Source organism: Solanum lycopersicum, chromosome 7 (genome assembly GCF_036512215.1).
Source record: "Solanum lycopersicum chromosome 7, SLM_r2.1".
In the NCBI taxonomy this organism is placed as follows: domain Eukaryota; kingdom Viridiplantae; phylum Streptophyta; class Magnoliopsida; order Solanales; family Solanaceae; genus Solanum; species Solanum lycopersicum.
Window position 1 is genome coordinate 51799110 of NC_090806.1, and position 72089 is coordinate 51871198.

Sequence of the window (72089 nt, forward strand, 5' to 3'; positions counted from 1 at the left end):
GAGTCTGTCGATTTCCGCTGAACGATGTAGTTAGAAGGTCAACTTGTTTAGGTGGTTAGAGATCGAGAGATCGTGATCATAATATCAACCCTTTAAATCAATAATTTGATAACCTTATGAAATCCATGAAAAAGATGTGACGTATGAATTCTTAGTATGTTGTATCCCTGGAATTGCCTCAATCATGGAAGGTTGATCTATTATTAAATTATTGCATTTTTTTGTTTACAGATAAAATTTGAATTCTTTTGGCGCTTGAATAAATGCCTAGACTAGTATAATTTAGTAAAATAGTTAATTGACGAATGTTTTTGGTTTGATAATTTGGCTCTTTTGGAGAAACTGTATTACTTGCACGACCGCATAACCTCCAGTGTGCATTCGAAAGCAAAAATTAACTACCGAACGACAAAAGAAAATATAATTCTTTTTTAATATTTTGTTGATTTCAATAGGACAATTTCTCTTTGGGGGATAACTAATTACTTTTTTAGAAAACCTTATCCAAAAAAATACTTAAAAATCCAACCAACTTTTATTTAAAAAAATAAGAAAAATCGAAACCACTTTATTTGATTTGATTTGATTTACATATTTTTTAAAAATAGTTGGTTTAACTTGATAAATGAAAATTTTGAACCAAAACTATACATACCACCCCTAATTATATAGTCTATTACAGCATTCAACAACCCAAGAGACCAATAATTTATAAACACAAAATTATTATCTACTCCTTATTAGAAGTGGGACTTGAGGATACGAACACGGCAATTACACATTGTAACAAAAGTATTGGAAATGATATATTATATTGGGCCATCTGTGATAAATATTGGAGTTATATTATTAACACGTGTATTAAACTCCAATCACCTTGATTATTTATTTTTTAATTTTGTTTTGATTTTAGGCCGATTTTACATTTGATTGGCTTAATTTTTCTCTCAGTCTTGCCGATTAATTTGATATTTTACTTGTTATACAATTGCATGATTATATTTAGAGTTCAAATACCGCGTTTTTCCTTCTTCTACTTCTCCTCTCCGACTTACCTATTTACGAGTTTGTATATCAATTTTATTTTTTCTTAAAACTCTATTATTGAAATTTTGTGTTCCACTTTGTTCTGGATATGGGTAATTTTAATTTAATGATTTCTCATTTTCAAGACCTTGCATTTACTTCGAGGAGAAGGGAGAATTACAAATATGCAGGATGGAGCATAGGAAACTTCATATTAAAAACTCTACCAATTTTTGTCATATTGTTATATGGCAGGTACGCCGACCTTAATTCTATCAAATCAAACCAAGAAAATATCCTTCTGTCTGATTTAAGTAGATATTGTAACACTAAAATATCTATCAATTTGATCTGTGTGATTTAGTTTTCAATTTACCGACTTAAAATGTCCAGATTAGCTAGAGATTGTAACCCTAAATTTCTCACTGGGTGAGTTCACTTTAATATTTTACCACTGTTAAGACTAGTCTTTAACTTTTCTTTATCAATTATTAAATGCAAACGTTATTTATGGACTATGATCCCTTATACCTGAAGCTATCACACTTTTGTTAAACTTGAAGATGTATGTTAGTCCCTTCGTTTGAGTGTGCCTATGGCAAATAGTAAATACGTTTTGAGGGATACAGATGGTTTGATGAAAAGTTAGTGCGATTACACCTTACACTTTAGGTTGCTTTTGGTGGAACCAAATGTTGTTGTGTTCGTCCCACTGAGTATATTGTCGACTTGTTGTTGTTTAGCTTATTACATCATTCATATATTATGATTGACGTTTATCTTGACGGTTTTGTAAATCGTATTGTAATCTCTCCTTAAGTTGTCACCCTCACCCAATTCATGAAATTTTGAATAATGAATTCTTGACATTTTGCTATGTCTAATGTCATATTTTGTTATAGTTTCAGGTAACATAAAGGACATACGCCCCTTATAGACTTTGCTTGGCTGGAGTATCACGTGTGATAAAATTCTTTTGCATAGACTTCCAAAAATTAACAAGTCCACAATCACAAATTGTGTGACTGACTAAGGTGATATCTTATATAGAGTATAAAATTATAGATGTTTTGACATTAAAAATTAGATTAAAATTATTTTGAGGAGTGGTGGTTGACTTATACGTGAAATATATCCAATATAGTATATATGTGGCCATAAAAATGTTTTCAACATTAAAAAGTTAGCTTTTCAGGATGTTGTGTTTGGTTTGTTCTCGAATACGAGGAATTGTTCTCTAGCACCTCATTGTAGAGAGTTAAACTAACTCTAAAGATTTAATTCACTAGCAGGGGAAATAAAAGAGGTCTACGAACCCATAGACTGCTTGCACTTGATATTTCAGGGGACGAGAGAGCTTTAGATGAACCACTTTTGTATGGTGATACTTCGCAACATGTTGGGTCAGTTGTAAAGTAATTTGGTCCGCCTAATTTACAACTTCAATTGACTGATTACAAGGTAACTATTGAATAAACGCGTGTGCTGGACTCCTCGTTTAGCGGATCACAGGCGTAACAGTTTAGAGTAACATATAATAGTAACTCACTGTAATTTCTTTCTCTTCTTTATTACGTCAAACTATTATTACTCAAATAGATCTTTAGCTTTCCTCTTTAATCTTTCAGCATCTAACCCATATGTTTTGCTGACTTCTTTTGGTCTTTGTTCTCCACTCTTTCGGATTATTGATGTTCTTCCTCTACTATATAGAAGTTGAAAAATCTGTGTTGTGAGGTTCTCCTTCTTCTCTTGCTTGTTCTCTGATTTTTTCCTTTTTTTAGTATGTTTGATGCTACTTTTTAACTTTGTCAAGTGTTGCATGTATAACAGCATATTCGGTTTATAATTTCATTTACTAATTTAAACTTTTTATTTGGGATTTTATATCGGGGTTCTGAGGAACGAACTATCTAAAAGTTTCAAATGCAAATAAAAGTTATTTGGAGTTTAAAGTGGAAGAGAAGGGAAGGACGGTAAAACTGCTATACTGATCTAGCATAGTTCATATCGAGAGGTGAAAATTTTCCTTGTTGAAAAAATTATAAAAGGAATTGCGGTTAATCAATTGAGTTCTCTTCCTCTCTTGCATTGTGGTCGTATGTTTTTGCTAATTTGTGTAAGAAAAAAGAAAATGTAAAAAGATTCTTTTTTTGATCATTTTTTCTATATGAGTTGGCCAATTGGAGAACTTTATGATTGAGAATTTGAATGTAATTTGTAGTTTGGTAGAAAGGATAATGGCTTAACTAATTATGCAATGAAATTTACTTTTCGAATGAGGTATGCCTTTCTCCACGTGATGTAATACTTGGGGTGATTCCTCACAAATAATAATTATAAAAATGACACTCAAAACTATACGTTCTTTCATGTATGCTTTGTCTTCTGAAGTTGCAAGACACGAACTAAGTATTTATTTCACTTTGTGAAGTCTCACTCCATAATGAGAAGCTAGCAATGAATGGAGAGGTTCCTATCCTGTGTATTAGATATATTTAATGCTTGATTTGTGTCCTTGAGCTATGGGATTGTTTATATTTTTACGAACTTTTATTAAATGAATTTGCAAAACACTAGATACATTTTATAGATATTCTTATTGGATGATCTTTGTAAAACTCCGAAGATCTTTCTCTTTGTTGTTGTTGTCATTCAAAATTTGCTTGTAATGTAATCACTTTGACCACTATAAGAAAGGAATATAACTTTGCATAAACACTACATGAAAATGTCGTTACAAGTATCTTTTTATTTAGTTTCTTAATGTTGGGTATGTAGCAAGAATTGATGGGAAATAGAGGGAAGGAGAGGAATTTGAAAAGTTTAGAACTTGAAAGGTTGGAAACTTGAAAAGTCCTCTAATGCTTTATTGAAAAAGACAATAGTCCCTCATCGGTAATGGAAATGAAAATAGGAGATTTTAAATAAATAAACACTCCTATTAATTGTTAAAAGGGTTGGAAAGAGGGACCCCCCTCGCGCCGCCGTCGTCGCTCGCTTCGGCTTCGGCAAATGATCGATCGAGAGATAATTTTTTAGACAAAATTTATTTTTAATTATTTATTAATTAATTTAAATGGCCAAAAATTATTTTTCAATAAATCAGTTGATAACAGAATTTAACCGAAATGTTTTCAACTTTTTAGTTAACCCGACCCGACTGTGATCCGCGCGAGTGACCCGTTTTAAATTCCGTTATATTAAAAATTTCCCGCCATGACTGTTCTGAAAGGTTGCAACTTTCAGGAACAGTCAATACCATTTGAAAGTTTGCAACCTTTCATTAATGGTCGTGTCAATTCTGAAAGGGTAGCAACCTTTCAAAATATATTATTCCTGCCTATAAATACCATTCAGTATTCAGAATATTTAAAAACGAATTCTCTGATCTTCCTTCTTCTTAAAACACATATATTTCTTCGTGTACTTTCCTGCTATGGATTGATTCGCTGACAGTAGAGTTTTTGGTATCTACACTCTACTGATTAAGATCATTTTACCCTGAGAGGTTATATTCCAAATCAAACCTCGGATACTAGAGAGGAATAATTTCCTTAAGGGAACACTGTGAATTCAGTGGACTTGATTTTCTTCCTAAAAAGAGAAATAAAAGAGTATTCAACATTCTGGTAAGTTTTACAGATTAAATTATTTTTTACAAATAAATTTTTGTTCATCTTATTTACTGGTTCTAAAAATCTCAGTTACTTCGTGTTTCTGAATGATTTATTACAACCAGTAATTTCTGATTTTCTTAACACAGATTGACAACAATCTTAAGGAAATTAAATATAAATCTGTGTTTCTGGTGGAGATAAAAATCTTTGTGATTTTATACTCCTTTAAGTCTGCAATTATAATTTATTGCTTACTTATATTGTATCAATTTTGTTTATCGGAAATGGAAAACACTAGTGTTACAGTGGCTGTTGCTGCACCAATCCGAACTCTTGTATCACAAGCAGAGAAACCGGGTAAATTCACAGGGGTGAATTTCAAAGGATGGCAGCAACGAGTATTTTTCTGGCTTACCAATCTTGGTCTGCAGAAATTTACAAGTGAAGATACTCCAGTACCTGCTGATGATATGCCAGACAGGGAAAAATTTATGATTGTTGAAGCATGGAAACAGTCAGACTTCCTATGTAAAGGTTACATTTTGAGTGCTTTAGAGGATGACTTATATAATGTCTATAGTGCAATAACAACTTCAAAAGAGTTGTGGAATGCACTTGAGAAGAAATATAAGACAGAAGATGCATGCTTGAAAAAATTTGTGGTCGCAAAGTTTTTAGACTATAAAATGGTAGATAGTAAAACTGTTGGATCACAAGTGCAGGAACTTCAATTTATTCTCCATGATCTGATTGCTGAAGATATGGTAGTAAATGAAGCTTTTCAAGTGGCTGCAATGATCGAGAAGTTGCCTCCTTCGTGGAATGATTTCAAGAATTATCTAAAGCACAAGCGTAAAGAAATGAAGCTTGAAGATCTTGTGATTCGTCTCAAGATTGAGGAAGATAACATAAATACCGAAAAGAAGTCGCGTAAGAGTTCAACAATCATTGGAGTTAATATTGTTGAAGAAGCTCCTACCAAAGACAAAAAGAGAAAGAAGTCCAACGGGCAGAAGTCAGAACAGGCCAAGAAGAAATTCAAAGGCAACTGTTATAATTGTGGCAAGGCTGGTCATAGATCTTCTGATTGTCATGCTCCAAGAAAGGACAAAAACAAAGGCAAAGGCAAAAGTCAAGCAAACATCGTGGAAAAGATGGAAGATGCAGTTGACTTGTGTGCAATGATATCAGAATGTAACTTAGTTGGAAATCCCAAGGAGTGGTTTCTCGACTCAGGTGCTACTAGACATATTTGCTCTGCAAAAGAAGCATTTGCAACGTACACTCCTGCTGAGTACGATGAAGATTTATTCATGGGAAACACAGCAACAGCAAGGATTGCAGGAACTGAGAAAGTAATGTTGAAAATGACATCCGGCAAAGTGTTGACTTTAAACAATGTTCTGCATGTCCCTACTATTAGGAAGAATTTAGTTTCTGCTGCACTACTCGTTAAGAACGGGTTTAAGTGTGTCCTAGTTAGTGATAAAGCTGTAATAAGTAAGAATGAAATGTTTATAGGAAAGGGCTACCTCAATGAGGGTCTTTTCAAACTAAATGTAATGGTTATTGACAGTATCAATAAAAATTTTGCTTCTGTTTACTTATTGGAGTTAAGTGATTTATGGCATGCCCGTTTGGGACATGTAAATTACAAAGCCTTGCGAAAATTGGTTAATCTAGAAGTATTGCCTGATTTTAAATGCGATAAGTCGAAATGTGAAATTTGTGTGGAAAGTAAGTTTGTTAAACATCCTTACAAGTCAGTTGAAAGAAATTCTAAAACTTTAGACTTAATTCACACAGATATATGCGATATGAAGTCAACACCATCTCGTGGTGGGAAAAAGTACTTTATAACTTTTATTGATGACTGCACTCGATTTTGTTATGTATATTTGCTTAATAGTAAGGATGAAGCAATTGATGCATTTAAGCAATACAAAAATGAAGTGGAAAACCAATTGAATCTATAGATAAAAATGATTCGGAGTGATAGGGGTGGAGAATATGAATCTCCTTTTGCAGAGATATGTTTGGAATATGGTATTATTCATCAAACTACTGCACCTTATACACCACAGTCAAATGGTTTGGCAGAACGGAAGAACAGAACATTAAAGGAAATGATGAATGTCTTAATGATCAATTCTGGTTCAGCGCGAAATCTTTGGGGGGAAGCTATCCTTACAGCTAATAAAATACTCAATAGAGTACCCCATCGAAAAACACAATCAATTCCATATGAGTTGTGGAAAGGAAGAAAACCCAACTTGAAATATTTCAAAGTGTGGGGGTGTTTAGCCAAGGTAGAGGTTCCTTTACCTAAGAGGGTTAAAATTGGACCCAAAACAATAGATTGTGTCTTTATTGGGTATGATGTGAATAGTAAAGCCTGTCGATTTTTGGTTCACAAATCTGATAATCCTGAGATTCATGTTAATACGATAATTGAATCAGATAATGCAGAGTTTTTTGAAAACATTTATCCGTATAAAACTGAAAGTGAGTCAACAAGTGAAAGACCTAAATGACCACGAGAAGAATCAATGGAAAATATTCTAACTAGTGAGGAACCTAGGTGAAGTACTCGACAACGAAAATCTATTTCTTTCGGACCAGATTTTGTAGCACTATTGCTTGAAAATGAACCTCAAACATTTAAAGCAGCTATGTCTTCGTCAGAGTCAACTTATTGGAAAGAAGCAGTCAATAGTGAGATTGAATCAATTTTAAGCAATCACACTTGGGAATTGACTGATCTTCCTCCAGGAAATAAACCTTTATGATCAAAATGGATCTTTAAAAGGAAAATGAAACCTGATGGGACTATTGACAAATATAAGGCTAGACTGGTAGTCAAAGGGTACAGACAAAAGGAAGGTCTGGACTACTTTGATACATATTCTCCAGTAACAAGGATAACATCAATTAGGATGTTAATAGCACTAGCAGTAGTGCATGATCTTAAAATCCACCAAATGGATGTAAAGACAGCCTTCTTAAATGGAGAGTTAGAGGAAGAAATTTACATGGAACAACCTGAAGGGTTTATAGTTCCTGGTAAAGAAAAGAAAGTGTGCAAACTTGTGAAGTCACTTTATGGACTCAAACAAGCACCCAAACAATGGCATGCTAAATTTGATCAAATAATGTTGGCAAATGGATTCAAGATTAACGAATGTGATAAATGTGTTTACATTAAAAATGTTATGAATCATGAAGTCATTGTTTATTTGTATGTTGATGACATGTTAATAATGAGTAAAGAAATTGACGATATAAATGCTACTAAGCGCATGTTGTCGAGCAAGTTCGATATGAAAGACTTAGGAGTTGCTGATTTGATCTTAGGGGTCAGGATTATCAAAACTCCCCAGGGACTAGCATTATCTCAATCTCATTATATTGAAAAAGTATTGGATAAGTTCAATTACTTGAATTTCAATGTAGTCAAAACTCCAATTGATTTAAGTTGTACATTTAAAAAGAATGAAGGTCAAAGTGACTCTCAATTGGAATATGCCAGAGTGTTGGAAAGTTTGATGTATATTATGAATTGCACGCGACCAGATATAGCATGTGCTATTAGTAAACTGAGTCGGTACACTAGTAATCCGAATCAAACTCACTGGATGGCTATGAAACGTGTGTTGGGTTATCTAAAATGGACACAACATTATGCTTTGCATTATAATAAATATCCTGCTATGATTGAAGGATATAGTGATGCAAATTGGATCACCGGGTCAAATGATGTAAAATCCACGAGTGGTTATGTATTCATAATTGGCGGAGGAGCTGTCTCTTGGAAATCTTCCAAACAGACATGTATTGCTCGCTCCACAATGGAATTTGAATTCATTGCTTTGGATAAGGCTTGTGAAGAAGCGGAATGGCTCCAGAATTTCCTAGAGGATATTCCATTCTGGCCCAAACCTGTTGGACCAATTTGCATACATTGCCATAGTCAAGCAGCAATAGGTAGGGCAGAGAGCGTTATGTACAATGGGAAGTCTCGTCATATACGACGTAGACATAACACCATAAGACAACTGCTCTCTAGTGGAATTATCACAATTAACTATGTAAAGTCAAGCGATAATGTGTCAGATCCACTAACGAAAGGCCTAGTGAGAGAGGCAGTTGAAAGATCATCTAAGGGAATGGGTTTACGGCTTAGGACAAGTCAGCATGACAGTAACTCTATCTAGCAGACTGGAGATCCCAAGAGCTAGATTCAAGGAGAAAAACAAAGTTGTGGCTGACGGTTCGACATTGTCAACTAACTCAATCCATTCTCATGATGAAGACAATGTTCAGGAAAAGGTTAAAACTTTAAGGCTTGTTAATGAGGTAATAAAGCTTAAAGTTTTTAATGATTTGCTAAGTTTGGTAGATTTGACCAAATAGTGTATCTACGAGATGACACGGTTAGAAATCACCTATGTTAGTGTGAAGTGGAAGTCGCTTCAAAGAGAATTTTATGTCAAAAGCCTATTCTCTATACACTCATGAAACCAGGAGGTGTTCATGGCTGAAACGAACACAACCGTAAGAATCATAAACAGTAAAGGGTTAATTGTGTGACATATGGTTGTCTAGGTATACACCAAAGTTCGACAGTTCAAAGATATCACATCTACCGATTGACCGAGTATATCCGACATATGTTCACTACGAAAAGTCCAAGGGGAAACCTACTTATCCAGATGCAATTAATCCTTGCTTGTAAAGTACACAATTGTCCATGCATTCCTATGTTATAACTATTCCCCATCAATGTGGGGGATTGTTAGGTATGTAGCAAGAATTGATGGGAAATAGAGGGAATGAGAGGAATTTGAAAAGTTTAGAACTTGAAAGGTTGGGAACTTGAAAAGTCCTCTAATGCTTTATTGAAAAAGGCAATAGTCCCTCATCGGTAATGGAAATGAAAATAGGATATTTTAAATAAATAAACACTCCTATTAATTGTTAAAAGGGTTGGAAAGAGGGACCCCTTTCGCGCCGTCGTCGTCGTCGCTCGCTCGCTTCGGCTTCGGCTTTGGCTTTGGCTTTGGCAAATGATCGATCAAGAGATAATTTTTTGGACAAAATTTATTTTTAATTATTTGTTAATTAATTTAAATGGCCAAAAATTATTTTCAATAAATCAGTTGATAACAGAATTTAACCGAAATATTTTCAACTTTTTAGTTAACCCGACCCGACTCGGATCCGCGCGAGTGACCCGTTTTAAATTTCGTTATATTCAAAATTTCCCGCCATGACTGTTCTGAAAGGTTGCAACTTTCAGGAATAGTCAATACCATTTGAAAGTTTGCAACCTTTCATTAATGGTCGTGTCAATTCTGAAAGGTAGCAACCTTTCAGAATATATTATTCTTGCCTATAAATACCATTCAGTATTCAGAATATTTAAAAACGAATTTTCTGATCTTCCTTCTTCTTAAAAAAACATATATTTCTTCGTGTACTTTCCTGCTGTGGATTGATTCGCTGACAGTAGAGTTTTTGGTATCTACACTCTACTGATTAAGATCATTTTACCCTGGGAGGTTATATTCCAAATCTAACCTCGGATACTAGAGGGGAATAATTTCCTTAAGGGGACACTGTGAATTCAGTGGACTTGATTTTCTTCCTAAAAAGAGAAATAAAAGAGTATTCAACATTCTGGTAAGTTTTACAGATTAAATTATTTTTTACAAATAAATTTCTGTTCATCTTATTTACTGGTTCTAAAAATCTTAGTTACTTCGTGTTTCTGAATGATTTATTACAACCAGTAATTTCTGATTTTCTTAACACAGATTGGCAACACTTAAGATTATAAACTGGGTAGTACGGTTCCTGTGTTAGAGTTTGAATTTCAGCGAGATGGGGAGTACTCTAATTTTGTTCCAATTGATAATTCTTTTGTTAATTGGAAACGCTAAAGGAGTAGCGATTTACTAATTTCAGTGTTATTATCATCGTCAAGTTGCAAGTTAAACTTGTAACAAGGGTTTGACTTAATCCAGACGAGGGCATTGCATTTGAGCCGATTTTATAAACTCTTGGTGAGTTGTTTCATGATCAATTGATTGATGGAAGGGCAACTTTATTCTAGCAAACACATACTTCGTAGAACATTTCTATCAACTTACCTAAAACAATGCCCATATTCTGGTATTTACAAAGTAAGACCTGAATTCATGGTCAACTACATTATTTGTTTGGATTAGACAAACTTCAAGGCCCCTTTAGAAGACTGAAGTTGAATTGGTATTAGACATGAATTTCTAGGCCAAGATACAAACAATTTGGATTCTAGGCATATTGGTGCAAATAGCTGAAGATGTAGCACATGAATTTTAGCGTAGGATGACTTAATCGGAGGTTGGTTATAAGAATTGTTTAATAAGAAGATATTTATAAGATTTATAGGCAAGTTCTGTAGTACAATTGCAGTCTGATAAAACTACATGCATGTGAGTGAAAGTTGAGCCTCTTAGATTGACATGCTTGCTAGATGAAAGTCATAATATAAGAATAGATAAGGACGTGCGGTTATATAACATTAGAAATGCTTAAATCTAACCGAAGGTTTAGGCTGAACACAAAATAAAATGACATCTCTTTAAGGACATTCAATGAAAAATATAAGAGGATTCAGTATGAAAATGTCATTTTAGATATCTGATCATTCTACTGTACTTAATCGTCTAACATTTGAAAGTTAATGTAGGATGATGGACACATAAAGAGACTTACCAATGACCACACTAGTTTAGGAGCTAGCTAAGAGGGGAAGGGGTAGAGGATAGAAAAATTTCGCTACAGTGTTGGTCACTTTAGTGTTATTTGTGTACAACTCCTGATTACTACAATATAGGTTTTTTAAAAAGTTTAATCGGGCATTGCTCTTTTAGAATATAAAATTGGACATAAAACAAAAGACATGGGCCCAAAGAAACCTACTGTAACATCCCATAGCTAAAATAGATTAAAAATTATTTTTTTCAAAAAAAATTGCGTGCAACCAACGGTGGCATCGACGGTCCGTCCTGCACAAACGTCGAAGGGATCAGAAACTCCCAATCAGCTAGAAAAATTGGCTAAGTCTTGATCAACGGACGGACCGATGGTCCATAGGTCAGACGACGATCCCTAGTCCATGACCGTCGATCGAGACCCCCATTCATCCACTCTCTGACAAGATCTACGGATGACCTGCACAGTCCGTGGGTGGAAAATTTGCAGACACTTAAGGGGAAATACAGTTGGGTCAACTTCAAATGGTCATAACTCTTAGCACAAAATAAATTAGGTATCTCATGACCTGCCCAAAGATAGATAATTGAATTACCTTTCCATAACCACCGACCTTGATAAAATCAGACCTCCGAGTAAAAAGTTATGTCTATTTTAGTAAAGGCTTGTCGAGCAGGCTCGAACGACGGTCCCAACGACGGAGCGTCGGGCAAACGACGGACCGTCAGTCTTGGCCGTCATTTGGCCCGACAACAACTTTTCCAGGGGTCTGTTTGACCTTTTTCACACCGTTTAAACCCTAAGTTACGTCGTTTTGACACTAAATCATCAGATTTTGGTCAGTTTAAGCCTAGAAACATCATTAAAATATATTCAAGTCAAATCATTATATCAAAACCTAGAAATTTTGAAGCAAGAGAGGAGAAAAAACTCAAGAACTTTAGTTTAAGAACGGCACAAGCTCCAATAGTTCCAGACCCGAAACTTAAGTATTTTTCCATGGATTTCATCACCAGTTATGTGGAATTTCACTAGTGGGTTCTTTTCACCCATTGGGTCCCTAGTTTTCAATCAGATTCTTGATTCTCTTATCATGATTAAACCTAGGGTTTCTAGAACTTTGATAGAACTTCATGATTTAGTTAAATATATGTTCCAAATCAGATTATCATGTTATTACTCTGATTATCACATGAATTTCAGAACCCTAGCTATGTATTTCTTTAGTTCTTGAATTACACATGCTACGTCCGATATTTCAGACACTTCAGATATACATGCCTCAGTTATATATGCATAATTACCAGATTAATTGGTGCATTTTAAGTTTGCATGTTCAATTTCGAGCTATCCAGTATTTACAGAAACTCAGACATAATCAATTAATTTACAGAATTTATTGGGAGTAGCATAATACTGAGTTGGACTAGGGTTCAGCGTGCCTGATTAGTCCCAATACTACTAGCCAAGTTGGTTGTAAGTCCCTTTGTGGGCAATCAGTTTAGTGATCACTCCAGCATGTCTTTATACCTTTGGCAGGGTATATTGGGTCCTTTCAATGGGGCGTATACATCGGACTCCACATTTAGCTCATGTGGTTTTATTATCGGTTATTAGTAGCTCCCACAGATCAATCAAACTCTCTGTATTGACCATTTATCAGTATGTTCAGTATTCAGTTTCAGTACGTTATAAATTGGTCATTGCATCCAGTTAGCTCAGAATTCAGTTTTGTTTGTTCAGTTATGTTTTATTTTAGCTTTACTCTATCCTACATGCTCAGTACCTTTCAAGTACTGACGCATACGTGCGCTACATCTTCTCGTGATGTAGGTTCAGGTTCTCAGCATCCAGAGCACGCATAGATCGATTTCCGATCTCCAGTTCAGCAGATTCAGTGGTGAGTCCTCATTCTCCGAGGACAACAGTTATGAGTTTCATTTCAGTCTTTAGTCACTTAGTTTCAGTTTTTGCTAGATTTAGCTGGGGCTTGTCCCAATATTTCTAATCCAGTTTAGAGGCTATTTTCAGACATAGTTAGATTCAACTTAGTATTGAGTTAATATTTGTTTTGTATTAAACTCATTGTTTTCAAATATCTCAGCTATAGAATATGGGTATTCTTCATTTTTTCAGACTAAATTATGATATAGCTTCCACATCAGTTTATTATTCTTTAGTATGCTCATGATCATGCCAGCAGGGTTAGCTTGGGATTACTTGTGGTCCTAGGTTCCGTGTCCGCGTCTCGAGGGTATCTTGGGGCGTGACATCTACATCCAACTTTACACACTAAATAAGAAACAAAACTAAATCTGCTGTAAAAAGACAATAGCAGACTAGCAGAGGAATCGATGGTCGGAACACCATTAGTGTAGTTGTGGTAAAAATTAAATTTTTATTTTTATTCTTCTTCTTAGATTTGGAAAGTCTTAGTTATCTATTTCCATGTATGTTTTATACATTTTTTTCTTTCTTTTTCATTTATTATTAGGGAAAGAAAAGATAATGTTACCATCTAAATATGTATGATCGAGGTTTAAGATTTTTCCTTTTGTACATAAGTAGACAGCTTTCCTTTCTGAAGCAGATCTTTACTATTATTCAAATCCATCTTCAGCCTTTGAATTCCATTCGAATAGTGTAGTATAATTTTCTGTTACTTGAGAAACATCCATTTGCAAGAAGTTCTTAGCTTCATAATAATGCTAACTAACATAGTTACTTAAAAAGAAAAAAAGGGTGAAGCTAACTTTGATATTTCATGAATATGTTAGCAAATGTTTGTGTCTCTGTAGGGAAGTATGAAAAAGAAATATCTTAGATAACTATATAGCAGATTCAGATCCAATCAGCAAGTCACATGGTTTTGAACACTTAAACTTGTGATACAAATAATTGTTCGCTTTCCTTATTGTTTAAAAAAAAGGCAGTGGAAAAATAATTAAATTGATATAAACCTGTCGTTCTTATTTTTTTAGTAGGAAGGACGTTATCAAGCCTTTCTATATATTTGTTTAAGAAGTATATCGATATACATTTTACTTGAATGAAAAATATGTTTGTTCTCTAGTTTAGGTCATTCACGGTTTTAGTTGGTGGGGTTGCTCCACATAAGCCTGTTGATTGTGTAAGTCATCTAAATCAATTTTCTAAACTGAATAAACAAATGACTGATATCTCCACATAAGCCTGTTGATTGTGTAAGTCATCTAAATCAATTTTCTAAACTGAATAAACAAATGAAGATATCAGTCGCAGAGTAAATTATTCTTATCCTTCCAAGAAAGAGATTCCATAAATTCTGAGAAAGCAATTCATTTTAATTCTCAAGGCGTGCATTTGATGTTTTTTTTTCCCCTCATATATAAATAGATATTCGAGGCTTATATACATTTCTCTCTTATTTCTAAATCAGCAACAAGAAAAAGGATATCGTAGCATATTACAGTATCGAGTAATACTTTTTTAAATATCTATGGCTGAGAATTTTTTGTGTGATTTTTAAGGGAAGTTGTAGAGAAAAGATTGCAGGATGGAAGGAAACTGAAAAGGAGTTCTGAAAGAGTCCTGCCGAGCAAAAGGAATCCAAAATAGATAATTGGATGTAAATCGTAAGTGCTGCTTATTAACTTGATGTTTGAAGCCTGCTTTGAAACCTCACGGGTCGCTGAGGTCTCCATTAGGTAGGCGTCCTGGAAATGAGCTTGCATCAACTTTGAAAATATTTTATGTTTCTACGATTTCAAGTTTGTAACTATAGCGTAAGGTACCTAAAACACTTTTAATTTGTATATGTCGTCATGATTCAATTAATGACAATAATAAAATAATAATGTTCTCAATCGGCATTCACTAACTTTCTACCGAAAACTTTACCTATATTTTGATAACCAAAGTATTATGTTGGGCTCGTGCATCGCACGGGCTTGCCCATCCAGTTTCACTAAATATTTAAGTGTGTTAAGTTTATTTAAAAACTAGATATCGTGTTTGAAAAAAAAAGAATGGGAAGTATAATCATGCCTAAACAAATTTGTCTAAGCACATCTTTAATGTGGTGTTCCTCCACGGCAAAGGGGCTCAAGCTCTTTCTTTATATTTAATCATCAGAATTTATAACTCACTGACCCGACTAATCATAATTTGCATCTCTGTTCTCAATACTCGAAGTGCTCAATTTTTGACTCTCTACAATGTCCAAATTCCAGAAATTTATCTACCAAGATGATAAACTTGACGAACTCATAAGTATAGATTCACCAATTCGATGAATAACCTCTTCTAATGTTAGTTATATGTTCTTACAGTAATATGAAGAAATAAATGGTCATCCAGTTTTTTTCACCACTTTGGACCAAAGTGTTGCTTTACGAAACTGGAAGATAAATCACAGTTTATGAGATATATGATTTTTCTCATCTTAATGGGTGTCCTAAAAACCTTAATCCACACTTATTTTGGACTTAAGAATGTAATGTTTCATTTTTGCTGACAATAGTTACTTCACAGTAGTACTTTCATCAGATATTCATATGTACACCTCACTTCAATAACAATAACTAATAGTATTTGTTAGTTGTAATTCCTCCCCAAGCTGATGATACACGGCAAAATTTCGTTCTTTTTTTAGAGTGAAACTCATATAGCTTGCTGCAAGTAAATGGTGACCAAGTTTTTTTCAGAAAAAAAAGTTGGTTTTCCTTAACCATAACATCTCACTGACAAGTTTCTTTGCAGGCAATTGTTTCCTGTCTTGACTGATTCATCTAAAAATGTCCCCAAGTTAAATTAGCTGCATTGGCAGTCCCTTCTGAACTCCTCGGCACTGGAATGTGCTCAAATGACTACCAAATTGTGATACAATATCCACTATTCCTCCGTAACCAGCTACTGCTGTGACCTGAAAATCATGTACACGTGGAACTTTGTTTGAGTTATGATAACCGATAACGATAATTAAACATTGTAATTAGCCTTCCTGCCACAATTGGCGATTCAACTTCAGTTTTGGTGTATATAGCAGTTCTAGTTTTTGATACAATAAAATGTAAAATTACAAATCTAACTAAAAAATGCATATCACACTAAATATAAAAGAGTTCGGTATCAGCAAACTATCAGCAAACTAAATAAAAAGTAGTCTCTTACCCCTGAAGGATGTGCAGAAATGGAAAACAATGACTGAGGAGCACATGGTATCTGTGAAATAATACCTCCATTCAGGTCAAAGCGACTAAGTAGTGGCTCTGCTCCAACTGATAAAACCTGACAGGAAAATTAAAGCTCCTAAGGAAAAAAGGAACTGGAAAGATCCTAAAAATATTTGATGGAATTGTTTACTCCGTACTGAAGACTGCAATCAACTAGATTGACCTTGTTAAGTCCACAGGCACAAAAAGAGAAGATAGTATATATGCAAAAGGGATACATTAAGCACAGAAAATTATATCATACTTCTGGCATGACAAACAACATAAGTGAAAATAGTTCGAAGAGCTAAAATATTTGGAAGACTAGAGCTTGTTGAGATAGAATAGAATTAGTAAATCGACTGTATTCTGCTTCAGTTTTTAGATGAGATTGATCGCACGTTTCAACATAGTTCAGAGCAGACAGAAGTTTAGAGTTTCTCACTGCCACCCACTATCAAAAAAATAATAATTCACATGCTTATGTCATAAAACAAAATCAAGCCCACATGTGAGGGGACTGCACCGAGATAAAATATATTTAAGTAACTAAAGGTATGCTCTCTCTAACAATTTAAGTTCTTCGATGCGATAGTCATCCATTTCAAAATACTCAAAGCTCTTAGCTGTCACCAATAACTTTACTTATCTAGAGTGCTCACTCATATATATACAGATATTGCCACTTCAATGCAACTCTCTTTCATACAATTCTAGTGCACCGAAGAATTGTTGTTATTATCTTCTCCCCCACCCCCACCCCCTCCCAAAGGAATTTAATTTGTATTTTTCTTGAGAAGTCTATTTTCTTTTCCCTTTACCTTTTGGTTGGTAGCTGGCCATGCAAAGGTGAGGGATGAGTTGCACCTTTACCCTCCTTCAACAGGTAGTACACTTCAGTTCTAAACTAGTTGATGATCAATTATATGAATTGTATGCATACACCCTGCTTAATTTTTGGTCCATTTCATTCCATAACTTCAATAATTGTCCTTTGAGACAAAAGTAGCGTCGATTTTCTGAATCTCACATATATTGATCTACAAATATCTGATCAAACTAAAACTTCTGGAGAATACCAGACTAACGTAAGTGTAGCAACTTCCTCCCACAGTAACTCCTCATTTTTGTTGAATCTCCATTTTAGTATGCATTAATATCTTCACCTGTTACACCAATTTCTTAAAAGATTTCACCTAGATATCTGAATTGTTTGCATCATGGCACCATGATTTCGTCTGGATTCACCTCAATTTCATTACTATGCCAACTGAACTTGTACTACACATATTTTTTCCTACTTCTACTTATCTTAAAACCCCAATTCTACAGAGTATTTTTCCATAGTTCACGTTGTTGATCGATCGCCACACTAGTTTCATCATTTAACATCTACTTGTTACATACACCAAGAAAAGCTATCTTGTATATCAGTAGTTAGATCATCCATAATTTGGGTTAAATGTGTACGGGCTCTCAAGGATGATCCTTAGTATAAACCCATGGTTATGAGAAGTTTCTCATCTCTTTTCACTTTTCTCGCACTTGTGATGGATTCTTTGTAAATATCCTTTATAAAGAGGATGTATTTAAAGAAGAAATCCTTTTTATTGTACGCAGGGGCAAAGCAAAGTAGCGCATCATAATGTTTATACAAGGCTAAAATTATTTTTTAAGTATATATATAAAAGATGTTGAACCCCCTTCAACTTCTTCGTGTGTTATTTCTTTATATTTTGAACCCTTTAATGAGAATTTTGATCTCGCCACTGATTATATGCTTTCTCTAAGTCAATGAGTATCATGTGAAGATTCTTCTTCCACTTCCTATATATTCAGTTCTATCTTTTTAACAAATACAAAATCTCTTTGTAGATCTATCTGTATAAATCCAAACTGGTTATCTGCTCTAGTGATATATCAATGCTCTCATCATTCTTCCCATGATTTCATCATCTGAATATCTCAATAGCAAGCACAATGTTGAATATCTTATTTATTGTTTATTTAACCAAAGAACTTTCCTCACCCATTTCGCATCTTTCTAATGCTTAATTGAACATTAAATAGTTTGGTAAGCTACACAGTAGTCCAATGTGTAAGGTAATTCCGTACTTTTATAGGGACACCATTTGAACATAGGCTTTTCTCACTCTCACATTTTTTATGACCTAATTCAACGATAGATGGGGTGTTTGTTGTATGGATATATGTACATCTATAAAGCATCCTTCTGATTCCAATTGAGCAATTGATCATAGTACAACACAAACTCAGTGTAATCTCACAAGTAGGGTCTAGAGAGGATAGAGTGTACCGACCTAATCCCTGCCTTGAGAAGGTAGGTAAGTTATTTTTGAGAGACTCTCGACTCAAAGAACAACAAAAAAAAGGCTAAAGGAACATTTAGCAATGGAAATCTGAAGAAAAAAATCTGAAAAACAAGAAGAAAACTAATACATAGAGAAATGGAAAGATTTTTTTTTTTGACATAGGTAACCGTTTCTATTTCTGTAACTCGGTACATGGGTTGTACGGAAACCATATTAACAAAAGAACTCAAAATCTACTATGCTATCCTTGTAATGAGTCTAAGACAACAATGATAAAGACAATATCATTAGAGTATATCTGGTTACACAAAAAACATAAAGTCAAAATACAATTCATTTCGACTTGTTTTTTTTTTTTTGAGAATTGGTAAACATTGATTCTTCAACATTAAGGATATGTTGGGGACCTTTAGAAAATCAGAAAAAAAATCCTAAGAATTCAAAGCATATTACTTATAAGGATCCTAAGAATTCTAAAAGTTGATTTGAACCCTCTAATCCTATCTCTTTACACCAAAAAATATAAAGATAAAATGCAATTTCATTTAACCTTGTGAATGGAATCGGACATATCTTCAAAATTCCTACTATTCCTCTCCTTCCACACTGTCCACAAAATGCAATGTGGAATCAAATTCCACTAGGTCTTTTGTCTCTTGCTACCTCCTCTCCTGATCCAACAACTAAGTAAATCAGTTGTATGTTCGGGCAAAGTCCATTTCACTTCTAAAAAGTTGAGAAACATGGACCATATTTGTGTCGTTGGTTTCCCATGTCTTCCCATATAAAGAGAACGACGGAAGTATGATTTTTCTTTTCTTCCTCAAGACTTCATGGGTCAAGAATGCCTTTTGTTAGAATAGAAATTAGTATTTCCCGTTTAGAATAGAAATAGTAATAGAAATAAGAATAGGAATCCTAGTTGGAAGAGAATTCAAATGTGGCGTCTATAAATAGTCTCAATGTAACAATTTAGATACACAATTCAATAATATTTTTCTCATATATTTCTCATATGATAGCATTGGTGAGAACAAACAAGTCACCATATGTCTGTCAAATTTCGGTGACTGTTGGGTCTGATTTAGTTTTTTTTTCTTTCGATGGGTGTTGTGTGAAAACCAACACCACCACGAGGTTCGGAAAGATCCCGCGACCAAACCCCAGCCAAAACCATCGGAAAACACCACCCCACGCGCCGATTGAGGTGGTAGTTTTCGGCGACATCTGTCTCACGCGCCGGCGCGTGAGGATTTTCTGATAATATTTTTTGAGAAATTTTTTGGCAGTTGGGGTCGTCCATCCATTCCGACCATGCTCATACTGTTTTTAACCAGATCTGACTACTGGAATTAGGGTTCCGGCTATTTCAGGCTATTTCCAACAACTTTTTCTTTGAGATTTGAATTATCCGACAATCAAATCTCAATAATCAAGTTTTTTTGTTGTTTCCAAGACAAATTAAGCATAATGTCTTTTGGGTGATGTTTTTGGTTCTAAAAATATGGGGATTGAAAGTTCTATCCCTATAATCACTTCTGAACTTTTATTGGGAAGTTCAAGCAATTTATCTTGGGCTTCCTCGGTTGAGTTGTGGTGCAAGGGTTAAGGCGTCCGAGATCACTTAACAAACAAGACTTATGTGGTAGATGTAAAGGCAAAGACTAGTGAGGAAGATGCAAAAGCCAAAAGCACAATGGAAGAAAGTAGATGCTCAATTATGTAGTCTTCTATGGCATTCTATTGATTCCAAATTGATGCCCTTGCTTCGCCCATTCCAGACGTGTTATACAGTTTGGGAAAAGGCTCATGCTTTATACACTAATGACATATCTCAATTCTATGATGTGATATCTCAATTGACCAACTTAAAGAAACAAGAATCTGATATGTCTACTTACTTGGGAAAGGTACAGGCAGTCATGGAGGAATTCAACATGTTGATGCCAGTTACTACAAATGTGGAAAAACAACAATATTACAGACAAACATTTTTTCTAGTTCTTACTCTTTGCTAGACTTCTCCTGATCATGATTCTGCGTGTGATCAAATTTTAGCTAACCCTACAGTCCCTATAATCGATGAATTATTCTCTCATCTCCTTCGCCTTGCGACACCTCCCAATCACAAAGTAATTTCATCACCCAATGTTGACTCTATTCTCGCATCCCAAAACTTAGAAAAGCATACATATTAGTCTATGGAGAATCGGCGAGGGGGAGGGCGTTTTGGGAAACCTCGATCCAAGTGTAGTCATGCTCACAAGTCTGGACACACTCGTGACATGTTATATTTTGCATAGTCCACCACCCAGTTATGATCCTATTGTTCTAAAGGAATATAATGAGTTCATTCGAAATCGCGCAAGTAAACAGACATCTACACCGGTAGCATATGGTGCTCAACCTAATCAACCATCTAATAATGCTCACATTGCTGAGTTCCTCCAGTATCGTGCAAATAAGCAAACTTCTCCACAAGTAGTTTCGGTTGCACAACCTAATGTGTCTGTTGCAGGTAATTCTTTTGCTTGTGTGTCGCAATCTAGTACTCTTGGAACATGGGTCATGGACTCTGGGGCTTCTGATCATATCTCTGGTAATAAATCACTTTTATCCGATATTGTTTATTCACAATCTCTTCAGCCATTACTTTAGCCAATGAGATCCAAACAAAACCAAAAGAGATTGGAAAAAAGGTTGGGGACAAATGATAGGAACAGAATATGAATCACAAGATCTTTACTATCTTACCTCTTCAAATTCCTTCACAGCATGCTCCGTTACAGATTCCCCAGATCTAATTCTCAAACATTTGGGACATCTGAGTCTATCCAAACTGCAAAGATGTTGCCTAGTTTGTCTAGTTTATCTCCATATAAGATTGTGAATAGTGTCAACTTGGGAAACACACATGTGCTATGTTTTCTCGTAGTAATGAGGATCGTTCATAGTCTAATTTTTTCATTAGTTCATTCTAATATTTGGGGTCCTAGTAGGGTCAGTTCCACCTTAGGATTTTGATATTTTGTTAGTTTTATTAATATGATTATTCAAGATGTACTTGGGTTTTCTTAATGAAAGATCGTTCTGAGTTATTTTCTATTTTCAAAAATTTCTTTGCTGAAATACAAAATTAGTTTGGTGTTTCTATTCGTACTTTTCATAGTGATAATGTCTTAGAATACTTATCCTCCCAATTTCAGGAGTGTATGACTCACCAAGGTTATTCACCAGACTACTTTTCCATACACTCCTCAGCAAAACGGTGTATAGCTGGAAGAAAAAATCAGCATCTTATTGAGAGCGCTCGTACTCTTCTCCTTGAATCCAATGTTTCGTTGCATTTTTGGGGAGATGCAGTTCTTATGTCTTGTTATTTGATAAATAGAATGCCCTCTTCTTCTATTCAGAATCAAGTTCCACATTCCATATTGTTTCCTCAGTCACATCTCTATCCTATCCCCCCTAGTGTCTTTGGGAGCACATGCTTTGTTCATAACTTAGCCTAGGAAAAGATAAATTAGCTCCATGTGCCCTCAAATGTGTCTTCCTTGGTTACTTTTGAGTCCAAAAAGGGTATTGTTGTTATTCACATGATCTTCATCGATACCTAATGTCCGCTGATGTTGCATTTTTTAGTCTCAGCCTTACTGTACATCTTTTGATCATCCTGATGTATCTATGGTAATACTCATACCTTAGGTTTTACTTGTGCCAACCTTTGAGGGATCTACGGTTACTTTTACATCTCCAATTGTAGTGTCACGACTACTAACTTATAATTGTCATCCACTTCCAACCCTAGTCCCAAATGATTCATGTCATGCACCCGATCCTGCTCATACTGCGGACTTGCCTCCTCCTAGCCAGCCGCTTGCACTTCAAAAAGGTATATGATCCACTCAAAACTAACCCACATTATACCTTTTTAAGTTATCATCTATCATCACCCCGTTATGCCTTCGTGTCGTCTTTGTCCTCTATTTCCATTCCTAAGACTACAGGTGAAGCACTTCCTCATTCTGAATGGAGGCTATGGTTGATGAGACGTCTGCTTTACATAAGAGTGGTACTTGGGAGCTTGTCTACTTTCCTATGGGTTGTTAGTCGTCGTTGGGTTTATGCAGTCAAAATTGGTCCAGACGGTCACGTTGATCAACTTAATGCTCGCCTTGTTGCCAAAGGGTACACTCAGATAATCGGGCTAGATTATAGTGAAACTTTCGCTCCTGTGGCTAAAATAACATTTGTTCGTCTTTTTCTATATATGGTTGTCGTTCATCATTGGCCTCTTCATTAGTTGGACATTAAGAATGTTATTCTGCATGGTGATCTTGAGGAAGAAGTTTATACGGAGCAATCACCTGATTTTGTCGAAGAAGGGAGTCTAGTAGCCTTGTATGTCGATTGCATGGGTCACTCTATGGTCTAAAACAATCTCCTCAAGCTTAGTTTGGGAAATTCAGCACTGTCATTCAGGAGTTTGGCATGGCTCGTAGTGGAGCTGATCACTCTGTGTTTTATCAACATTCTGCACCAAGTTGATGCATCTATTTGGTTGTTTACGTTGATGATATTGTTATCACCGGTAATAATCAAGATGGTATCACCGATTTGAAGCAACATCTCTTTAAGCACTTTCAGACTAAAGACCTTGGCAGATTGAAGTATTTTTAAGGTATTAAGGTTTTGCTTAGTCTAGATCAAATATTGTTATTTCTCAAAGCAAGTATGTCTATCACATTTTTTAGGAATCATGAATGATGGTATGTAGACCTATCGACACTCCTATAGATCCGAATGTTAAACTCCTTCCCGAACAGGGGTAGCCACTTAGTAATCCTGAAAGGTATTGACAGCTTGTTGGAAAGTTGAATTATCTCTAAGTGACTACAATCTGACATCTCTTTTCCTGTGAGTGTTGTAAGTCAATTTATGACTCCTCCTTGTGATAGTCATTGGAAAGCAGTTATTCGGATTATGCGATATATAAAAGTCTGCTCCCAGTAAAGGACTACTCTTTGAGGATCAAGGCCATGAGCATATCATTAGATATACAGACGCTGATTGGGCAGTATCACCCTCTGACAGACGTTCGACATCCGAATATTGTATTTTAGTATGAGGTAATTTAGTGTCGTGGAAGAGTAAGAAACAACATGTGGTTTCTCGATCTAGTGCATATCAGAATATCGAGCAATGGCAACATCAACTTGTGAGCTAGTTTGGATCAAACAGTTGCTGGAAGAACTCAAATTTGGCAAAATCGATGAGATGGAACTTGTGTGTGATAATCAAGCGGCTCTCCATATCGCATCAAATTCAGTGTTTCATGAAAGGACTAAGCACATCGAGAATTATTGTCACTTTGTTAGAGAAAAGATACTCTCGGGAGATACCGTTACGAAATTTATAAAGTCAAATGATCATCTTGCATATATCTTCACCAACTCCCCCACATGTCCTCGAATTAATTACATTTGTAACAAGCTAGGTACATATGATTTGTATGCACCAGCTTGAGGGGAGTGTTAGAATAGAAATAAGTATTTCCTACTTAGAATAGAAATAGTGATAGGATTATAGGAATAAGAATAGGAATCCTAGTTAGAAAAAGATTCTAATGTAGTGTCTATAAATAGAGTCTCAATGTAACAATTTAGAGACACAATTCAGTAATATTTTTCTCATATATTTCTCACACCTTTCTAATGACCAACCAAGTAAAGCATTTAACTTTTGTTAGTGTTGCAGTCCTTTAAATTTTTCTCCATGAACTCTAGTATCTCCGGTATCTGCTACTTTGTGAGTTTTACTCCTTATATGCCCTGCTCCTATAATTACTGTGTGACCATCTAACAACATCGTTGTGAGTATTGGTGCGTGCAAAATCCCCCACTTCCTCCAACAATTTGGCTACTCTCTCTATTTCACAATCATTAAGAAGTCTTCTGAAATAGAGATTCCAACCTTGTACTGTTCACAATTACTGATCATTGGCTCAGGATTGGTGCACAAAATAAATAGATCAGGAAACAAGTCTTTTAGGGAGGTTTGTTTGATCCATACATCCCACCATAATCTAGTTCTCCTTCCATCCCCCAACTTGATATGTAAATTTGCTTCTAACTTGGGCCATAAGTTTCTAATAGCTCTCCAAAACCCCGCTCCATAAGCATCCGTGCTTCTGTTCTATACCAGAATCCATCATCCCCGTATTTACATTTAATCAAATCAATCCACAAAACTTGTCTCTCCTCAGTGCATCTCCACAACCATTTCATCAAAAGATTGTTGTTATGCTTCCTCAAATCTCTGATGCCCAAGCCACATTTATCTTTTCTATGCAAAATTGTCGCCCACTTGATCAACTTGTGTCCTTTGTTCTCTTTACAATCATGCCAAAGGATATCTCTCCTAAATTTGACCAATTTCCTAACCACTTGCCGGTACAGTGAAAAGAGACGTAACATATGTTGGGAAAAAATCTAGAACATAGTTGGTAAGAATGTGTCTACCACCAAACGAAAAAATGTACTGAGCCTTTTATCTGGCTAGTCTTTTTTCAATCTTCTCAACTATGTTGTCCCATATCTTCAAATATGTGTGCATTACCTGAAGGCATACCGAAATAAGTTGTGGGAAATTTCCCCACTCCACAGCCCAAAATGTCAGCTAGACTTTAGATGTTTGTCACAGAAAATCTAGAACATAGTTGATAAAAATGTGTTTACCACCAAAAGAAATGTATTGAGCTTTCCATCAAGCTAGTCTTTTTTCAGTCTTCTCGACTATGTTGTCCCATATCTTCAAATCTTTGTGTGCATTACCTAAACACATACCCAAATAAGTTGTGGGAAATTTCCCGACTCCACAACCCAAAATGTCAGCTAGAGTTTGGATGTTCGTCACATCCTTAATAGGATAAACTGCTCTTTCCCCAGTTTGTAAAAGCTTCAAAAAACAACAAAATTAGTTTGATGATTTAAATTGCTCCTCCAGTGGCTCACAGAAAATCACAGTGTCATCTGCATATGCAGATGACAAATCTCCTTAATATCACCATTGTTTCCACTAATTTGGAAACCTCAGATCCACCTATTTTGAGTAGCAATCCTTATCAAACTATCAAATCCCTCCATTACCTAAATAAATAAAAAGGGTGAAAGTGGATGCAAAATTATTTTATCCATGCTACCCATCTTTCTCCAAAACCCATTTGTCTCAAGGTGTTTAGTAGGAAATCCCAATTTACATGATCGTATGCTTTTTCAATGTCCAACTTGCACATTACACCTGGAGTGTTTCCTTTCAATCTGAAGTCCACACATTCACTTGCAATGAGAGTTGCATCCATTATTTGTCTTCCTTTCATAAATGTCATTTGGTTTTTGTTGACAAGCTTATTAATCACTCTTTTCAGCCTTTTTGGTCTGAAGTCTTTAAGTTCAACAAGATTGGCTTTCTTGGGGATGAGTGCTACAAAAGTAGCATTAAAACTCTTCTCTATAATCTGTCTAGCATGAAATTCTTGTATAGCCTCTATAATATTCTCTTTTAGGATCTCCCAGAAAGACAAGTAAAAGGACATGGGAAACCATCAGGTCCAAGTGCTTCTCCATAGCACAAAGCTTTAAGCAACCTACGATCTCTTCCTCCTCAAAAGGACCCTCTAGTTCTATCTGCTCCTCCACACTAATAGTTGTGATCCCTTGTAATTGTAGCTCAGGCCTCCACTCCACCACCCCTCTAGTTTTGTGTACAAATTTTGGTAGAAGCTTTTGATGGTCTCTTTAATGACAGAGGGGTCATTAGTATTGCATCCATCCACCAATAGAGACTAAATGGAATTATACCTCTCATGAGAAATAGCTACTCTATGAAAAAACTTAGTATTTTTATCCCCCTACTTTAGCCACTGGATTCTTGATCTTTGCCTCCATCTTATTTCTTCATTCTTAGCTACTTACTCATAAGTGATAGCCACATTTGTTTTTTTGTTGGATCTCCTCTATGAGCACTCTTTGTTCTTGTACAACTTCCCATTTGGCTAGCTCCTCCATAATCTCCTCCTTTGTGCTTTACAATTATTTCTATTATTCTTACTCCATTCCTTCATCTTTGCTTTCAAAAGTTTCAGCTTTTCTGCCAAAACAAAACCTGGAGTTCCAGTTATTACAAAAGATTGCCACCATAATATCACCTCGTCCTTGAATCCTTCCACTCTCATCCACCAATTTTCCGTTCTCCATATTCTCAGACTCTAAGGTTCCTCTTCTTCCATATTGTCCACCTTATAGCTGCAGGTACAATTCTCCAGTTGTTTCTGTTTTTAGCGTGAACTCCTGCTTCTTCCCAACAGTGTAATGCTTCTGTGATTTTTCCTGGCATGGACCAAGATATGTTTTGAGACATAGGAATAATCTCCAAAGTTGACTTGTGACCTTGCAATGTATAAAGAGATGAACCACTGTTTTTGTACTTTCCCCACAAAGAAAACATCTCGAAAATAAAGAGATCCCCTTTTTCATCAAGTTATCTTGTGTCAGCACTACTTCCTTAGCCAATAAATAGGCAAAGCAAGCTACCTTGTATGTGATATTGGCTTTCAAAATGTGTTTCCTAGGCCATCGAAGTATCAGCTGGTTTGGTTGGTTCATCTTTGTGTAGGCTGCATTTACTTTAAAACTCTCGTTACTATTTCCCTACCACTGTAGGATGTCTTATCCAGCCTTCAAACCACTAAATTGGTCAATGGTGCTGAAAAATTTTGTTACTCTTGATATTTCCCAATCATTGAGGTGTCTCCTAAACACAAAATTCGACCCTTAAGGTGTCCATAGTTCTGGTATTGTGCTCTATTGAGGTAAAACTAAGTTATAAATATCGATGATAATGTCTCCATGTTGCCTGCTTCATGCCAATCATCCCTCCAGAAGACAATTTTAACTCCATCTGCCACTTTGATTATGGTGTTAACTTTGAATTCATTCCACAAAATTCTGACAGATTTCCACAAGCTAACACTGTAAGGAGTAGTGACCTCCTTTGTCATCCAATTATCATTCTCATCATATTTAGCTTTAATGACTCTAACCCATAGACTTCGATTTTCATTTGAATATTTCCATAGCCATCTCATTTTTAAAGTTTTACTCTGATTCTTTAGATTTTTGATCCCCTAATCCCCAAATCTTATCTCATTGATCATTGCCCTTCATTTGAATAGGTGGTAACCCTTCTTGTCTTTGTTCCCTTGCCATAGAAATTTCCTCCTGATGCTATACATTGGAAGTGCATCAAGCAAAGGATTCATCAAGGTCAATCTTCCACCACTTCTTACATTTCTCAATCACCCCATTTCAATATATAGCCCCCTAACATTCCAAGGCACTCTTTTCAATTGCATTGATCTTTTATTGCCAGGTATTCCCCCTACTTCTTGAGCCATAACTACAGAATTTGGCATCAAGTTCTAATTCAGTTCATTCACCCCCTTCTTTGTCACGATGGCTTGTTCCCCCTTGTTCATCCGATTGTTGTTGTTTATCTTCATAAATAATTCTTTGGCCTTCTCATCACACCGTTTAAGGTCTACACCCAATTTGTGCTTAGTTTGATGAGTGTTGTTGAATCCATTCTGATGTTTTTGGTGTCTTAAACAGCCTCCGATTCAAAGGAATTACATCTTCTTTGATGCAATTGCTGCTTCATCCGGTTCCTTCGGACAAGGCCTTAGATTCCTCTTTGTCTACTAGCCCAGCTTCTTCCGGTGAAAGCTTCCCTTTAAATGCACAATTTCCGTTGATTTATTTCCTGGCACTGTTGTATTAGTCATACAAATGTTGAACTGATCTTCTTGAATCTTTGTGTTCTTCCTCAGCCTAGTACGTCACTGTATTTTTCATGGCTTGAGTTATTGTAGATGACTGAATGTGCGATATTTTTCATCTTTCTCTAAGTGTGGTTGCTTGGATTTCCATTGTAAATGGTTCTATAGTTTGGGCTTCAATGTCAGAGAAATTGGGAAATGTCTGAATTGTTTGGGTCTGCTTTTGTTGGCCTTAAAATTGGGCCCAAGTTCAGCGGTTGAGTTAAAGGTCCAAAATTGTCTTTAAAAGGCCCCTCTATGTTACTTGGTACCCCATGTGTCTTTGACCTGAACTTTCCCCATCGGACTGATGTGCCCACATGCCCTGTCAACTTCACCAAGGTGTCAGCGTTCATGTCTCTATCAAAAAAAGTTGGCATTGTACTATTATCCTGTGCATAATTCAGACGCTTCCCCCACTTCTTCTTCCTTCTGATTTCATAGTGACCGGAACTTCCACTCACACTGGAATTGTATAGATGAGACATTCAATTTCCACTTCAATCTTTTTAGGAAGCTCATTTCCATCCCCTCCCCTTCACTTTGATTCGAACCTTGTGAAGATGATTTCTCAAAGTTGTCTCCTCCTCTATTTCAATGAATCCACCACAGAAGTTACCTATCTCTTCAAATAACCAGAAATTCAATGGTAACCCAGCAATCTGACCCAGACCTAATCCCTGTTGATCTCCTCTACTAACATCTTACGGTAGGATTCCACCATTGGAGATTCAGCTTTTTCTTTGACCAAGTCCATTCTCATGTCATGCCATGTTCTGCGGCTTCCCTTGTGGGAATTCAAAGAGATACTGAGAGTCATTCATGCTGAAGACATTAACTCCAAAAGTTGACTTCCATGAGTAACATGCCCATATTCTCACATCACTCAAAGTTGGAGTCTCTTTTGGCAGCAACTGGAATTTTCCAACTACGCATCGACTCAACAGATTTGATTATGTACTTGTAGAACCCCCAAAAATAGATATTTTGTTGTTACTTAATGTTATGTTTGTTTTAGTCTCCTCCGTCATCCATCTACTGTTTTTGAAAGCCTCCTTGTAGGACATTTCTATTTGTCTATTTTTGCTAGGAAAAGGGTTCTTCACTGGGTTTGTATCATTGATAAAATTAGTAAATTTTTGGCAATATTTGCCCAACCCACTTTAAGAGGACCCTCTAATGTAATAATGATAGATTACATCCCCCTCGAATAGTTGTGAAGCTTATGTACCTACTAGTTCCATAATATTTCAGAGTACAGTGGTCTTCATGTTCTATCTCTTTATGGTCTTCCTCTTTTCTTTTATAGCTACGTTGAAGACGAACACCAACCACTTCATGAGTCATGACATTACTGCTAATAGTAACTTGTCTCATTAATTATTTGTTGCGCTCAATCCAGTCGAACCATACTTCTGAATCTAAATATCTCCTAAATCCTGATAATGTCATAGGATTTAAACCCTGCACTATAAAAACCTATCTTCCCCCATATCTATTGAAAACTCCGACCAGAGCAGACGGAGAAGAATTTCTCCTTGAAGAGTGAAAATTTTAAAAAGGAATAAAATTGACAACCTCGAGATATAAATTAAGTAAATAAAAATATGATCTTTCTAACAACTCAAATTTTTAGATGAGATGGTCACACAACCTAGTATTAGAGTTATTGTTCATGCTATTGGAAATAAACTTTTAGCTCATGAGGCTCATCCCAATTTGTGATGTACCCGATGTTTGGCTCTAATAGCATATTGTTCACGCTCTAATGGGTGGGTGTGCAAGGGTGTTGAGTTTGTCCTACATCAGTTGTGGAATGGGAATTTGATCTCCTTCTTTGATCATGGGCAATCTCCCCACCTCATGAGCTAGTTTTCAGGTGTGAGTTAGAGTTAGATTCGAAGTTCATTTTCTTATCATGATATCATAGTAGAGCTCCAGGGTTTGAGACTCATAGTCGGCAATTATTTAAAAAAAGTATCCACGTTTTAGCTCATGAAAAAGAATTAAGTGCACACTTAAGTAGACGTTTGGGAGATAAGTGACAAGATTTTCACCGAGTGGGTTCAAAAAATGAAAGTGTATTACCTAGGATTTGAGCTTGGAACCTCAAGGTGAATTTTGAACCCCTAAACCACCAAGTCAACCTCTACCTTTTTGTTCAGGAGATTCTAATTTGTATAAATACACAATTTTAGAAGTACATTATATATACACAACATAATTTTTTGCCGAGGGGGTTCGGGTGAACACCCTCACCTCATCCTAGTAAATAAAAGTATGTTTTCTCTAACCACTCAAGCTTTTAGATGAGATGATTAGACAACTTTGTATTTGATCTAACAAGACCTATAGTGCTGCTTGCAGCCAACCAACATAGTTTATTAGTGGACCCATCAGAAAAGGGGATTTAAAGAAGGATAATTGTAATTCCCTTTGAACGACACAGGTAACATCAAAACTACTTGGAATTTGATGCAAGTCAAAGAACTCACTTGATTATCATCAAATGAGACATCCTGGGTAGCAGCACTTGTCGTGATACCTGAAACACATTCACACGCAGGAAGATTCCAAACAGATAAAGACTGGCCACTTCCACAAGCCTGTGAAGTCAAACAAAGTGGCAATAAGAAATATACTTGATACAGGAAAGTTACTTTTACGCATGAAAAGTCGATGAGCATATTCATCTCTTTGATTTAAACCTCAAAGTTGTGAAGCAACAATGAATCAAGAAAAAGAAAATGACAAAAAGAAACAACTTTAAACACAGATTGCATGGTCTGATGCAAAACATGAATCAACAAGAAGTTTAGGTATGTTATTGCATATTGCGAAGCAATTGGTAAGCTCCATTTCTTATCTGGAGCCAAGAGATATCTAATACCATTAAGTCACACTTATAGTCACAGTTTAGGTATGTAGGGCCCTGTCCCGGTGATCTGTCATTATATGGTTATAAATTCCATTAGAGGCTTCGTAGACCATTTAAAGTTGTCATGGCTCATGAGTAATTATAGCATTTAAAGTTGTCATGGCTCATGAGTAATTATAGTTTCAGTTGCCGACTATATTAGTGTGGCCAATTGGCCAACACGCCTTATGTATAGCATCTATCTATTGTCTAAACTCTTTATGTATAATGGGTCATCTGATTAGCACAAGCCATTTGTATAGCAGGTACTCATATGGACCCTTGTTCGTCCCATGCGAATGGGGGCATGACAACAGTTACAAATACATCAGATGTCCATTAGCAATCAAGCAACACAGTACTTGGCTCGAGGCTCTACGTCTAATGCATATAGCTGTTTCATTACCATGTTATCTCAACATGAACTTAGTTTCACAAGGCCAAATACTACAAGTTATGCTCTATGTAAAAACAACAAGCAGTTCACACATCCCTACCCAGGTCGCTATTTCATCAGACATAACCAGTGTTATCAAAGGCACGCTTAGACCTGAAGCGAGGCTTAAAACAGACGACGGTCTGTCCTACACAACCGTCGATGGGATCAGAAACTCCCAAAAATTCAGTCGGGAAAAATTGGCTAAAGTCTTGATCGACGGACGAACCAACAGCCCGTAGGTCAGATGACGGTCCATAGTGCGTGACCGTCGATCGAGACTCCCATTCACCCACTCTCTGACAAGAGCTACAGATGACCAGCACGGACCATAGGTGGACCTACGGTCCGTAGGTCTAACCGTAGGTGGAAAATTTGCAGACAGTTAAGGGGAAATGCAGTTGGGTCAACTTCAAATGGTCATAACTCTTAGCGCAAAATGAATTAGGTGTCACATTACCTACCCACATATAAATAATTGAATTAGCTTTCCATAGCTACCGACCTTGCTAAAATCAAACCTTCGAGTAAAAAGTTATGCCCATTTTAGTAAAGGTCTGTCAAACAGGCCTAATCGACGGACCCAACGACGGGGCGTCGGTCAGACGACGAACCGTCAGTCCTAGCCGTCGTTTAGTTCGACAGCAACTTTCCCAGGGGTCTTTTGGACTTCCCACTCTGTTTAAACCCCAAATAACATTGTTTTCGCCCTAAATCATCATATTTTAGTCAGTTTAATCCTAGAAACATAATTGAAAACATATCTAAGTCAAATCATTAAATCAAAACTTAGAAAATTAGAAGCAAGAGAGGAGAAAAAGCTCAAGAACCCTAGTTCAAGAACGCCACAAGTTCCAGCAGTTCCAGCCCCAAAACCTTAAGTATTTTTCCGTGAATTTCATCACCAGGTATGTGGGATTTCACTAGTGGGTTCCTTTCACACAATGGGTCCCTAGTTTTCAGTCAAATTCTTGATTCTCTTATCATGATTAAACCTAGAGTTTCTAGAACTTTGATAGAGCTTCATGATTTAGTTAAATATATGTTTCAAATCAGATTATCATGTTATTACTCAAATTATCGCATGAATTTCAAACCCTAGCTATGTATTGCTTTAGTTCTTGAATTACACATGCTACGTCAGATATTTCAGACATTTCAGATATACATGCCTCAGTTATAAATGCATAATTACCAGATTAATTGGTGCATTTTCAGTTTGCATGTTCAGTTTCGACCTATCCAGTATTTACAGAAACTCGGACATAATCAATTGATTTACAGAATTCATTGGGAGTAGCATAATACCGAGTTGAACTAGGATTCAGCATACCCAATTAGTCCCAAAACTACAAGCCAAGCAGGTTGTAAGTCCCCTCTGTGGGCAATCAGTTTAGTGATCACGCCAGCATGCATTTATACCTTTGGCAAGGTATATTGGTTCCTCTCGATGGGGCGTATGCATTGAACTCCACATATAGCTCATGTGGTTTTATTATCGGTTATTAGTAGCTCCCACAGATCAGTCAAACTCTCTGCATTGACCATTTATCAGTATATTCAGTATTCAGTTTTAGCATGTTATAAATTGGTCATTGCATCCAGTTAGCTTAGATTTCAGTTTATCATGTCAAATTATTATACTTGCTATTTTGCTTGTTCAGTTATGATTTATTTCAACTTTACTCTATTCTACATGCTTAGTACATTTCAAGTACTAACGCATACGTGCACTACATTTTCTCGTGATGTAGGTTCAAGTTCTCAGCATCCAGATCACACATAAATCGATTTCCCGATCTCCAATTCCGCAGATTCAGTGGTGAGTTCTCATTCTCCGAGGACAACAGTCATGAGCTTCATTTTAGTCTTTAGTCATTTAGTTTCAGTTTTTGCTAGATTTAGCTGGGGCTTGTCCCAGTATTTCTAGTCCAGTTTAGAGGCTATTTTCAGACATATTTAGATTCAACTTAGTATTGAGTTAATATTTCTTTTGTATTAAACTCATTGTTTTCAAATTTCTCAGCTGTAGAATATGGGTATTCCCCATCTTTTCAGACTAAATTAAGATTTAGCTTCCGCATCAGTTTATTATTCTTTAGTATGCTCATGATCATGCCAGCAGGGTTAGCTTGGGATCACTTGTGGTCTTAGGTTCTGTGTCCGTGTCTTGGGAGTAGCTCGGGGCATGACAACTTACAAACTGCAAGGTGTTCCTCATAAAACAATCACACTAACATCTTTCCAATCAGATGTTGAAGAACAGATGTTGCCTAGAGATGCAATGTTAAGCCTTATGAAGGCAGATTATAAGCTATGTTGCGCAGACTCTTCAATTTTAGAGCCGAACCCGTCTCGACGCGAGACTAGTGCAGGTGCGGGGTGTGGGTCGGATTCGGTCAATCCGATTCGGATCCTTTGACTAGAGCCGAAAAAATGAGCAAGAAAATACTAATTTCAAGGCGAGCGAAAGTTAGACGACTTTTCTACAACGAAGTTGTCACAAGGTCTGATGCTCCATAGAAAAGAAATCTTGTACAATAATAGAGAGGAGGTGAAGGCTCCATGGGAGAGAAGAATAAATTAAATGTCTTCTTCTTGAAACAGAAGAGAGAGAAAACTTTTTTTTCTTGAAAAGGAACACAGAAGGCTAAAGGTTTTTTTGGGAGAAGAGAGGGCTTTCTTGGGAGAAGAAAGGGCAACACCATAATTTCTTTTTTTTATAATAAATAAAAGAAATTATAATTTTTTAAAAATCAATTACTGCAATAACTAGTCATAATTAATTTATGCTTTTAAATTTGCACATTTATAATTGATATGTTTTAAGTATAGAGTTTTACAAGATATTTAATATTATTATTATTATAACTATATTTTATAATATTGAATAATTTTAGCCGAATCCCCGCACCCGTACCCATACTCGGATTCGCACCCCCGAATCTAAAAATTTAAATTTTGTCGAATCCGACTCTCGGAGTTGCATCTGTCTCGTATACCCGCACCCGAGACCGAGCAACTTAGATTATAAGCACATAGACCTCTCTTCTAATGTTGGTGATGCTTCTGTTTTACATCTTCAGCCATATGGCCAAAAATCTTTGTTAGCTGCAAAGTTTTCAGATTTTCGCCTTGAGGACAAGTCGTCTTTCGAGGAGGGGTGTACTGATAAGGCACGTATCTTCCATACTTATTCAAGGAGGAAGAAGCGAAGAAAGATAGGAGAAGATACTGATTTGCATCTTCTCAAATTACTGGAGGTTTCACCCATGGAGCAATGAGTAGTTTCATACTGTTATTAGGAGTTATGACAGTTTCTTACTGCTATGAGTTAAGGCAGTTTCTCACTGTTATTAGGAGTTATCTTTATCCTAAATAGTTATAAAGTGGTTATTTTTTATATATTGCATAATAGAATATCTAGAAAATAAGCAAACAGATGGCCATATATCTTTTAAATGCAGAAAAGGTTGTTCTAAGAGATACGAGATACTTGTCTCTCTTTGTATTTTCTATTGTTCTTCGAGATACGAGATACTTGTGTCTCTTTTTGTATTTTCTGTTGTTTTTATTCAGTATAAAACCGCAGTTTCTATCAGTTTGCATGTCCAACAGTTAAACGCATGTCATTCTATTAAATGTTCCATAGTCATATTGTTTGATTAAGGCTAGAGAATTAGTGCGAGTGATCTTTGAATTACTATATTGACTATGGATTTTGTTGGATTATTATTCTCCATTTATTGATTATTATTCTCCATTTATTGCTCTCACTGCTTATATGATTGGGTAAGTGAATGGATGATTGGTTTGCCCGACAGGTGGTGTTAGTGGGTGCCAGTCTATGGGGTATTTTGAGATGTGAATTTTCCAAATAAAGTGAAAAATATTTTGTTTACATGGTCAAACGCCACTGAACATTGCAACAAAAGTAATTGCAGTATGACAGCTCTAACCAAACAACAATTATTATAGTTCATACAGTAGCAAATGGACAAAGAAAGTTAGTTTGGTAATGGCATCTGAACTCTTACCAGCCAACTCTCGCTTGCATCAAGAGCTATGCAACTGACATACGGATACAACTCCTTTAACTTCTTATCCTTCTGGGGATCAATTATTTGAATACATTTACCAGTTCTGCAATCTAAGACAATTTCATAAAATGGCAATCAATAATCAACACATAAAGATAGATCAAAAATGAGAAAATCATGTGTTACTCCCAAAGTAAGGAAGAGCCCAAAGCAATCAATTGAAGGCAAAATTGGCAAATTCATCAGGGCTGGCCTTGTGTTCCAAAAAAAAAAATTATAACTACAGCTCCTATTTATTTTTTTTTTGGAGCAAGAATAACTACTGCTCGTATTATTAGAAGGAATATGAAAGATATACCCCATATCCGTGCTGTCCCATCCTCTGAACCAGTTATGACCTGAAAATTGCCGAGGGAGTGAGAGAGAGAAAAAAAGAAGCAAAAGTGGGCCAAATTCAAGGTACAATTGAAGTTTCAAGAAATACTATATTTAAAAAACAAAAGGGTGCTATTGTACTTCACAAGTGCATAAAATGGAAATGGGTAAGACCAGCCACAGAGAGAGAGTGTATGCATGAGAGACAAACATAAATTTTTACCTGATTGTGAGAATTTCGCGCAACAATGCAGTGCAAGTAGTCCGAATGTCCTTTAAGAACCATCTTTATTTCATTCGTCTCCTGAGCACCATAATTTAAATCACATTATCGTCAAAAAAGTCTTAGTTAGAAGATTTCTTTTTTCTTCTATTTGGAAAAAGAAAAAAACTCCTTTTAAGAAGCAAAGAATTACGTAGGGACTAGTCGCTAGTGGAAACGAAAAGAAAGAAGTAATTAAGAAATACTATAATATCATAATCAACCATGCACAATGCACATATACATACCACATCCCAGCAATATGCACAAGAATCACCAGAAGCAGCAAATATGGATCCGGTCTACAATAGAACACAAAAAATGAAATAAGCATATGTAGACAGGACAATGTGGAGGTAGGAAACTGGATTTGAGAGAAGCAAGAGAGGAATCCATGAGATATAAATGGTAAACGCAGAAGTATAAACAAAGTTAGCTAAGTCACATGCTTTGAACTAACAGCTCCAACTATGGCATCCAGACCCCAAAGTCCACTCAGCATGAATACTTAAATGACTACCACCTCATAGGGTTGTTGCAGAAGCCTTCTCCAAATTAGGTATTATGATATCAAATGCACAATTCTCAACTCCAAATGGAGTAGGTTGATGATGTACTAAATAAGATTGTAAACCCCCTCTTCCCTACGCCCCGCCCACCACCCCCCAAATACACACAGAGCATCAAAGAAACAGATGAATAAGAGTATAGTACAAAGTGTCCACTACATTGAAGTTCTTTTGTAGTTCATCCAATATTTAGCACTTCAGTAAATTGTCTGATTTGAAATGAAAGCTTCCCCCACTACCATGCTCTGCTCTCTTCTTCGTAAAAAATGAAATAAAACAAACTATTCCCTCACTGCTGCACAGCAGATAAGTTTCAGAAGAATCATCATAATCTAGTGAAGAACCCAAGATATTCCTTCACAACGAAGAGCATCTGTAGTGATACAGCTGGTTTCACCTCTCAGATTTAAGAAGCATCGAACATTAGAAGATAACTAAGTCACTATTCACATCTACCTCCTAGCAGCCAACGCATAACCAGAAATCAGACTTTCCTATAGTTCAATACTCTCACCCTATAGCATCAATCAAGAAGCCGCTCGGCTGGTTTAGAAAAAGATATAGAGGTACCTGAGTATTAACAGCCACGCAATTATTTTCAGGTATTGGAGAAAGCGCCCCCCATGGACCTCTGAGATATGAGAACGTGGTTGGAACACAAATGAGGCAATAATAGTATAAAGTAGAGGAGGATGAAATAATAGAACCATCATAAGCAGTAACCACTAATTTTCAGATCTAGAAGACAAATGTCAAAGACAACATTTCATCTACACACCAATCCAAGAAGTTCTTTAAATTAAAAACAATCAAAAACTTTAATTGCATAATATATTTGTTCAGCGTCCCCCCTCCCCCAACACCCAAACCCCCTGATTTCAGGTAAGCAGTAAAAGCTACTAACATTATGTATGAGAGAAAAATTTCAATAGCCATCAGTAAGCAGGAAACTGAAAAGACAAAATGTTTAAATACTGAGCAGGACATCTTTTGTTGCACGCCAATTTCTAAGGATGCAATATCAACACACAAGAGTAATGCAAACTGTGTGAGAAAATAGTAAATTTCCACCCTAACCACAAGCTTTCTTTGAAGCCCCTACAACATGGGATATTTGAAAAAATCTGAAATTATTTTATGTTTCTTGATAACTTAGATATTTGAAGAAATCTGAAATTATTTTATGTTTCTTGATAACTTACTTCTTCTGAGGATTTACCAAGTCAAGTACCGGCTTTGATACGCCTCCTGAATAGTAAAAAAAGAAAAGTAAGCAGAGAATTCAACTCTCAGCCAAAAAGCAGTAACAAAATAGTTTCAAGTTGCATCAACATCACAGTGAAAACCAGACGGCCTATCGGCATTCAGCTGATGCTTTGACTTGCAGAATTTTTCTGCCCAAACAGAAAAAGGATGTTGATGTTCAAAAGGTAATTTGGTTTATGGCTGCTAAACTAGTATCTAAGAGGACAGACAACAAAATATAATGTGGGAAGCAAGAAAGAGGCTTCTTACAGAATTAGGCAAGAAAATTTCAAGACAAATATTTTGCCAGTTCATTAGGTGCAGCAGAAAGTGCATTCCCTCACTTCTCTTTCATCCAAGATTAATAATATTTCTTGCACTGGTAGATCTATGATGCAATAGGGACACAATATTAGAATCCAAATTTTCTTTGCTTTTGTTGAGTCCTACATTGGTGGGCTTAGGAAATTTGGTCTTGTGCAATCCTCCCTTCATGAGCTAGCTTTTGGTGTTGAGTTAGGTCTAAGGTTCATTTCTTTATCGTGATATCAGATCCATGGCCAACCTAATTCATTATTTCATCTGATGTTGGGCCCCCTATCTTGTATTAACCAAGCTTCAAATTTCCAGTCCTAGGCATACGAGGGTGGTTGAGTCCCATACCGCTGGGGTTGGGAAATTTGGTCTTCCTCTAAGATGCTCGGACTCGGGTGTGGGTGTCCGATACAGGTGTGGATCTAAAGATCAGATCCTTCATGGTCTAATTTTTAAGATCCAGGGATATGGATCCATGTATGTATACGGGTGCAGCGATTCGCCTAAAAATAATTAGAATATCTAAAAATAGAGCTATAAAACCTAAATTTTGAGAAATTATGTGGAGAACTTGAGGAGAATCATGGAAGGAGATCCAAGGAAAGGCAGTAATATAGAAATTTCTACATAAAAGGTATTTCATTTCCTTCAATTTCACCTTAGCTTTTGTATTGATTACAGAAATCATCAAAACTAGTGCGGGTTACCTCTCCTATGTGGTTTGCGAGCTATTGCATAGGAGCGAAATTTTACCCTGTGCGCACCCAAAAGATTAGTGGCTGCGGGTTTTCCTTGTCGTAAAAAAAAATGGACACTAACACCCATATTTCATATTTTTTCTCTCGTTCTTCCTCTCCCTCTTTACATCCCACAAAGCAACACTAAAAAGAAAGAGAGAACAAATATGAAAAATAAAAGAAAAGAATAATTTTTTGAAAAACACAAAAGAGATTTTTGAGTGTAAAAAAGTCATGTGAGTCACATGCCTTCTTTAATGAAGAGCTCAGAATTGGGCTCATAGAGGCCGTAGGAAGGGTATTTAATTGAAGTGGAAGTGGAAAATGGGTCTTATCAGGCAAGCTTTGTTACTTTTCAATAGAGAAAGACTTCTTGAAGACATGGAATCCCACATCTCTCTTCCAGTCATGCAAGAGATAGAACAGAACACTTTGCAGGAGATGATAGTGGTGAATCAAAGTGAGAAATTGGTGGAAAAGCCTCTGTGAATTGCAGAAGAAACAACTCCACAATATTAGAATCCAAATTTTCTTTGCTTTTGTTGAGTCCTACATTGGTGGGCTTAGGAAATTTGGTCTTGGCCAATCCTCCCTTCACGATCTAGCTTTTGGTGTTGAGTTAGGTCTAAGGTTCATTTCTTTTTCGTGATATCAGAACCATGGCCAACCTAATTCATTATTTCATCTAATGTTGGGCCCCCTATTGTATTGACCAAGCTTCACAACTCCAGTACTAGGCATACGAGGGTAGTTGAGTCCTATACCGCTGGGGTTGGGGAAATTTGTTCTTCCCCTAAGATGCTCGGACTCGGGTGTGGGTGTCTGATACAAATGTGCATCTAAAGGTCGGATCCTTCATGGTCTAATTTTTAACCATATATGGATACGGGTGCAAGGATTCGCCTAAAAAATAATTAAAATATCTAAAATAGAGCTATAAAACATAAATTATGAGACATTATGTGGAGAACTTAAGGAGAAGCATGAAAGGAGATCCAAGGAAAGGCAGTAATATAGAAATTTCTACGTAAAAGGTATTTCATTTCCTTCAATTTCACCTTAGCTTTTGTATTGATTGCAGAAATCATCAAATTGTCCACAATTTCCCCGTCATAGAAGGCAGTAATAAAAAATGTGGGTTAAAATGGGGGGTAGATGGATTAAAATGGCATGTTTGGAGGCAAGTGGAACTAGACGAGGGATAATGATGCTATGGGATAGTAGAATTTGGAAAGGTGAAATACTAGAGATAGGTGCATACACTCTTGTAAAATTGCCAGATTTCACTTGCCATATAACAGAGGTGTATGCTCCTAACTGTTATGTGGAAAGAAGATTAGTATGGGAGGAGATTGGCTCAATCAAAGGATAAATAGAAGGTCCCTGGGCAATTTGTGGAGACTTCAATGTGTCCAGATATGTCTCGAAGAAAAGGAAGGGTGTTAGAAGAACACAGGGCATGAGGGAGTTCTCTTACCTGATTGAAGACTTGAATTTGATTGATCTCCGTCTTGAGAATGCTAATTTCACTTGGTTCAAAGGGGATACTGGGAAATAGCCTCAAGACTTGACAGGATATTGGTGTCTCAAGAATGGGATGACTCTTTCAATAATATGAAACAAATTGCACTCCAAAAAAAATGTCAGATCATTCTTCGATTGCAATTCAAGGAGGTTCCCAGAAGAAGAACAAGAGTTATTTCAAGTTTGAGAATTGGCGGCTTGGCGCTGAAGGTTTTATTGATAGAGTGAAGGTGTGGTGAAGTTCTTTTGATTACCAGGGGAGACCTGATTATGTTCTAGCTTCCAAATTAAAAGCCTTGGAACATAAACTGAAAGAATGGAGTAGAAGTGAGCAAGGAAACCTAGGTCAACAAAGGAAGAATCTGCTAGAGAAGTTGGCTACTCTGGAGTACATTGCAATAGCCAGAGGCTTAACAACAGAGGAATCAATGGAGAAGGCATCCTTAATCATGAACTTTGAGCAGCTAATCAAGAATGAAGAGATCTTACGGAGACAAAGATCTAGATCCCTGTGGTTGAAAGAAATAGATAAGAATACCAAATTCTTTCGCAAGATGGATGATGCACACAAGAGATGTAACAACATTGACCAACTTCTTGTTCAAGGGAATCTAATCAATGATCAAGAAAGAATTCAAGGGGAAATAGTGGAATTTTCCAAGACTTGTACTCAGAGAATGTCGGGTGGGGACCTGCCAGCAACTTCACAAATTGCCCAAGGCTCAGTTGAGGAAATGGAAGATTTAGAAAGGGAATTTGAAGAGGAGGTACTGAAATGCCTAAAGCAATGTGCAATTGATAAAGCACCTGCAGATGGGTTTACAATGGGGTTCTACATCAAGTTTTAGGAAGTGGTAAAAATAATATCATGAAGACCTTCCAGAATTTCTACGAGCAAGGAAGGTTTGAAAGAAGTTTCAGTGCTACCTTCGTTGCTCTTATTCCAAAGAAGAAAAGTGCTAAAGAATTAAGAGATTTCAGATCCTTCAGACGGATATGTAGTATTTACAAGCTATTATCCAAAGTGCTTACTGAAAGGTTGAAAAGAGTGATGGCTAAGCTTGTGGGCTCACAACAATTGGCATTCATCAAAGGAAGGCAGATTATGGATGCTGCCCTCATAGCAAATGAAGTAATAGACGCCAGGGTGAACTTGAAGAAACCTGGAATATTATGCAAATTAGACATTGAGAAAGCATATGATCATGTCAATTGGGGCTTGCTTATGGATCCTGCTAGAGAAGATGGGATTTTGATGTAAATGGAATCAGTGGATTAAATTTTGAATCTCAACAGTGAACTTCTCTATACTTATTAATGGTTCACCAGAAGGTTATTTTAATTCACAGAGGGGCCTAAGACAAGGTGAACAACATGATTAAGACAGCAAACACGGAAGGTTGCTTAAGAGGATTTGAGGTTGCTAGAGTTGGACGAAATATCTTGAAGATAACTCATCTTCCCTATGCAGATGACACTTATATTCTGTGATGTTGAAGAAGAGCATCTCAAAATGCTGAGACTAATCTTGGTAATATTTGAAGGAATGTCAGGTTTACATGTTAACGGGAGGAACAACTTCCTATACCTGGTTAATGAAGTGCCAAACATGGAAATCTTAAAGACAATCTTAGGGCGTGATGTGGGTGCTATACCAACTATCTACCTTGGATTGCCTTTGGGGGCAAATCTATGTATATGGAAATCTAGAATGGGGTGATTGAGAAATGTGAGAAGAAGTTAGCAAGGTGGAAGTCCCAATATCTCTTTATGGGTGGAAGATTGATATTGATAAACTTTGTGCTTGATGCACTTCCAACATATATGATGTCATGATTTCCTATCCCAACAGGAATAATCAATAGGTTGGATAGCATCAAGAGGAAATTTCTATGCCAAGGGAACAAAGACAAGAAGAGTTACCACCTAGTCAAATGGAAGGCAGTGATCAATGAGAAAAGATTCGGGGATTGGGGATCAAAAATCTGAAGAATCAGAGTAAAGCTTTAAGAATGAGATGGCTATGGAAATATTCAAATGAAAATCGAAGTCTTTGAGCTAGAGTCATTAAGCTAAATTGGATGACAAAGGGATCACTACTCCTTATGGTGTTAGCTTATGGAAATCTATCAGAATTTCGTGGAATGAATTCAAAGTTAATACCATAGTCAAAGTGGCAGATGGAGCTAAAATTGTCTTCTGGAAGGATGATTGGCATGAAGCAGGCAACATGGAGACATTATTCCTACATATTTATAACTTAGTTTTACATCAACACAGCACAATAGCAGAATTGTGGACACCTTAAGGGTGGAAATTTGTGTTCAGGATACACCTCAATGATTGGGAAATACCAAGAGTAGCAAAATTATTCAGCACCATTGACCAATTCAGTGGTTTGTAGGCTGGACAAGACATCCTACAGTGGCAGGGATATGTTAGGCTTTTTGTAATTAGCCTTCCAAGTCCCTCTATGTACGAATTTTTGGAGGTCACCAGCATGTCCTTAATGCTGAGGAATACAACATTACCGTTTTTCAAAAAAACTGGCTTGAATTGGATCCTTAAAATTTCTCTTAATGGAGGTTTAGATCCTGAATCAGTAGCAAAGAGCCAAATTGGTGAATGGAGTAATCTTGGCTGGAAATTTTATTTTTTTTTGAAGAAGGTAACTTGTATTATGAACAAAAGGAATACTCAGAAAAGTATTCCAGTATACTTGCAACAAAATTACAGAGGGAGAGGTGTCCCTACTAAGCTTCATAAATTCTAAAATACTAGGAATATCCTCTTCTTGAGGATATTTGTGTTACACCCAAAAAAAAAGGACTAGACAGTTCATCTTCAGTTTCTGCAGAGAGCGGCTCTTGTTTTCGAAACATCTCTGGTTCCTTTCCATCCATATAGTCCACCAAATGCAGGTTGGGACAATCTTCCATCTCTCCCCGTGTCCCGACTGATTCCCATGGAATTTTAGCTATAGGAGATTAGCAGATTTGCAGAATTCTATGACACACTTGCTCAATATACTGGAACCACCCTCCTCAGAGACATATTATGGTGGAAAAACCCACAACTCAGGTGAATTCTCAATCAAAACAGCAAACCACTAGCTGATTTATGGCAACAATATTAGTGACTTTTGGCCTTGGAAGCACAGATAGAAAGACTATGATTCCATATAAGGTGCCCTGCTTTGTATTGTAAAAAGGCTTGTTCGATACAGGATAAGCAACAAAGAATGCAACTACAGCTATGTTCTATCTGTCTTTTATATGGAAGAACTGCAGAAACAACTAATCATTTGTTCCTGCACTGCAGAGTAACCACCCAACTCTGGGATTTGTTTTGGGTTATGTAGGCTTGAGCAGGACTATGTCAGGGAGTTCAGTAGAGATGCTATCTAGCTGGAGAAGAAAAGGGAGCACCAAAGTTCAGAAAAGAAGATGGAGCATAATCCCAGGATGCATATGGAGGGATATTTAGAAGGAAAGACATTAAAGATGTTTTGATTTTGAATGCAAAAGAAACCCAATCCAAAAGATAAAGTTTAATTCTATTTTGCTATTTCATTTTTAATGTAAACAAGAATACATAGAAGACACTGAAACACTACTTCAAGTCCTAGAGTCTCTATAGTTTTCCTTTTTGCTAGAAGATATCTTCCTAGAATAGTAGCTTTTGCCTTCTAATACTCCTGTGAATACTGCTTCACAGCCCTTTTTGTGATCTAATATAAGTTGTTACCTTCATCAGAAAAAAAAAACATCAGCTGAACTGCTACAAGAGGGGCAGATTGAAAATCTGAAGTTGCTGAATTGACATTTTTAACTTCTAATCTGGTAAGCTGATGAAAGACACAAATACATATACATTGCATCCCCTGTTCTTTCCCCTCCTGAACTTACTTTCATAATGTGAGGACATTATAACAAGTTTGTCCGCCAAACAAATCATTCAGCTGCATCAGTTTCAATACAGCAAAAGTGTTGGATGCTAGAACTGGAAGCAAATCCAAGCAAAGGAGCTCAACATTTTTAAATGTTCATAAATAGGATGTTAGAATCCGTCATTCAACAACAATATAACTACACCTCAATCTCAAACTACTCAAGGATACATTACTGCACACACAAAAAAGATGTTACCTTGTGCTGATTCCGTAGATCCCAACATTTCTTTCCACTTCCATCCTCGAATCCGACCATCATCACCACAACTGCATGAAATTACATATATTAACAAAGAATTGGCACATGTGATAGAATAAATAACACTAACCGGTGAAATTAATAGGATTTATTTACTTTTATGTAATAAGTACCACAAGATAATTGCCTCTCTTGCTTACTTAATTGAAAAGAAAATTACTTCACATAGTTTCACAGCTCAATCATTAACTACAACTCTCTAAAACCTCCGTACGAAACAGTTTTACAACTTTTCTCTACTTGCCCTAACATATGAGCTAACTTGCACGGACTCTTCACTTTTGATGCCTCAACTGTGTCAGATTATTCAAAAATACACTACTTTTGGAGAATCCTTCGTCACGCACCCAATGACATTTTTGAAGAGTCCAAGCAATATAGCATATGAGCTCTAGTCAAGCTAAAAGTTCTTACCTGCATTTTAGATACTTGAAGTAACATTTTCCCATAATTTTGATTCTAAACAAAAGAAAAAAGTTGTAATATCTCCCATCTGTGCAAATTTACCTACAGCTTTATCAGTACAGAAAGATAGACGCAAATTCTGAAAAGCTACCTCAATAATAGTGAATCTTCATGGTTACCATAAAATTTAACATCATAAGCAGGTCCATCATGTCCTTGTACCAGCCAACTAGGTTCAGCTACTGGCACCAATGAACTAAACCAACATCACCAAATAAAATATCAATCCAAATAAAACCTGACCAGAACACTTCGAAAACATTGAGACAACAGAAACTCACTTGCCCGCTGAGTTCAATCCCTATCAATAAGAAAAAGGAATTAAATAGTAGCAATTAGTTTGTAGAGCAACCCCTATATTAACGTTCTTTCCTACTTTATAGACTGTAATATTGAGCTTACAAGGCAAGAAGAGATAGAGTAAGCCGCAATGGAGCCGTCGCTAATGGCGGCGACGATGAGGTCCGGATAGGAATTATGGTCCGGGTTCGGGGCAAATGCAGTCCGGAAGACCGTTCGACATTGAGATTCTCTCTCGAGTATAATGGAATCTCTGTATATGTCTTCTTCCCAGTTTCTGCAGTCCATGGCTGTCGCCATTGTTACCGTAATGTTTTGTGTGTAGTGAATCGAGATAATTGAGGGGATTTTGACAAAAAGTGTTTAGAAATTAAAATTGGTGACAAATTACTGATCCGAGTTAAAAAAAAAATTAATTAGAGATTAAGATAATTGGAATTTAAAATACAATATTTAAATTTTTTAAATTTTTAAAACACTTGAATAAACCCAATTCTCATTATCTTTCTTTTCTCTCAAGTTAACAGTGTATTTTGGGTACATTGTTGCGAACAACTCTATTGCTACGACTTTTCAATGCCTTCCTCTCAAGTTGCGAATTCAATTTATCTTTTTCGTCATCGTCGTCATCTACCCCTTAAGGTAATATTCTTTTCTTTCATAGCTAGGATTTTGAGATTGTAACGGTTGATGATTCATTGCATTGTTTTTGTATATAAATTTTTATATTACTTTTGAATTATAATTTTTTGCTATCATGGCAAATCCTCTTATCAAAACTCAAGCTAACGGAAGTAAAGTTTTTTTTTTTTTTTAAGACTCCAAACAAAATCAAATTGAAAATTTGAAATTTTAAACATGTCCTAACAAAAGTGAGAATTTTTATTTCCTCAAAGTCATTGATCTCAAGGGAATTGATTAAAGCAAAAGGGATAAAGTGAGGTGACATGAGACCATCAAGATGGATATATCTAGATCGGTTTTCCTTGAGAGAAAAATTGCAGACAACAAATACACAAAAATCCACAACTAAGAATCAAAATAAGAACAGATTCAAATATTTTTTTAAAGCTAGCAAAAAGTTATAATAAAATGGAGATTCCAATGAATACTAATACTAATACTAAGTAGGCGTTTGTTGATAATAGAAATTTTATGGATATTTTTGATTTAGCAAAATGATATCGATGGCATGTAACTAAATTTCTATTTAACTGCACTACATTATTATAACGGAAAGAGGAAAAAAAATGAAAATAAGAAATTGTTTTTTGACTCGGGATGAATCTTTAGTGATAGATGAAAAGAATAGTGATGGATTTTATACATTTTTTGGATATACAAAAATAGAAAATCACATTTACGATCTACATAATTTTCTTTATCCTTTACTTTTGAGATTTGATTTTCCTTGACAAAATAATTATTCATCTAATTATAACCTTACTTAATCTATACATGAATATGTATTAAGAAGTGAAATAAGTAAAGCAACATCAAATCTAAAAAATTAGCTTATCAATTTTGCATAAATTTAAAATCGCCATTGTTGATATGAATTGATAGTTTCATCTAGTTGAAAAAAATATATGGTGACTGATATAAGTATTGATGGGAGTAATAGTAAATAATTACAAAGCAATGAAAAATAAAATGAATCAATCAATATGAAATTTTGGATCTTAAGAAATTGACCCAAATTAAATAATGAAGAGGGTGGGTGAAGAGTGAAAAATAATATTTTAAAAAAGATTTGGAAAAGTAAAAAAATAATAATTATCTAACATGTCATCGATGTGACACTTAGGTGGAGCGCCTGCACTTCACCCATGTATATGAAACTGGTATTGTATATGTAAGGTGTTATTTAATTCACTTGCAAAAAGATTAGGGGGGCAAATAATTACCCGTAAAGTTAAAGTACTAAAACAAGTTTTGCTGCCAACTTCAGGATGGATTTTATGTATTTAGACTTAATAATAAATATAAGGATTTTGACTAATTTAAAAGGAAAATCTATATTGGATTGTAATTTTATTTGAATTTGCTACGAACAATAAGTAAATTGTTGTATTCATAACAATTGCTGAAATCCTCTACAACAATTAAATGAGTTGTTATATTTTTTTTATTGCAATTGCTGAAATTCTCTACAACAATTAAACGAATTGTTATAGTTTTTTACAAAAATTGCTCAAAATTTCTATAACAAGTACGAAAATTATTGTAGTTTTCATAGCAATTGCTGAAGTTTTCCACAAAAAGTAAGAAAGTTGTTGTACTTTATATAGAAATTACTAAATTTTCTTTAATAAGTAAGCAAATTAATTGGCTAATTCAATTGACAATACCACTCATATTTAATGAAAATTTGAGTAGTTTCATTTAATTTACGCTTACAATTTATATTACATAGTGATCTTATAAAATGATGTAATTATTTGAGATACCAGATGATCAATTCCATTACAATTTCACATATAATCAATTTATAATGCGTAATTAATTGTTTAATGATTGTAACACTCATATTTAATAATAAATAAAGCAGTGTTAATTTAATTTTAAAAAATAATTTATATTAGATATTGATCTTATATAATGAGATAGTTATTTGAGATATCAAACGATCAATTCCACTACAATTTCACATGTAATCAATTTATAATGAGTACATAATTATTTTTTTTGTAACACTCATATTTAATGATAAATAGTGTAGTGTTAATATAATTTTAAAATAAAATTTATATTAGATAGTGATCTTATATATTGAGAATTGAGATAGTTATTTGAGATACTGGACAATCAATTCCATTACAATTTCATATGTAATCAATTTATAATGAGTAAATTAATCAATTTATAATGAGTAAATGATTGTTTATTGGTTATAACACTCATATATAATGATAAATATAGTGATCTTTGACCCAATTACAAATAAAAATAAATTTGATAGTAATCTTACACAAATAAGCAAATTATTATACTTTTCATAGCAATTGTTATAATTCTCTGCATCAATTAAACGAATTGTTTTACAACAATTGTTTAAATTTCTACAACAAGCGTAAAAATTATTGTACTTTTCATTGAAAAATTGCTGAACTTTTCTACGGCAAACAAGAAAGTTGTTGTACTTTATATAACAATTGCTAAAATCCTCACAACAAGTAATAAAATAATAATAAGAATAACAATAAAATCAAATATGCTCCACAACCAAAATAACAACATTCATTGTTCAACACTTGTTGGTCATCACATAAATTATGATTCTCCAGTAATCTTTCAACCACGTAGATCTTTAAAAGTTCATCTTCCAAATAAGTACTTAAACTCAAATGATTATTTATCTTAAAAGGAGTCGTTTCTACTTTTCACCACAACTGTGCAGGTAAATGATCACAATATCTTTCAGCTCACAATTAACTTACAACAAGTAATGATTTTATTCGCAAAATCATCATATGCAATATATCGATGCACAATCATCGCAATTATCGTTGTCAATTCTTTAATCTCCCAACACTAGATATAAAGATTGTTGGACTTGACCCATTCACCATTACAATCAACTGATACTACTATTCTATCTTCCATTAATGATGTTGAAAATACCTGAAAAAATTGTAACTTAGAACTAAAAAGATTGATCATAAAAAATATGATATTGTTATGAAATTATATAAATTATGAAGAAGAATAAAGTAGAGAGAAGAGAAAATACTTCTTATTCCTCTTGATGTATATTCAAGATTCACAAATCTGATTTACAATGAAGGACTCTTTATTTATAGGGGAAACCTAACTTTGTCCCCAAGTAGGATTCCTAACCATATCTTAAAAGGACTTCACATAATTAGACATTCACTATAATACACAACTATGTTTATAACACTCTCCTTGAATGTCAGTAGATTATTTGTCTCGTTAAAACCTTACTTGATAAAACTAGTGGAAAAAGAATCTAGTGAAGGAAAAAGAGTATACATATCTAATAATACACATTATGGATATCTTATTAAAAACCTTACAAGGAAAACCCAATGGGACAAAACCTTTTGAGGGAAAAAGAGTACATCACATATTAATTCCCCCTAATGAGAATATCAATTCACGTACTTGAATCTTCGTTTTCAACGCTTGTGCACCTTCTTCTTGAATAGTGTAGTTGGTACAAACTTTGTGAATAAATCAACTATAGTGTTTCTTGAAAAAACTTGTTGCATGTTGATATCGCCATTCTTTGGAGCTCATGAGTGTAGAAAAACTTTGACGAAATATGCTTCATTCCATCTCCTTTTATGAATCTTTCCTTTAGGATCAAAAATTTCAGCAAGTTCCTTACTTAAACTTCTTTAAGCAAATAATCTATTGCCTTTTGAAAACTCTTCAAGAGTTTCAATTCAAATTATCAACTGCATAACAATACAAAAGATTCTTGATTTCTTTAATGTATATATGAGGATAATAAACAAGTTTTTCAAAAACATATACATGCTTTAGATATTAAACCTATTGGATATTTTCTTATCAATTTTGTCAAGTGACAATTTCAATATTAGATGTATGACATATTCTTGTGCCTAGGTTTCAAGTCAAATAAGCTTTATGCGTACAAAGATGCATTATTTCACTTTTCACTTGATAATTATTTCTACAGCAACATGCTTTAGTAGACGTAGAATTCATATACTCATATTTTTTTATAATATTGTGCTATATTGTATCAAAGATATTGTCGACAAACTATCACTTTGTATTGGTTCACAATATGACATAACTTATTGAGATTTCATCACTTCATTATTTTCAGATACGCACCCCTCGCATGAGGTTTCATGAAGTGTTATGTCGTAAAATCTTCAAAAGCACATTGACTCCTTATTATGATCATTTTGATTCTTTGATCCCTCCCCCCCTTTTTCAAGGATTATTTTATCTAGATTCAATACTCTATCATGCTTCATGCATGTCATTGACTCTATCCTTAAAAGACATTCAATGGGAGTATTACAACTCTTGAGTTACTTCTAATCTCCCCCTTATGTTAGGTAAACTAACATATATCTCAATCTTTTGGAGAATCTAACTTTGTGCATCATTGTATATTCATTGATTATATACTACATATCAAAATAATCAGATGAAAAATATTTGGTCCCTGACCATAAATCAATTAAGAGAAAAATTGATCATAATTTATTGGTCTGATGCATACAACTACTTTTGTATGTAATATCACATTTCAGATCAAGACACGAAACATTACTTTCATGAATAATATTTTCACTATCTATCTGAGACATTTAATTTCATATAAGCTTGAATATTTTATTAATATGACAAGATAAATTGTCTTGATTACATATTTTGAAAGTTGCGCTTTTAACTCAATTATATCACATAAATAATTTTACGAATGTCAAATTACAGGTAGAAAACAAGCGCACATGTGATTATCTTATAGATACATCTCTTTATCATATCACATGATAGGTGAACATGCCCATATTCACCTTTTATACTTTTCAGAATGAGGGATTTAGTCTCAACTATTTAGTTGTTCCAATCAACTTATCACGAGAACAAGCAACATAAAGAATTCTTTAAATAATCTTCTAGTTCTTTAATATATGTCTATTACTCAGTATGCACATCTTTGGAATTACCAAATTATTCATGCCAACTAATACATTATTAGTACTTGTAAACTCCAAGTTTACTTGTCACTTGTCTTTGCTTTAGTAAAATTCCCAATTTATTACTGTTATATAAGAAAATTTCAACTTTAATACTCCGAGAGTAAATTTCATATTTATTTTTTCACAATTACTCTACCTCTTCAAAAGGTGAGTCGTGATCCCATCACTGAATATACTAATTTAATTATCAAAAAATTGTGTGTATAATCATATTATTTGTGCCAATAATTTTGCAAACCCAAAGTTGCAAAATTACAATAGGCACGTATGACACCATATAGAAGGATCATATATTAGGACCATGAAATATCCAAACAATCGACTAGGTGAGTGAATATGTCCACAAATATCCCTATGTATACGTTCCAAGAACTCAGGGATTCAATCTCAACTTTCATTGATTATGGCCTAACAATCAACTTTCCTTGATAACAAACAGTACAAGTAAATTCACCATTTAAAAGAATCTTTAAATTTTTTGATGGATGTCTATTCAAATTATCTATAATTCACCTCATCATTATAGACACATGATGTCTCATACAATCATGCAAAAATAAGACAATATTGGAATTGGTATTAGAATGTGCCTCAATTGCATTAATTATTATCCATTAAAAGTCAAAATATAAACTTTCTTTAACATATGTCTGTATGTATGTATGCATGCCCACAAACAATCTTGGCGATATCATATCTACCATCAAAAGTTGCGATCTTTTTCACGCCTAGAGAATGGATCTGTATCTTTTTTAACATTTCTCAAAAGTTTTCAATCTTCATAAATGAACAAAAACATGTGTGCATATTAAATTATAATAGATGTACCTCATTCCATATTCATGTGCATTTTTCAATCACTTGTCTTCTTTCAGACATAATATGCACGACTATCATATTTACTTTAGGGAATGAAAGGTTTCAATTGAATAGGGTTCATGACTGCTTTTTATCAAAATATCATCAATGTAGTGCATTAAGACTCAAACTCAATGTCTTGTCCATATAAAGAGATTTTAGGCCATAAATCAAGAGACTTGAACTCAACATATTTAATATATCACGGTGCATCAAAACTTGAACCTGATGTCTTACCCCCATCTTGGTGCGATTAGACATGAATCCATCACCTTGCCCTTTTTATGCGATGAAATTTAAATCTATCGTCTTACCCACAATGAAGCTCAACCTCAAGCCTTCAAAATAATTGTAGTTTTTTTTTAACTTTTGATGATAATTTGTATGATCATACGTTATAACTACACACACAATTGAGATTACTAATTTATTATAATCAATATTAGTAGTTAATAAGTATAACTTAATACATACCTCATATAAAGGTTGGAATATACCTTTCACTAAATTGTGCTCATTTAATTATTAAAATAAACTAAAGAATTCTCTTCCCAATCGGTTAACATAAAACGTATAAAAAGTCGACAAATCTCTTTAAATACTCACTCTATATGGTAACTCCAGATCTGTCACAGAAATAATTATAACTAACAAAATAAAGATAAATCATACGTTACAAATATGAGAACATTATTGTATAACTTATGCACGATCTCTTTTGCACTTTTCCGTCTTCTATCATAATTATTTAAGAATGGACAATCGTGTTGATAACGTGTTATGAAACTATATAAATTATGAAGAGAAAAAAAGTAGGAGAAAGAGAGAAGACTTCTTATTCCTCTTGATGTATATTCAGGATTCACAAATCTGATTTACAATGAATGAAAAACCTTTATTTATAGCGGAAACCTAACTTTGTCCCCAAGTAGGATTCCTTACCATATTCTAAAAGGACTCCACATAATTAACATATATTAAAATATCACAATTTTCGTAATTATTCCACAACTATTGAAATAGCTATAGCAATTACGGCAGTTTATTCAACAACAACATTCAACAATTATTGTAAATTACTAGAATAGTCATATCAGTTTCTGAAAATTATCATATATCAGTGGCAAGAACAATAATACAAATTTAAATGAGTAATACACACAAACAATACTATTAACTTGTTAAAATGATTGAAAATTACCAGTTAAGGATTAATTTCTAAAGAATAGACCTTTTCAAACCACATGTTAAATTAAAAAATTTAGATTTTCCTTTCTCAAATTCTTCAAATAAGAAATCTAGAATAAGTTGTAACACCAAAAGAAGTAGAAGTAGAGGAAGAGGAAGAGGAAGAGGAAGAGGAAGAGAGGAGGAGGAGCAAGCACTAGTTATGAAGATTAGAGGTAAAAATATATGAAAAAGTGGGACGTTGGGAGAGAACAAAAATATTGATTTGGGGGTTTTCCTATTTTAGAAATTGAGATTTTAATCAAATTTGGGTGAAAGTGTAAAAGCAAAAACTCGAGGACCTATTTAATTATTTGTAAAAATGTCACGACCCAAAACGTGTCGTGAGTGGAACCCACACTTATCCTACTATGTGAGCGAACCAACCAATCTGAACCCCAACATTTCAAACATAATAAATAGAAAACAATGCGGAAGACTTAAAACCCATTAACAGAATCAATAATCAACTTCTAAAACTCAAAACTTATCATTATCCCCAAAATCTGGAAGTCATCATCACAAGAACATCTATCCTCAACTTACTAAATCTAAGAGTATCTAAGAAGCTAAAATAACTAAACAACTAGTCTATGCCAGAACTTCAAGGCATCAAGACGTGAAGACGAAGATCCAGTCCAAGCTAGAAACAATAGCTCACCCTGAAATCTGACGTGATGAAGACTGGCTAGAGTTGCGGTTGAGTTGAAGACGACGGTACGTTTGCTACACTCCACAATTAATAAAAAGAAAACATACAAGTAGGGGTCAGTACAAAACACAAGTACTGAGTAGATATCATCGGCCAACTCAAAATAGAAAGCAATATATATTAGAGGATATCATAAAATCAACTACAATACTCAACAGGTAGCAATAACAAGTACAAGGATTATTGATAATAACGCCAAGTACACCCATGAGGACTCAAGCCTCCATACCATACTCATTTGGGAAATAGGTTCATTAAATTTGAGTATATTAAGATAATTCAAGATTCATTCTCTTTATTCCTCTTGTGTCGGAACGTGACACTCCGATCCCCTAATACTACGTGTCGATTCGTGACACCCGATCCCCTAATACAACGTGTCGGTTCGTGACACCCGATACCCTAATACTATGTGTCGATTCGTGACAACCGATCCCCTAATACTATGTGTCGGTTCGTGACACCCGATCCCCTAATACTACGTGTCGGTTCGTGACACCCGATCCCCCTAATACTACGTGTTGTTTCGTGAAACCCGATCCATTAACCTCATTCTTTTAGTTCATCTGGCCTTCTTTTATACCAAGGCATCATCATTAACAGAGAGGTTTCAAAGTTTAGGATTCAATAGCCTCATCATACTTATTTTGTCACAATTATAAAATCACATCATGCAAGCACACAATTAAGCATATAGAAGGGTTTACAATACTACCCAATACATATCATTTGCTATCAAGAGTTTACTATGAAACATCATAAACCATAACCTACCTCCACCGAAGATTTGCAGTCAAGAATCTACTTTTCCAATGCTTTGCTTTCTTCTTCGTTTCTCCCTCTCTCTTTCGTTCATTCTCCCTCTTCTCTTTTTCTGATTTTTCCTTATTCAAACTCTTTTTCTCTTACCCTAATTACCATATAATTAAGTATAAAAGATGACCAAAGTAACCCACTAATTAATTCAAGTTTATCTCCTTTAACCCCCAAGAAATTGAATTATTAACATTCACCCACTAACTTTATAATTATAAGCAGGAATAGTCCAAAACGCCCCTTAAAACTTTTAACAGAAATCTGACCCAGTCATGGTTACGTTCCTGCGACGGGCCGTCGTGCCTACGACGGTCCGTCCTGCTGAGTCGTCACAGAGTTCAGAGACTGAATTTTACTAAAGGGCCTGTGACGGTCCGTCGTGCCCACAACGGTCTGTCCTGCCATGTCGTCACGAAGTTTAGAGAGTTGTTCTCAGCACCATATTTTTCAGAATTCTAAGTGTTTTGGAACGACACACCCTCGACGGTCCGTCGTGGGATCCGTCGACCCAGACAGTTTTTACCAGAAATAAACTCTAATGCTAAAAACGACTAACAGGTCGTTACAATAGATACCAATTTACCCATCGTTCATCCCCGAATGATCACAAGAAGAAAAACAAGGGCAAAAAGGAGTACCTGAATCTATAAACAGGTGTGGGTATTTTTCTTGCATGTCAGCCTCCTTCTCCCAAGTGGACTCTTCAACTGACCGATTCTTCCATTGAACTTTGACAGATGCAATCTCCCTTGACCTTAACTTGCGGACTTCTCTATCTAAAATGGCAACAGGCTCCTCCTCATAAGACAAATTCTCATGAAGAAGAACCGAATCCCAACGAATGATGTAGTTTCCATCCCCGTGGTATCTTTTCAACATAGACACATGAAATACCGGATGCACTCCTGACAGTCCTGAGGGTAAGGATAATTCATAAGCTACCTCCCCCACGCGCTTCAGAACTTCAAATGGGCCAATGTATCTCGGACTAAGCTTACCTCGCTTACCAAACCGCATCACCCCTTTCATGGGTGAAACCTTCAGCAAAACTTGCTCGCCCTCCATAAACTCCATGTCTCTAACCTTTCGATCTGCATATTCTTCCTGTCTACTTTGAGCCGCTAAAAGCTTTTCTTGAATGCATTTCAGTTTATCTAACGATTCCCTCAGAAGGTTAGTACCCCAAGGTCTAACCTCAAATGCATCAAACCACCTAATGGGAGACCTACATCTTCTCCCATACAATGCCTCAAATGGGTCCATATCAATACTTGAGTGATAGCTATTGTTGTATGAGAACTCTGCTAAGGGTAAGAAGTTATCCCAATGACCACCAAACTCTATCACACATGCACGAAGCATATCTTCCAACACCTGAATCGTTCGCTCAGACTGACCATCGGTCTGAGGGTGAAATGTAGTACTAAGGTCCAACCTAGTACCTAATTCAGCATGCAATGTTCTCCAAAAATTAGAAGTAAACTGCGTACCTCTATCTGATATGATGGAAATTGGAACTCCATGCAATCGAACAATTTCCGAGATGTAGAGTCTGGCTAACTTCTCTACATTGTAGGTCACCTTGACCGGGATGAAGTGAGCAGACTTAGTTAATCTGTACACAATTACCCAAGAAGAGTCAAATTTACCCAATGTCTTTGGAAGACCAACCTCAAAGTCCATTGCAATTCTCTCCCACTTCCATTCAGGAATGCGCATTCTCTGAAGTGTTCCTCCGGGCCTCTGGTGTTCATACTTTACTTGCTGACAATTTGGACATTTGGCAACAAAATCAACAATGTCGCGCTTCATTCTACTCCACCAAAAGTGTTGCTTTAGGTCACGGTACATCTTGGTTGCACCAGGATGTATAGAATATCCGGAGCTATGAGCCTCTGTAAGAATAGTGTGGATCAAATCATCAACACGGGGCACACATACCCTTCCCTTAATTCTCAAAACACCTTCCTCATCCATTATTGCTTCTTTAGCCTCTCCTCGCAACACCATATCCTGAATTCGGCTTAGTTTCTCATCATCAAACTGTTTTCCCTTGATCTTGTCAAGAAAAGAAGATCTCGCCTCCACACTGGCCAAAAATCCTCCCTTCTCATTTACTTCTAACCTCATAAAGTCGTTAGCCAGAGTCTGAACCTCTCTAGCCAATGGGCGTCTAGAAACTTGTAAGTGGGCTAAACTACCCATGCTCCCTGCTTTTCTACTTAAGGCGTCTGCCACAACATTAGCCTTTCCTGGGTGATACAAGATGGTAACATCATAATCCTTCATTAGTTCCATCTATCTCCTCTGTCTCAAGTTCAAATCTTTTTGAGTAAAGACATACTGTAAACTACGATGATCTGTATAGACTTCATACTTCACCCGATATAGGTAATGTCTCCATTGTTTAATGCAAACACTACCGCAGCCAACTCCAAATTATGGGTAGGATAGTTACGTTCATGCACATTTAATTGCCTCGAAGCATAAGCAATTACATTCTTCTCTTGCATTAGCACTGCACCCAAACCAGAATAGGATGCATCACAATAAATAACGAAGTTCTTTCCTTCCACTGGCAAGGTGAGAATTGGTGCAGTAGTCAATAAAGTCTTGAGTTTCTGAAAACTTTCTTCACATTCGTCCAACCATACAAATGGAACACTCTCTTAGTCAAATTTGTCAGTTGGGGAGCAACAGAAGAAAATCCTTGACAAGTCGACGGTAGTAGCTAGCTAAACCAACAAAGCTCCTTACCTCTGTAACATTAGTAGGCCCTACCCAATTCTTCACTGCTTCAATCTTGGAAGGATACACCATCACTCCGTCCTTAGAAACTACGTGCCCCAAGAGGGACACTGAATCTAGCCAAAACTCACACTTAGAGAATTTGGCATAAAGCTTTTTCTCCCTCAACATTTCCAATACCATTCTCAAGGGCTCCTCATGTTCTTTCTTGCTCTTCGAGTATACCAGTTTGTCATCAATGAATACAATGAAAAAGAGATCCAGATATGGCTTGAAAATCCCGTTCATCAAGCTCATGAAAGCAGCAGGGGCATTCGTAAGCCCAAAAGACATTACTAAGAACTCATAATGCCCATATCTGGTCTGAAAAGCAGTCTTGGGCACATCCGTTGCCCGTATTTTAAATTGATGGTAACCAGATCTCAAATCGATTTTTGAGAAGGTACAAGCACCTTGTAACTGATCGAACAAATCATCGATGCGAGGAAGAGGATACTTGTTCTTAACAGTTACCTTATTCAGTTGTCTGTAGTCAATGCACATCCAAAAACTCCCATCCTTCTTCTTCACAAACAAAACAGGAGCACCCCAAGGGGATGCACTTGGTCTAATAAAGCCTTTGCTTAGCAACTCTTGAAGTTGGGCCTTTAACTCTCTTAACTCAGCGGGAGCCATCCTATAATGGGGTATGGAAATGGGGCGAGTGCCCGGCTCCAGATCAATACAGAAATCAATATCCCTATCCGGTGGCATACCAAGAAGGTCTGCCGGAAACACATCCAGAAACTCACGGACTATTGAAACCGTCTCAATTGAAGGTACTTGGGTAGTATCATCCCTGAGGTGTGCCAAGAAAGCTAAACAATCCTTTCTAACCATTTTCTTAGCATGAAGGAAGGAGATGATACGAACTGGAGTGGAAGTGTAGTCACCCTCCCACACTAACGGCTCTGTCCCAGGCTTGGCCAACATTACAGTTTTAGCTTTACAATCTAAGATTGCAAAATTTGGAGAAAGCCAAGTCATACCCAGAATTACATCGAAATCAACCATTTCAAAGATAACCAAGTCTACATGAGTATTGCTCTCCATAAAAGTCACAGGACAAGACCTATACACCTTTTCAACTATCACAGACTCACCCACCGGAGTAGAAACACGAATAGGCATGTCAAGCAATTCATAATGTAAATTAAGACCAGTAGCAAATGAGGAGTATACATATGAAAATGTGGATCCAGGATCAAATAATACAAAAGCCATGCAATCACAAACCAAAAGATTACCTGTGATGACAGCATCAGATGTCTCCGCTTCAGATCTCCCAGCGAAAGCATAACAATAGGCCCTATCACCGGTCTGTCCGCTGCCCCTACCATGTTGCGCTGCAGTATTTCCAGTTTTCCTGTCACCCCGGCCGTTTTGGTAACCACCATTACCTCGGCCACCACGTCCTCCAGAGTAGCGGCCTCTTCCATGACCACCTCTACCTCTGATTATTGGGGGTCTGTAACTCGGTTTTGGACAATCCCTCCTAATATTTCCATTCTCTCCACATCCATAACATTCTGTAGATTCAAGCATAGGTCTCTGTGAGAATGACGAAGTCTGGGGATAATCCTCCGAACTCAGAGACGTGTTGACCGGTCTGCGGAGGACCCCCAGCTACAGTCTGTAGTGAAGACTGAATAGGGCGGGCTGGATACCCTCCTGAACTCTGCCCTCTAGAGTAAGAACCATTAAACTCACCTCCCTTACGAAACCTTTTAGATGTCGATGCCATGGTGAAGTCATCTGGCTTCACTCCCTTCACCTCTATCACGAAGTCTACCACTTCTTGAAAGGTTTCGCTGTAGCCGCTACCTGTAAGGCTGAAATCCGCAAATCTGACCTCAACCCCTTCACAAAACGGCGAATCCGCTCTTGTGGACTGAAGCAAAGCTGGGTGGCATACCTGGATAATGCACGGAACTTAGCCTCATACGCAGTCACCGATATACTGCCTTGCTCTAGGCTCAAGAACTCATCTCTCCTCTTATCCCTCAAGGTTTGGGGGATATACTTCTCCATAAATAAGCTAGAGAACGACACCCAAGTCATGGGTGGTGCCTGTGCGGGTTGACACTCAACATGTGACCTCCACCACATTTTGGCATTTCTTTGAAATTGATAGGTCACAAACTCGACGCCAAATCGTTCTACTATACCCATCTTGTGTAGTAGCTCATGACAATCAACCAGAAAATCGTAGGCATCCTCAGATTCAGCACCCTTGAATACTGGAGGTTTCAATTTCAAGAACTTACTGAAGAGTTCATGCTGATCACTTGTCATTATAGGCCCTGTAGTCAACCGAGGAAACGTTCCTATTTCCAATGAGGCATCCATGTGGGGAGCCACAGCAGCTACATGTTGTACTCCCGGAACCTGAGGTGCTGGTGCAGAAAAAATTGGAGGTGTCTGGCCTTGATTAGTTAACCCGCTAAGATAAGCAAGAACCTGATCAATCATCTCTGGGGTAGGTTGGGTTGGTAATTCCTCATTCTGCTCTTGCTCACTTTCCCCTTCCTCACCCTCTCTTACTACTTCCTCAGTCGATGGAGGAGTCACCGCCCTAGTACTAGATGGGCCAGGTGTTTGTCCTCTTCCTCTAGAGGATGTCCTCCTACGACCTCTACCACGGCCTCTTGCCACTGTTCCTCTTCGAGCTACAGTCTCAGTGGCTGGCTCAAGCGCCTCTTGTCTTGCCGGTGCTGGTGTTGGCGCGGTTGTTGCTCTAGTTCTAACCATCTGCGAAATAGAGTGAAGATGGTTCGATACCAATTTGTATCACCTAGATACCAATTGGATCCAAGTAATAGCACGAAAGAAAGAAGAATGGAATTTTCCTAAAGTCTTGTAGCCTCTCAAAGAAAAGTAAAGGAGTCCCCCTACCATTCCTCAAGACTCTACTAGACTCGTTCTTGTGTGATGAGACCAACGAACCTAATGCTTTGATACCAAGTTTGTCACGACCCAAAACGTGTCGTGAGTGGCACCCACACTTATCCTACTATGTGAGCGAACCAACCAATCTTAACCCCAACATTTCAAACATAATAAATAGAAAACAATGCGGAAGACTTAAAACCCATTAACAGAATCAATAATCAACTTCTAAAACTCAAAACTTATCATTATCCCCAAAATCTGGAAGTCATCATCACAAGAACATCTATCCTTAACTTACTAAATCTAAGAGTATCTAAGAAGCTAAAATAACTAAACAACTAGTCTATGCCAGAACTTCAAGGCATCAACACGTGAAGACGAAGATCCAGTCCAAGCTAGAAACAATAGCTCACCCTGAAATCTGATGTGATGAAGACTGGCTAGAGTTGCGGTTGAGTTGAAGACGACGGTACGTTTGCTGCACTCCACAATTAAGAAAAAGAAAACATACAAGTAGGGGTCAGTACAAAACACAAGTACTGAGTAGATATCATCGGCCAACTCAAAATAGAAAGCAATATATATCAGAAGATATCATAAAATCAACTACAATACTCAACAGGTAGCAACAACAAGTATAAGGATTATTGATAATAACGCCAAGTACACCCATGAGGACTCAAGCCTCCATACCATACTCATTTGGGAAATAGGTTCATTAAATTTGAGTATATTAAGATAATTCAAGATTCATTCTCTTTATTCCTCTTGTGTCGGAACGTGACACTCCGATCCCCTAATACTACGTGTCGATTCGTGACACCCGATCCCCTAATACTACGTGTCGGTTCGTGACACCCGATCACCTAATACTACGTGTCGGTTCATGACACCCGATCCCCTAATACTACGTGTCGGTTCGTGACACCCGATCCCTCTAATACTACGTGTCGGTTCGTGACACCCGATCCATTAACCTCATTCTTTTAGTTCATCAGGCCTTCTTTTATACCAAGGCATCATCATTAATAGAGAGGTTTCAAAGTTTAGGATTCAATAGCCTCATCATACTTATTTTGTCACAATTATAAAATCACATCATGCAAGTACACAATTAAGCTATAGAAGGGTTTACAATACTACCCAATACATATCATTCGCTATTAAGAGTTTACTATGAAACAACATAAACCATAACCTACCTCCACCGAAGATTTGCAGTCAAGAATCTACTTTTCCAATGCTTTGCTTTCTTCTTCGTTTCTCCCTCTCTCGTTCGTTCGTTCTCCCTCTTCTTTTTTTCTGATTTTTCCTTATTCAAACTCTTTTTCTCTTACCCTAATTACCATATAATTAAGTATAAAAGATGACCAAAGTAACCCACTAATTAATTCAAGTTTATCTCCTTTAACCCCCAAGAAATTGAATTATTAACATTCACCCACTAACTTTATAATTATAAGCAGGAATAGTCCAAAACGCCCCTTAAAACTTTTAACAGAAATCTGACCCAGTCAGGGTTACGCAGTCTGTGACGGGCCGTCGTGCCTGCGACGGTCCGTCCTGCTGAGTCGTCACAGAGTTCAGAGACTGAATTTTACTAAAGGGCCTGTGACGGTCCGTCGTGCCCACGACGATCCGTCCTGCCATGTCGTCACGAAGTTCCGAGAGTTGTTCTCAGCACCCAATTTTTCAGAATTCTAAGTGTTTTGGAACGACACACCCTCGACGGTCCGTCGTGCCCATGACGGTCCGTCGTGGGATCCGTCGACCCAAACAGTTTTTACCAGAAATAAACTCTACTGCTCAAAACGACTAACAGGTCGTTACAAAAAATTGATTAAAGATTTGTCACCTACACTTAATGATTTAAACTAGAGACACTATTTTTAAATTTTAACACTTTTTTGTCAACTATAATTCATTCCCCCGAGTTACGAAGAGAACTTGAGAAGAATATTAGGTGGACTAGCCACTTTTGCAATGATATTCATATTTTAGCCATTTTTGGCATGTATTAAATAGGAAAAATAACTTAAATGTACAACTTTAATTTCTTTATTGTCTATTTTTCTCTATTTTTTAAATAAATTACTTAAATCCCTTATTTCACTTAAATATCAAATCTGACAGATACATAATAATCATTTACTTCACATGTTTCACCCACTTTCTGTTCTATTCCTTTTTTTCTCCTTAAATTCACTTCATTACCTTTTCAGTTACAAATCATTATCTCAATTTTATTTTCAAAAATTTTCTCTCTTAATCGATCCATTTAAAAAAGAGTTCAATTTCCATCCATTTTTTACTCCTTTAATCTCTCTTTACTTTACTCCACAATTTTATCAGTTACAATTTTCATCTCAATTTGAATTTCAAAAGAATATTTTTTCTAATTAATCAAATTTTAAACAACTGAATTAGGTGCTTTTCATATGCTCGATTGTCGGTTTCTTTTTTTAATTTTTTTGGTTTTATCCTTTTTCCAGATATATCTGATTCTCCATTATATCTGATTCTCCATTCATCCTTATTTTATACAATGTATCATATTCATAGCTGATGCATAACTCTAATTTTGTTGAATCTTCTATTAGTTTTTTTATTATGTTCAATATAAATGTTCTTGATACATAAACACTTCCCAATGTATAGTTTGCATATATCAAGTTTTTCAATGTATCATCAAAATCATATTCAAATTTGAAAGTCTATATACACAATGACCAATCGATTGTGTGTGTTATGTGTCTACACTCTTTAATATTTATTCAGTGTTATCCAACTTAGAAAGCGATGTATTTGTACATATTACCCATAATAATCTTGATACATAAAAACTTATACGACATGGTACAATCTGCAAACATTAAAAAATTCTGTGATACACTATATGAAATACATTTTTTCAATTTTCAAAGCAACACCTCTCTAAAAACAAACTAAAACATACTGACAGATTTTTATAACCATCTTATAATATGTACTAGGTACATTAAAATTATCAATGATACAACCACTCACAAAAATCCAAGATTGATATATATTAATGTATCATCCACATTTATCTTGATCAAACTAAGTAGTTTAAATATCTTAATTGTTACACTATTTATATGTACAATATACATAATATACACGAGAATAACCTGATACATTATAAAAATTTGTGATACACACATTCGATATTCAAAATGAATATGATCCATCTTAATTGTTAATCCATTTATTGTATGTATCATATACAATATATTATGATGAAAACATTTTTATAAAAATCAAATTAGAATACAAAACAATAACAACATCATAATCTATAGATACAAAATAATAATATACGTTACTCATTTACAACTAATGTATCATGACTTACATATTCATATCAAAATGACAAAACAAAACTATAGCAATGATACATTGAAAAGATACTATGTACCAATGACGGAGAGGAAGATGGAATGATGGAGGAAGTGGTTGAACGATCGGTGATAGATAAGAAGATAATTCCTTCGTTGGATAAGAAACCAATGAATTAATGGCACAAACACCGTATGACAAACCACTCTTTCTTATTATATACATACACATCCACTTCCCATGATGTACCTATGATTTCTTGATCGTAAGGTATCCTTCCCTAGAATAATTTTCACACAACAACTGTAAATACAAATTGATATTGAACTACAGGGCATTATTTGTACACTAACAAATCTGATGAAGAAATCACAATAATCGAGATGCCACACAAATCTATAGGTACCATTCTTAATCAACTGATGATTCTCCTCAGGATAAACCTATATTAGATGGGTGAAGGCTTGACCTGTTGTCACAATTGCCAACTTTCTAATATATTTCCAAGAACATTCACTGCTAGGTGCAAATTAGTTCTCCACCAATATTCCTTTAAGTCGGGAAAGAAATAGGTTTATGTAAGGTACTCTATCAAGGATCAAATCATTGCTAGTAGATTTTAAAAGTACCTAATTCAGTAGTCATAATCTCTTTCGAAATTTCTCTTGTGGAAATTTTTTGATTTCGAATTGATGGAGAAGATGAAAGTCTAAATTTTTAATTTTGTGAGGCTGCTACATATTAGAATGGATTCATATCAGTTAAATCTATGTGATTTATGGAAAATAAAATCAATTTTATGTTAATATCCATATTAAGCACAACAAACAAGTTTTATGATGTATCACAATTGATGTATCCGGATGAAAGTTATGTATCGAGATGATTGATATTTTATGAGATTTTTGTATAATAGAAAAGAGTAGGGATAGAATGTAATTTAGGTATTACACTATGAGATTTATGTAAGTTATACTTAAAAATAAGACTTAAGTCATATGCAACCCACTAAAATTGTTCGCATAATACATTTAGAATCTGTTTGGAAAGCCACTTTGTAATTGAAATTGGTGGAATTTGTAACATATCGTAACTCGAAATAGCTAAGAATAAGCTAAGAATCTAAAAATAATCACATTTGGAAAGAAAGGAAAAAATTTGGAAAATTTTCCAAGTTAAGAAAGTGAATTTTGGTAATTTTCAAATGGCCATACCTCCTAGATCAGGATGAGTTAGATGTAGTTCTTGATAGAGTTGGAAATTCCTTGGAGAGATCCTTCCAATGCCATGGAGTTTGCAAGTTTTCGATATTGTTTGAGGGAGATATGTCTATCGAAACTTGGGCTGTTGGATTGAGGAAGGTCCCAATCCGAATTTAAGGACGGACAAACTAGTCTATTCACCAATTGATTTCCTATTTTGTTTTAGGGATTCCTTTGGGGTAAAAACTAGTTTTAGTCGGATTGGAAAATTTAACTTTACGTTTAGGGCTTGGATAAGGAGAAGAGAAGAAGGAAAGGGAGAAAGATCAATGATTCGACAAGAACGCCAAGGAATTGCGAGTGAAATTCGTGGGGGATGATCCCTATCAAGATATTTGAGATCTTTCGTGTTGTTTTAATTCACCCACACCCAAACGTTTTTCAATTCAATGGTTTTAGAATTGTTTACAGGTTAAGAAGTGAGTTCTTGATGAATCTTATTAAATTCCTATTGATTGAGTTGTTTGAATGCCTATTGATGTTGATTCATAATTTCCGAGTTATTTTAGAGTTAGATCTATTGGTTGTTTGAGGTATTAGTGATCCTAAGGGTTTGAGAAAAGAACTATGAAGGTTTAGGGTTGAAAAACGAAGAGAAATTCGTCAGCCACACCTGCGCAACACTAGGCGCAGTGCGCCCCATCTGCGCTAGAGGGCCTGGGGCGGCACACTTGCAATGCGCCAAAAAGGTGGCTCACATGAAATGGTCTGGCGCGGTGCACCCTTAACGCGCTTGAATTGGCGTTTTTCGCCTAATTTTCGTAGTTTACCCTTTTTAAGTCCTTCTAAGGTATATTGACACCTCCCAGTGATCCTAATTACTTCAAATTATTTCTAAACACTTAGAAATCACCAAAGGATACGAATTATAACCTTGAATCCATAATTTCATTCAAGGAAAGCTAAGATCAAGGTCAAAGAAGTTAAGAGTCAAGTCTAAAGTTAAGAAGCTAGTCCAAAGAAAAATTCTTAAAGGTTTTCAAGAGTCTTTACTAAATGTTTTAACTTTGTTTTAAGGCTCAAGTTTCAAGTTAAAGTAAAGAGTAAAAAGTTGAAGTCTTTCCTTCAAAGAAATATAAGGGAACTAAGTATTCCCTAAGAGTTGATTTAAGACTCAAATTTCAACTTAAACATAGAGTAAAGAGTTGAGTTAATTTCTCAAAAGTTATAAGGGACCTAAGTATTCCCTAATATGTTTATAAATGTTTCATAGTTAACTTAAGTGGAAACTAAAATTTCCCAAAAGAGTTTTGGACAAGACGAGGGAACATTCATTCCAAGAAAGATTTTTTTAAAGCTAAGTGTTGAGCAATTATCTCAACCCAACAAAGAAAAGTTATTTTAAAAGCATGAGCTAAAGTATATTTTGGGAGTCATATTGAGCACCGATATGGGAATGAGAGTTCATATTAACTCAAGTCTCCATGAAATTCATGTAGCCATCATATGTATTAAAGGGTCATACTTTTTAGATGGTCACGTAAGTTAAGCTAGTGGATCCATTAACTTAAGTAGTTCTATGCGACAACAAAGTATATGATAGTTCTGGCAGCGTGGGCAAGATGTTGTATCACCACTTAGGCTCATAGTGGTGGTTGTCTGTAATATCTCGTAACTCGTTGTATCCTAGAATAATCTAAGAAACTAAAACTTTTCACTTTTGGAAAGAAAAAGGAAAATTTGGAAAATTTCCTAAAGTTAAGAAAGTTTTGGTCATTTTTCAAACGGCCATAACTTCTAGCTTAGGGTGAGTTAAATTCATTTATTTATATGGTTGGAAATCCCTTGGAACTCTCTTTCCAATGGAGCCAAGTTTGTACGATTTTGAGATCGTATGAGGGAGATATACCTTTCGAAAGTTGGGCTATTGAGGTAAGGAAAGTCCAATCCGTATTTAAGAAAAGACAAACTAGTCTTATTATCCATTTATTTCCTAATTAGTTTAAGGGTTTAATAGGGTTAAAAATAAGTTTTTGTTCAGATTTGAAAAGTTCTTCTACACTTAGGGTTTGGGAGAAAAGAAAAGAGAAGAAGGAGAAGTGAGAAAGATCAAGATTTTGCCAAGAACGCCAAAGGATCTCGAGTGAAATTCGTCGGGAGTGATATATATTGAGGTATGTGAGCTCTTTTGTATTGGGTTAATTCATATGCACACCAATCTCGTGTCAGTTCATAAGTTTTAGAATTGATTACATTGATTAGAAGTGAATTCTTGATATCTTGACAAATCGTTTTTGGTTGAGTTGATTTCATACCCATGATGTTGATTTGGATCTGATGGGTATTGAAGGTATTGATGATCCTAGGGTTTTGGGGATGAAACGATAGAGGTTTAGGCAATTTGGAAGCAGAAAACGAGTTGAAAAATTCGTTAGACGCACCTGGGTAAGGCCAGGCGCATCGCGCCTGTAGTGCGCCAAAAGAGAGCCTTAGTCAACTGGGGCCTGGAAAGCCTCAGTCAGCTGAGGCTGGCGCGGTGTGCCATTTGTATGCCCCAAATCAGCATTTTTTGGCCTGTTTTTGTAGTTTAGCCTTTTTAAGTACTTTTAATGTACATTAACACCTTCCGATAATTCTAATTACTTCAAGTGATTTCTAAACACCTAGAAATCACTAAAGAACGTAAATCATAGCCTTGAATCTATAATCCAATTCAAGGAAAGCTAAGATCAAAGTTAAAGGATTTAAGATTTAAGTCTATAAGTTAAGAAGCAAGTCAAAGAAAAGTTTCTTAAAGTTTTCAAGAGTCTTCATCAAACATTTCAACTTCCTTTTTAAGGCTCACATTTAAGACAGAGTAAAGAGTAAACCTTGAAGTCTTTCCCTTCAAAGAAACATACTGGAACTAAGTATTCCCTAGAAGCTGGTTAAGACTTAAGTTTTCAAGTTAAGCAAAGAGTAGAGAGTTGAGTACAATTCTCAAAAGTTATAAGGGAACTATGTATTCCTTGAAAGTTTATAAATGTTTTCACATTCAAGTTAAGAATATGATTTTCCAAAGAGCTTTGGTCTAGTTTTCACAAAAGAGTAATCGCTTTCTAAATAAAGCAAGAGGGGAAACTAATATTTCTAAAAATAACCTTATGAGCTAAGTTTTGAGCACTAATATCAAATCACAGAAGTAAGTATGTTTTTAAAAACATAAAAGCTAATATAATTATATTTTTGGGAGTAGTATTGAGAGTTCACATAACTCCGAGCCTCTACAAAACCATGTAGCCACCATGGGTAGAAAAGACTCATACTTTTTAGATGATTCCTTTATTGCTTTTTAGCATAGACTAGTAGATCCATTAGGAAGTTTAGGTTGTACATTGATGGCAAGGTGTAAGAAGGCCCTGGCACCGTGAAATAAAATGCTATATCATCACTCTAGCTTTTAAGTGAGGGTTGTCGGTTAGAGAAACTCCCACAGAAGTTAAATATATTTATATATATACATCAGTTTAACTGTATTTTATATGCTTCTAAGGGTTATTTGTATCCTTTTACACATTCAAAAGTTTTAGTATGTTTTCAAATAACTTTCTTTATATTGCACTTGTGCTTAAATTGCTTTATATTGAAATATGTCAGGCATGTCGAGTTGAGTTGCGCAAGGTAAGTTCTTTAGTTTTTTTCAGACTCTTTCTAGCTTATGTTATTTAGTATTCCAACTCGTATACTCATACATTCAATGCATTGATGAAAGTAGGCCTGCATCGCCTTATGAAGCAGATGTAGGTAACCAGAATCAACATCCAGCGCCTCTTTGATCCAATTTGAGCACTCAAAGTCAATGGTGAGCCTTCTTGCATTCTGGAAGACTATTTTATTGATTTATAGTTTTTAATTTTTACAATGTTGCGGGTTTGTCCCAACATTCATCTTAGTATTATAGAGGCTTCATAGACAGATAGTTAGTCAGATAATCAGTTTTGAATCTCTCTATATTTTGCATTTCAGATGTTCTATTTTGAGACTAAGTGCCATTTTGACCAAGCCATTGAAACTAAGTATCTAGTGAGGACGATTCTTACTTATTGTTGAGTTAAGTCTTCTGCTAAATTAAGTAATTCAGGCCAAGGTTTCGCTCAAGACTAACAGTGGTCATTGGGTGGCGGCCACGTACAGGGTGCAGGGTCAGGGCGTGACATTGTCGGTGAGAGAATCTCCACAAAAACTATATTACTTCATATATAAGTAAAATTGAGTTTGTTTTTGCATTTTCTTTAATGAATTAAGTGTTTGCATTATTTTTCAAGCTATTATATATAGCATGTGTCTTATTGCTTTATATTTAGTCAAGTTATTGAGTAGAGCGAAGGAAAATGTTTCTTCTTACTCTTTTCAAGCTTAAGTTTTGTTACCATTTCAACGGGCATACTCGTACATTCAATGTTCTAATGCCAATTAACCTGCATCCTATCATGATGCAGACATAGGTAATCAGGATCAACATCACCTTGTGCGTCATTGATCCAACTGAGTACTCAGAGTCAGTGGTGAGCCTCCTTGCATTCTGGAGGACACAATTACATGCTTTTCAATTTTTATTTTATAGGATGTTGTGCTCTTTGTCCGAACATCCATCTTAGTATTACAGAGGCTTCATAGACAGATATATAAATAGAATGTCAGACAATTTAGATTTGTGTCTCTCATTATTTACATTACAAATATTCTATTATGAGACTTAAGTGCCATTTTAGCCAAGATATATATTTCAAGTTATTTCTGTGAGAATGTTTCTTGTATTGGGTTAAGTTCCGCTAAGTTAAGTAAACCAGGTCAAGGATCCGCTCAAGGTCAACAATGTCATTAGGTGTCGGCCACGTCCAGGGTATAGGCTTGAGGCATGACAAAATTACTTGAGTAATAATTACCAGCCTAGTAATTACAATGTCTAGTAATTAGATTGACCTGGTTGGTTGCCACAATGTAATTACATTGTAGTTACACACGCCATGTTTGGATGCCACAATGTAATCACACAAATTATCTTTTGATGCAAAATTACAATAATAAATTGTAATAAATTTTCAAAATGAAAATTAATTATTTAAAATTTATACTACACAAATAAGAAACTTTATAAATGACATTAATTTATATATATATATATATATATATATATATATATATATATATATATATATATATATATATATATAATAATAATAATAATAATAATAATAATAATAACAATAATAATAATATATTAATTAATAAACATATTTTTTGTAGCTAACATTATGAAAATAATTGACTCATATTTTTCTTGAATTAAAATATTTCAATTGAATTGATCGTAACAACTAGAGTGTGAAGTTTCTACGAATATCGTGAAATGCATGTTTGGTAAAAAGAATAATATATAAATAAAATGTCATAAATTATTAAACGTTTGACAAAAATATAATCTATGAAGTCTAATTAAAAAATGACAGGCTATGCAAATTCAATAGTACTAAAACAAATGAACTGAAAATATAACATAAGTTATAAATTCAAAACAACAAATTTAAGATAATACTCCTATAACAAATTTCAACATAGCAATAAACATGCTTTATTTTTAATTTTTTCTTATCAAAGAAAACTTAAGTCTATAACCTTACTTAATAATAAATATTATATTAATTTAAAAAAAATTATTAATAAAATTATGCTAACAAGAAATAAGCATGTCATAAATAAATATACAATACGAGAAAATTACTATGGAAATCCTTTGTTTGATCCTTTTTTGTTCTCTCTTTCTTTTCCGCCCTATCCTCCATTGTTGTTCGGGTTCTGCATGCTTCTTCTTCTCTTTTCAGATAAATTTTCCTTCATTCAACCTTTTTGTCCTACTCTTACCAATCTAATATGGGTAAATAGACTCAAAACAATGTGAAACGATGATAATGGAACTGTAAATATGCACTCAAGGGCTCTTGTCTGGTTATGTTTCCTGTAGATCAAACCTTGTAATTTTTTTACTTATTTTAACCAAACCGAATTGGAATTGCTTCTTTCTTAGTCCTAGATTTTAGTGTTTTATTGCTGAAGATATAATTTTTGTCTTTTAAACGTCATTTTTAGTAAAATCCTCACTACAAAAAAACCTCAATTACCAACAAAAAAATTCGTTGGTAAATTGATCAAATCGGTTGACAAATTAAGTTACCAACCAAATGCAAACTTATATTAATCCGTTGCTAAAAAGTTTGTCGGTAAATATTACCAAGCGATTTTAATTTGTTGGTAAACTTACCAATCAAAAATCAGTTGGTAAACATT

General features: G+C 35.5%; 1 protein-coding gene across 3 annotated transcripts; it reads right to left on the minus strand.

The window, feature by feature from the left end:
• Positions 1–15863: 15863 nt before the first annotated feature.
• On the minus strand, positions 15864–46788 carry LOC101264535 (THO complex subunit 6). Of its 3 annotated transcripts, none has more exons than XM_010325742.4 (13): positions 46303–46788; positions 46182–46201; positions 45992–46096; positions 45373–45443; positions 38606–38651; positions 37974–38034; positions 37083–37136; positions 36796–36876; positions 36556–36595; positions 36195–36307; positions 31300–31410; positions 16622–16673; positions 15864–16308 (listed from the first exon to the last, which is right to left on the minus strand). In XM_010325742.4, the coding sequence occupies exons 1-13, from the start codon at positions 46498–46500 to the stop codon at positions 16253–16255; spliced, it is 1008 nt and encodes a 335-aa protein (XP_010324044.1). In that variant the 5' UTR covers positions 46501–46788; the 3' UTR covers positions 15864–16252. The 3 variants fall into 3 exon arrangements, with proteins under 3 accessions (XP_010324044.1, XP_010324043.1, XP_019070518.1); XM_010325741.4 differs by having other exon boundaries at positions 16557–16673; XM_019214973.3 differs by lacking the exon at positions 31300–31410 and having other exon boundaries at positions 16557–16673.
• Between the last annotated feature and the right edge of the window lie 25301 nt (positions 46789–72089).

Excerpts from the sequence above, each read along its gene's own strand:
- LOC101264535 (XM_010325741.4), bottom strand. The coding sequence starts at position 46,500 with ATGGCGACAGCCATGGACTGCAGAAACTGGGAAGAAGACATATACAGA. Across the intron at positions 46,097-46,181 it reads GGATTGAACTCAGCGGGCAA|TTCATTGGTGCCAGTAGCTG; the intron begins GTGAGTTTCTGT and ends ATGTTGGTTTAG. Across the intron at positions 37,137-37,973 it reads GCGTGGCTGTTAATACTCAG|ACCGGATCCATATTTGCTGC; the intron begins GTACCTCTATAT and ends GTTCTATTGTAG.